This window comes from Chinchilla lanigera, unplaced genomic scaffold, assembly GCF_000276665.1.
Source record: "Chinchilla lanigera isolate Chin_1 unplaced genomic scaffold, ChiLan1.0 scaffold00025, whole genome shotgun sequence".
NCBI classification, from domain to species: Eukaryota; Metazoa; Chordata; class Mammalia; order Rodentia; family Chinchillidae; genus Chinchilla; species Chinchilla lanigera.
The window spans coordinates 20,822,206-20,894,294 of NW_004955426.1; the positions used below are offsets into that span (position 1 = coordinate 20,822,206).

The following is a 72,089-nucleotide window of genomic DNA, read 5'->3' on the forward strand; positions in this document are numbered from 1 at the left end:
CTAATATCCAATAACTCTGAGTGTGACCTTAGTTGAAGAGAGGTTCTTAACAGAGGTAACAAGTTAAAATGAAGTTATTAAGAGGGGCCTTAGTCTACTATAACTGTTGTCTTATAAAAAAAGGGAAATATAGGGACAGATATGCACACAGGAAAGAATACCGTGTGAACATGAAGGCAGAGATCAGCATTAATGGTTCCACAGTAAAAGGAATGTCTACAATCACCACAAATCACCAGTAGGTAAGAAATAGTCATGGGGTAGATTAACCTTCATACCTCTTGGAAAGAGCCAACCCTGCCAGCACTTTAACCTCGAACTCCTAGCCTCTAGAACTGAAGATACTGTGATAAATTTCTCCTGTTGAAGCCCCCCAGTTTCTGCTACTGAGAGGTAATCAATGGGGTCATGTGACTTCTCTGGAATCCCTTGAGGTCTGGGTTTCTTATCTTGTTCTTGGCAATTGTTCTTTCCATTGCATGTGTTACTGCTGCATGAGGTTTCCTCATATTCCTTCTGACTTGCACAGTCCACACACTGCTTATTAACTGGTTCTCCATGTGTACGCCACGAAACCTTTCAACCTGTAGTCTCTGCCCCTTGAACCATGGAACTATTTGGCTACTAGTCTGTACCCCTAAGGAGCACCTAGGAATCTCTGAGAATGCCCAGTTCCAACCCTGAATCTTACCTGTTTTCCTGCTGGGATCCCTTGTCTCCATTCCTAGGAATCAGATATAATTGACCTGGTGTAGAGCCTGGGTATCCATATTAATTTAAAATGGCACCCGGGTGATTCTGTTAATCTCTACTATGATTCTTTATTCCCTTCAAAACCACTTTCACAACTTTAATGACTTCATTAACTTTTGTTGATTGTTGTTATTGACCCTCTTTGTTTCTAAAATTCAAGTGCAGGCAAGTTCTACCATCTATTTTATTATTGGAATAAAACTGATGCTTAATCAGATCGAGTCAAGGATATAAAAGAATTGCTTCTAACAAAGAGACGAAGTTGTCTGAAATTCTGTATTGCTTGTATTGTTTTTGTGTTACTTTGTAAATGTATGTGTATTTCTTAATATGTTTTTGTTCTTTTAACTTTAAAATAAAGAAAAATAGAGGAAGTTGGCACACAAAGACACACTTTATGTCTGGGCCTCCGGCCCTTTAGATCAGGTTGTAGCATGCCCAAATTTGGTGGCAAGGTTGCAAAATCCATCTGTCCCTGTGCTAGTCAGGCTTTCACAATGTTACAGTAGCACTGGATTTATGTCTCAAGGTGAAGAATGAAACTGGCAGTGAAGTGCAGAGTTAGGAGCAGAGTTATTAGGAAAACAAAAGCAGACAAAAGGGAGAGCTCCCGTTACTGGATTGCACCTCAAAGAGGGTGCAAAAAGGACATTTTGTCCAGGGATTTTTATGAGACCCAAGGAGGAAGTATTCCTCTGCATGGCTGTCCAATGGGGTGGCGTGCTCCTGTTCTGTGAGGACATGATCATTTCTGCAAGGCCCAGTAATGAAGATGGTCACCATGCACTATCCACACCTTTCCTTGTCCGGTCCCTAGCTTGGTCATGCACTGAGGCAGCCTTGGATGGCTGAAGACATTTGCTGTTTATCTGGTAATGCCTTCTCCCAGAATTTAGGACTTCTGCCCTTGCCTGCTTTTTCCCCCCTGCCTACCTTCCTTACCTCTGACCCCGTTTTGTGGGCCTGTGTCCTAACTGCCTACGCCTGATTTATGGCCTGTCTTGGTATGACCTACCCTCCACTGCTACCAGGAGGATCATTCTAAAGAAGAAATATGATCAATTCACTCCCCCTGGGAAAACCCTTCAGTAGCTTCCCAGCTTGGCCTAGAACACTCTTAGTTATGTGGCCTTCTACTACGGCAATACCTTGGTTTACAAAGTTAATTTGTTTCATGATTTGGGGAAGATGGCGTGTTTGTGTATGTGTGGAGAAGCTGATCATGGTCACATTTGTCACTCGATCTGAAATTTGCAAACAGAAACAAAATTTTGCCAAACTCTTGTGAAAGGAATTGTTTGTAAACTAAAGAGTTCGTGAACCAAGGTATTACTGTATTTCTTCTGGCTGATATTACAAATTATCACAAACTTAGTGGCTTAAAATAACAATTTTATTCTCCTACAGGTCAGGCAGTCAGAATTCTAAAGTAAGTCTTGTGGGGTCAAAATCTGGGTATCAGTATGGTCACATTACTTCTGGAGATTCATCAGCTCCTTGCTTTTCCCATTACTAGAAGGTACCTGAATTTCTGAGCTCATATTGCTTCCTCCACCTTCAAGATGGATTCTCTTTCTCTCTCATCACACTGCCTTCTGTCACTCTTACCTTCCTTGTATAAGGACCCTTGTGATTACACTGTGTTCACCCTGATAATTAAGGATCATCTCTCCATCTTGAGAATCTTAACATGTTCACACCTGCAAAGTCCTCTGGCTGTGTAAAACAATACATTGTCTATGTTCCTGTAAGACATGGACTTTCCTGAAGGACTATTATCTTGTCTGCTTATCTAATCCTTTCTTCAACTCTTGTCACACTCACTGTCGGCCCCAGTGTGTCTCAATCACTGGTCTTTGCATGTGCTATTTCCATTGTGTGCCTAGGTCATACTAGTCCTCCGACACCAGCCCTAGACCTAGAAATGCTTTCCCCTATTGTCACTACACTGATTTGGAACTACTTCATTTTTCTGATTCCTTTATGGGCTTTTAAGCATCCTGGCATAGAGCACTATAATTACTAGGATGCATGTCTCTCGTTAAGCACAGTATCTAAAATCTAGTAGGTATTCAATCATAAACATGATTGGGCCAAAGAATGAATAAACACCTCAGTGAGTAATGTTGTGTCAGGCAACTTACTTCTTCATCATCATCATCATTCAACAGAAAAGTTTGGCTGTTCAGACAGAGGCAGGCACCACATCCCTGAGAGAGCTGCACATCTGGCAGCCACGTGCAAGGAGTCGGTTGCCTTCCGCATCCACACTTCCCTGCCCAGCTGCACTGTCAACCACTATAACCACAAAAGTGGGGAAACAAAACAGTGGGTGAGGTGGGGAGAAACTTTTCCAGACTTCACTTCTCTGATGAATATCTGCATTTAATTTCATTTGTTCATGCATCTAGTTTGTTTTAGATCCACACTGAAATCTATCTTAACTTTTGAATTTTAATGGCTTGTGGCATTTGTCTGTAGCTTGAAGTGACGCAGCTGTTCAGACAAAGAAAGTGTCACAGGTAAAACCTGGCGAGCCCAGGGCGTACGTTAACACTCCTTGAGATACTGCTAACGGCCATGTGTAGAACAAACAACAGGCAAAGCCCATGAAGTGTGAAAATAGTTTAAATGTTGAATTCTGCTGAAACCCTTGAGTTAATCTAGAGGATTCTTCAACTGTAAATTTTTTCCTCTTCTGGGTGAAGATATTCATGCAGAAAGTCAACAGAACTTGTTAGATACTGAAAAGGATTTTTTAAATGCTAAATGTGTTTCTACATTGTTAGCTGCAGTAGGCAAGAAAGGCAGAATAATGAGAAAATATTTTAATGTGAAATTTACCAAATCTCTTATGCTAAGCTGAAATATTACTTTTAGAGCCTATGGAATCATTAGTTTAATTAAAATTAAATGCTCCATCATGAGACTGGTACACATGTTGTAAAACCCATTTTTTATATAACAATAAACTGTCACAAATACAAGTGTGAAGTTGCCAATTCAAATTTGAATGATAAATGACTTTAATTTTTAAACAAAAATTTTCATGAAATGATAGCAGAATGTGAGCCTTTGTCGTGTTCCATGGTGAACTATTAAAATATTCCATGAAACTTAAGAATAAAACAAAAGAACTTCTGTTGTCATAATATTTAGCATTGTTCTAGAAATGCTGGAAAAGTTAGATAAAATAAAGTAGGAAGCTTGTTGAACGGGAGGAATATTGAATAGAAGGAAAACAAATTATCACTATTGAAATGATTGTATATTTGGGAATGCAAAGGAATCAGGTAAAATAATAAGACACAGACTTCAGTAAGGTCTTGACTTATAGTTTTTCCATATATTGTTTCTTTAAACTTTTATTGTGTGTCCCCAAATTGAAAAAACATAGGTAACTGCAATGTAACAGGTACCGATGTCATTCTCTAATCCCACTCCCCAGAAGCAGTCATATTTAGTAACTCAAGTGTAGTCTTCCAGATGCTTGTCAATGCATATACTATTATTTTAAATGTCACATGGAGAGACAGATGTTCAAGAATAGCCTGCACAACTGCAAAGAACAAATTTAGAAAAGTTTAAATGTACAAGTTGCTTTCAATTTTGGTGCATCAGGAATTGAACAATCAATAGCATAGAATGAAAAACCTGTAAGGACAGATCCAACTAATTACAAAAATTTCTAATTAGTAAGGAAATGCTGGATTGTTTAATAAAGCTGGGTGAAACAGTGCACTAGTTATCCTCAACTAAAGACGAAAACTATCTGATTTCTTCTTCCAAAATAAATCCCACAGAAGCCAAAGATATATTTTTAAAATGGAAACAAATATACTAGGAGATATGAATGAATCCTCTTACATCCTTTGGATGTGGAAGGCATTTCAAAACGAGACATGGAACCTAGAGCCATAAGAGAAAAAGATTGATACATTACATAAAATTTAGAATGTTGATAATTTTTTATTGAATTTTAAAATATCTGCAACAAAAATAAATTTTAAAAATATAGAAACACCATGACAGGAAAAAAATGCTAATATCCTTAACATCGAAAGGGTTAGCTGGTCCTGGTGGTGCACATCTGTAATCTCAATATTCTGAGTGACTGAGGCAGGAGGATTGCAAGTTTGAGCCCAGTTTAGGAAAGTTGGCAACTTAGCAAGAACTTGCCTCAAAATAAAAATTTCAGAAAGGGTTGGGGATGTAGCTCAATGTGAAGGCCCTGGGCTCAATTCCCAGTACAAACAAACAAAGGAGCAAACCAACAAACAAATACCTTACAAGATGAAGAGTCCAAGAGGGCAATGAAGTAATCACATTGACAGCAGGCTCACAGAAAAAAATGAAACTCAATTTAAAAATACAATAAGTATCCTCAATCTCATTCAGAACCAAAAATGCAAATAAAATGAATGTGATGAATGTTTTGCCTTTTAAATTGCAAATGAAACTAAAGGGAAGTGAATTGGTTTCAGCTGGGCTCAACAGGGAATGCCTCTGCTCCTTGAGCTTTCTTTCTGTCTTTCTCCAGACTAGTTTGATTTGTGTCTTTCATAGCAAGGGCACAAGAAAGAAAGAAAAAAATTCAAGCTTGGCCCTCCCATCAGTCCATCTTCTTTTATTGGTCAAGCAATTCATTTGACCAAACCTAGAACCACAAAGTAAAGAAATATACTCCGTCTTGTGAGGAAACTCCAGATCACATGATAGAGGGGTGGAGAGCAGAAGGAGTGAAGAGTTGAGCTGTTAATACAGCTCCTACAAGTAGACTAGGGGGGAGCCCAGGCCACATTTAACACAAATGTTGCCCCTCTGCCTTCTCACCCATGTTGCAGCAGGCTGCAGCCATACTTAATGCAATGACCCTTGTGTCTTCCTTTACTGGGAAGGAAGCCTTGGGGAAGAAAAAAGTGATTGGGCCATGGAAGGATTTTGATATTCGTGGATGTTGTCATCTAATAGCAGAACATGTAACCATTTCTTACAAAAGATGTTAAACTATGAAGTCACTCTTCTTCTAATCACAATATGGAAAATTTCCCTTCAACATCAATGATCCAACAGAAAGATGCTCATCCCTAAACCAAGAATGATCACTAAGAAAATGTCGTAGATTGATTGGCCTGGAAATGATTCACCCTCTCTGGAACTGGGAATGAGATGGGCTGTATAAAGGAGAAAGAAACTAAAGGATATTGGAAAAGCAGATACAAATGTCTACAACTATAAAGTTTTTTTGAATTAAAGAGACAGAAAGTATATTAGCATGAGAATATACTGTTTCTAAAAGTCAAGAAAACAGATGTTTCAAAACATTTTCAGTGGTTATAGTGGTAGATAAACAAAAGTAGGAGACTTCCATTTATTTTTGCCTTTTTTGTTTCAGGAGTAGGCAGAAGGAGGGACTGTGTATGTGTGTACTGTTTTATAACATAATTAAAATAATAAAATGTTTTTCAATATAATTCTTAATTCAAATTAACATTTCTGTTTTCTGTGAAAACTAGAGTAAAATAATTTATGCCTTTTATTTACTCAAATAAGCTTTAATCAAATAATCTCATATTTAATCAAATAATCTATTTATTTGATTAAATAAAGAGGTCTTATTGTTTAGAATCATAATTTAATTTTTTCCTTGGGGTGTGAACAGCAGACTGGTATGTTTTAAGATTTTCTACCCTCCCATCTTTTAATTAGCTGCTAAATTTCATCATAGTTCGCTGGCCACCTTTTACATGCAAATTGTAGTTATAATGACTGTTCAGTAAAACTGTAAAACATGTCCCTACATTTCACGTCCCTGCTTCACTGTATGTATTGAACACTTTTCTTGGAAAATCTACAGTGCCGGCAAAAGGTGTCCACACACATTTAGGTTTTCTTTGTTTCTGCTTAGCAGCACCCTCCCCCAATGCCTTCAGTGACTGTCGCCAAGCCTCCATCTTCTGATTCCAGTCCTTCATTCAGTCTAACCTACCTTGTTCACAGAAAATGCTTTTGCTCAAACTTTTCAACAATTGGGAATATAACCCAGGCTTCCCCTCTTTCCCATCCAAATGTACAAACTCCAAAATACCCTTAAAGCCCCACTAACTTTCTCCCAGTTAACGAATAACTGTCCTGTCATCTGTAGAAAACAAAACCAACTGTTAATGCCTTTAACTCTCTCCCTGCCTCCTACTTCAGTCTTGCTTCATCAACCATCCGATCTGTCTAGTAGCTGGGCTTCGTTCATCTGTTTCTCTCTTCTTCAACCTCAAGATTTTCTGATACATCTAGACCTATGCCTTCAATTTCAGAATCATGTCTGCTAGCCAGAATGTCTGTGAAGAAATATATTAATTTTTTGTTCAAGGGTAGATCCCCAGCCTGTAGAGTACTTCTCACTAGTAGCACCTAATGTTTCCTCAATCAATATCTGATTTCTTGCTTGAATGAATGAATATGCAATTGCTTGTTGGAATTCTCACTTAGGTTTATCATAATATCTCAAAACTAAGCTCTTCATCTACTCCACTAGAAACTTGTCAGAATTGTCATCTCAGAGGTATAGTAGAGAAGTTGCCAAAATTCAGTGGAATTAAGGAACCCTAAAAAGAAGAGAAGTGATATCACAGGGACAACTTGGATGAACAAGTAGAAAATGCATACCCTCCTTTTCCTATACAACTTAATGCTTCTTCAGATCCAAGCCCTTGGCACAGGCTTGGGTAGTGCCCCAATAAGGCTTGACCTGCATTCTGCCTACCAGTTTGTATAGAGAAGGACTCCACGTCTGAATGCCAGAGACTGTAAAAATATTTTATGCATATGATAAGTAGATTTACTATGAAAATATGTCTACACTGTATAAAAAAATCTTTTTATGCATTCCTCACTTGATGGGCATTTGGGTTATTTCCAAGATTTAAGTATGGCAAATTGCACTGCTATAAACATGGGTGCACATAGATCGCTGTGGTATGATGTTTTCAGTTCTTCTGGAAAAATGTCCCCATAGTGTAAGAACCTGAAAGAGTAAATAAAATCCAAAAGGTATAGTAGATATGATGAAAGAGAAAGAAACTGCTCAAAAGGAAAGGACAACTGGGATGGTGGAAAGGAGAAAAGAAAGAAGAAAGGAAGGAAGGAAAAAAATATCTATATATGTACACATACGATAGCTAAGATAATTGTACTACTAATTTCTACTGGTTTATTGAAAGGAACAATTAATGCTTAAATTTTTTGACCACTTTTATATGCCTGTATGTGGTAACCTGAACAACTACTGTGAAGACAACAACATGCAATACAACAACCATTGTTGAATTCCTATCATCTTGTTTTGTGAAATTCTGTATCACTTCTAATATTTTCTTTATTATTTTCTATTCTCTTTAAAATAAAAAATTTTTTAAAATATGTATACACACAACAAGGAAATACATATAAAATAATGAAACAGAAGATTAATTTTGCTGAAAAATTTTTAAAACCTTTGTAAAGACTTTGACTTTTGAATTGACCCTTAAAATATGAGACAATTTATTGAATTGTGACTCTTCTTAACTCCATTTCAAACTCAAATGGATTTGCAGTAATTCAGTTCAGACACCAATCACCTAGAGTTAAAGCATTTTTCACAAGTTAAGTTGAAGAACCCCACAAGATTACTCTTCCTTCAGATATTTTGTGCTTAGTTTGTGCATCACCAGGCCACTCATATTTCTTATTCAGTATTCTCTTGAGAAATCAAGACTCTAGTGTGTGTGTGTATTGAGTCAGAGAATGTAAGAAATCAGTTCATATCATGAGGCCTGGCAAGTACAAAATTTGTAGAACAAGTCACCAATCTTGAAACTCAGGTGTTAATGTTACAGTCAGGAGTTGAATTCTGCAGAGCAGGCAGAACAAGCTAGAAACTCAGGAAAGACTTTATGCTGCAGTCTTGAATTTAAACCCTTTAGGTTAAAGCATGCAGGGTCCTACATCCCCTCTCATAATTTATACTATTAAACTTATAGTTCTGCTATAAAAGACACAAAGCAGGAAGACCAACTTGATAAAGAGATATGTAGGCCAGTGTCTGAGAGGAAATGTAGATCATTCTTTTCTCATGGAATTTAGAGCATATCATATTCCAAGCACACCAATGTATCTAGCAATCAGAAAGCTATACTTAGACCCAGAATTCAGAGTTTTTATTGGGAGACAATTAATTAAGTGCTTTTCCATGTGACTGAACTCAGTCTCCAGTACCCCTGTAGTCCCCAAAGACCTGGCTGGTATAAAGTTCCGACTTTCTCCCCTTACAGCTGGACTTTCTGGTGACCAGCTATATTCCGAAGCTATCTAGAAGCACACCCTGAGCCATCGTGTTAGTGTGACAAAGACACTCAGCACCCAGGAAATCCATGAGTTTTAGAATCTCTGCACCAGAAACCTGAGACAAAGGCTGGGTAGATTCTTTATCACACAACACATATAACTGAAACATGGGAAACAAGATGTAATGATTTATTAAATCTCATTGATTATTCTAATTAATAATCTCCAGATGAAGCCATTCTCTCTTCTTTGAGCACACCAATATGATCTGATTTCCATAGTCAGCTCTTTGGGGCTACTTTAATGCACATTCAAAATAACAAAGAAATAATACAGCATTCAGAAACATTAAAATACTGTGATAATTCATATACAATGAATTAGAAGAAAGATGTAGTCAATTCAGGATGCTATAACAAATATAGATTATGGCTTAATTAACAACACAAACTTAATTCTCACAGTTCTGGAGGCTGGAAGTCCAAGATTAAGGCACTGGAGGATCTGATGAGGCTCAAATCCAGTTGACATCTTCTCATGACAGACTTCTTTAACAAATCCTGTTGGCCTGTTTTGTAACTCTGATTCCATTTATGGGTGCTCTACTTCATGACTTAATCACCTCTCCAAATATTTCCATTTTCTAATTCAACCACCATGGGGACTAGAAGCTCAGCATGTAAATTTTGGGGAAGACACAAAATTCACACCATAGTAAGAAGTATATTTTTTAAAAAGCTCTAAGGAGACAAATATCTCTCCCAAGCAGACAAGATATGCCAGATCCTGACTAACTTCATTAATACGGAAAAGAAATGAAACTAAAGTGAAGAGTGTGACTCCCACATCGTGTAGGTCATTTTTCAGCTATGAAATATTAAAAAAGAAAGACTAGAGAGGGTATCTTTTTTAGTCCATCCAAGGACTTTGTAAAGTGAGAGGTATATCCCACTGGCAGATGAATGCGTTAAATCCTAGTTTAACTGTACTACTGTTTTAATCTTCATGACACTTGTTTAGATTCTAATGACAAAACAACCTATTAAAATTAGCCTTCCAATGAGATATCTGTCTCTAGGGCAAAAGTTCTTGCATTTACCAACATAAATAAATAACTGAGTTCCAGAAGTCATGAGAAGGCTCCACTCAATATCCCACAGAAATGTGCATAGATGAGAAACTCCCAGCCCTGTATGACAAACACAGACAAGGTTGTCTCTATGTTGCCTCCATGTTGTTGTAGCACAAATTTCAAGGCTGCACTGAGGCCAAGAGGCTCAGGTGACAGGGCGTTCTGAATGGAAAAATCATTGCCTCACATGGGCATCAACCATGTTCACAAATAAAATGATAGAAAGCAAGGGCCATGAGTTCAAGAGGCAAAGGCAGCTACTTGGCCACCAAAATTTGTACCACACTCATGTTAGTAGATTTGAACTGGCAAGAAGCTTTCCTGCAGGGACTACATTTCCCAGAGAAGTTCATCAGATAGGCAGACGTTCAGCCCCTACTCCTGCCTTTTGAATCAGTTAGCCCTTAACAACATTCCCAGGCAGGCTGTGTGCTCCCTAAATGCTGAGCAGCCCAGCCTCAGACTTCCGCCTGCTCTGCCACCCTCATTTCCACCCTTTCTCCAAGGCAAAGGACCTATGGGAGTGTGCAATCAACTTACAGCTCATTTGTTACTTGGGAAGTAGTTATTAGGGAGAGAAAATCAGTCACAAAATGACATCGCAGTACTATGGAGGAGCCTAGAAATACCTTCAAAAATTTTGAAAGATCTGATTCAAAATTTATTTCTCTGATATACCCTAAAACTTCAGAAAGTTCCCAAAGTTTGTGACAAACACTTCTTCCCCACGCTTTTTCTTCCCATTCTAATAGTCTGACCCAATAAGTGAGCCCATTCCATGGAAGCCCAGTCTTTCGTCCAGTAGGCCAGTCCCTCACTTCCTCTCTTCACCAGTGTCATTTTGTCCCCTGTTTATGCAAGTATGGGAATTTGCTGAGTATAAACCCATTCATTAAAATACAAATATACCTAGGTGTGGTGGCACACACCTGTAATCCCAGTACTCAAGAGGCTGAGGCAGGAGGATCACTACAAGTTTCAGGCCAGCCCAGGCTACATAGTGAGTTGAAGGCCACCCTGAATTACACAGTGAGACCCTGTCTCAAAATAAATAAATAAAAATAAAATCTAAATATGGAAAGAAAAAGCCATACATTTCAGAATAAAGTAAATTTTCTTTTATTTGTATTCACCAAGAAAAAGATTAAAATAAGTAAGCTCTGCAAATTTTACATAGTTAGATGTGCCTCCAATCCTTCTATTTTCACTTTCTTCTACAGAGTCTCAGTACAATAAACAAAGTAGAACCACGGGGAACCATTTACATTTACATCTACAAAAGGATCACCCAAAACAAGTAAAATATTTTTATCTAAGAACCATTTTCCAATCTCAGTTAATGGTTTCCTTTCTTCTTCCTTTCTTCTTTCTCTTTTCCTCTTTCCTTCCACCTTCACTACCTTCTTTCTTTTCCTTAGAACTTAAAATCATATTCTGAGACTTTTATGAAAATGAACATATTCCAGGTAACTAAGTTAGATTACTGAAGATCTACTGTTTTTGAATTCCAGATCTTTCAGAGACTTAAGTTTGGTACCAGGCATCTAACTCAGGGCCTCACACTTGCCATGCAGTCACTGTGGCACTGAGCAACATCCCCAGACAGACACCTGAGTTTGCACCTTATCAAAATCCATAATCTTGGACTTCCTTTAAACTCATTCTCCTCTCTGAAAGTTCCAGGTTTACAAAAAAATTATTAGAAGAAAGTCATAATCTCCAGGTTTTTGTCATCATCAAAACGAAATAGGCATCAGTGTCAATGGAAGCACTAACACCTGCATAATAATTCAAAAAGTCTTCTTCAGAAACCTGAAGGGAGAAAGAAAGACATGGTGTAAAAATATGGGAGCCGTAGTACACTTCCATGCTCCCTGAGATATCATCTATGCAGTGTGATTCATAGCTCGCAATGAACAAGGAATGAGCCAATCAGGGAGGTTCAGATTGTCTTTCTCCTCTGACGTGGCTTTCTGGGATAGGATACGTGCAAAGGTAGTCCTAGTCTTACCTGCTCCGTGGTCAGTTACTGTTCCCCCCACCACTTCTGCAGTAAGAAAACATCTCTAGAGCTCTATTGTACTATTCAATAAGATAGTCATTGGCCAGTTGTGGCTATATAAGCTTACACTAATTAAAATTAGGTGAACAAAAACTTCAATTTCTCCATTGCACTAACCATATTTCATCTGCTCATTAGCCATATGTGACTAGTGACTGCCATACTGGAGAGCTCAAATAAAAACATTTTCATCATTACAAGTTTTATGGGACAGCACGGATCCAAAGTGTGCACTAAAATGTTATCAATATAGTCACCCTTCTGTACCCATAGGTTCTTCATCCGTGGGTCCACCTATCTCCAATTGAAGTTATTCAGAAAGTCTTCATCAGTGAAGTTTTTTCATCATTTCCTAAACAGAGCATTTATATTGCATGAAGTATATGTGTATTTAGAGATGATTTCAAGGGTATGAGAGGACACATAAATTATATGCAAAAATCATGCCATTTTATATAACAGACTTGAAATCCAAGAATTTTGTTACTTGTGACAAGTCCTGAAAGGAAATTTCTGTTGATAAAAAAGAGGGGATCACTATACTTTAGGGTAGAGAAATTTATAGCTTAATGAACAGATAAAAAGCACCTTAGGGAAAAGGGGTTAAGACCAAACACTTAGAGAAGAGAGTAGTTCACAGGGTCCGCAGGTGGATAGAAATGCAAAGCATACAACATTCCATGGTAGAAGGCTGATAGACTAGCCATAGGAGAGGGGCTAGAAGGTCACCTCTCCCATTTTAGCCATTCAGCAAGGTTATGTGTATTTCATGACTAGACATTTGCTTTCTGCACTGGGGAATGAGGTTATGAGCAAGATGCAAAGAGCAGGAATCAACAGTAGGCACCATATCTCTTCCACATTAACCTCTCCCATTCCTTAATACTGGTGGCAGAGTTATACTATCCCTCATGGTCCTAGAAGTGCTGCTCAATGCTGGGCATGCTTCGAATATGGTTGGCTTGCTAGAGGCGTGTGGTCCATCCCTGCAGGTATAAGAATATTAACAGTACACTTTCAAACTCTCATTCTCAGCTGTCAATACAATGGTTTTATGAGTAATAATGTTGAATCTTGGTAAAAGTATGAAAAAATAAAGTGTGAACAAGGCCTTATCATTTTCAAAGAAGAAATTTCATCACCTTAATGGAAACATTACACTGACAACATTTTAAATGACCCAAAAGCACCATCAGGGAAGTGAACTGTGAACAAAGCATGTTGTTAGCTAAGAGAGAGAAAAGTATTTTGGAAACACTTGTAAAATAGAAATACAAGAGCCTCATTTTTTTTTATTGTAAGTTTCTATTTCAAACTAATTGAAGAAATTCTTTTAAATCAGGGTCATGTTAATGAGACGTGCAGTTTGAGAATGTGATAAAATGACAAGGTTGATAGTATAAATTAAACTCAAAGTTGGTAATTCAAAAACTTCTCAAACTGTGATTCCTAGAAACGATATTCCAAATACTTCCATTAAGACAAGTTCTTGTTTTCAGTACATCTGTAGCTTACCATATAAGTATGTATAACTTTTAAAATAAAATATTTTAACATTTATATCATAAATATGGAAATTATTCTGTACCAAGCAGAATGTTTTAAAGTCAATTTATATTTCATTTATATTTTGACAATATTATCAAGATATGATGCATACAGGGGAGAATCTTGCTACATAGAAAATATCTTTAGCTGCAGTTGCATAATAAAGTATTGGTGATCTGAGACTGTGTTTTAATAATACGTGGAGCTCTTTATGACTAACATACTGATTAAACTTATAAGCAAATAGGTACCCCCAGAGACCTGTGAAACTTATATAAGCAAAGCCCTTTTGATCATCTTACCATTATGGATTTACTTAACAACTTCTCTCCATTTTTTCTTTTAGTTTAAATGAAATAAAACTAAATTTTCACTCAAATGCTTTCTAAATGACTACAATTAGTGGAGCCCGAATTCTTGGTGATTTACTATATACACTTTGCAGCTTCAATAATAATCTTGGGTAAATGGATTTTGAATGATATTGCTAAGTACGATTTCAGACATGATGAAGTATGAAACTTGTGCAAGGGTACTTTATTTCCCAGTTCCCTTGGAAATGAAAGCACTGGTCTGCGTTTAGTAACACAGTGCCTGACATTTGATAATAGCCTGCATTTGTGTAGCACTTTATCCCATCAAGGTAGAAGCAGAGTCTCCTGATAGCCCCAGAAGGAGGCAGCCTCTCTCCATCTGTCATTTTCTCTCCATTTCAGGTCTCCACTCTGTTCTAAGGCTCTCACAGAGTGATGATTGTCATCAGTTCTGCTTGTGGCCTGAGCGTTTCCAGGAGACAAGCCACTGAAACCTTTGAAGCCATGTTCCCAAATCAATACCAATCTCTGAGTGCCAAGGGTTAAAATCAGTCAATTCCATTATGAAGAACCAGGAGAAGAATGTGTACCAAAGAAAGGGGCCATTACATTTTGAGGCTTCCTATTCCTTTCTGGACTGTGAGGCCAGTATCAAAACCTCAGCTGCTGGTGGGTGGCTTATATGCTCAGTGGGCTTGACTCCTGTGGATCGCCTTCCACTGCATCTGCTGAGGGGAAAACTGGCTTTGGCAAAGCAGGTGTGAGAATGAGACAAGAAGGTCATGCTATTCTCAGAGAGGAAGAGCTGTTTCACCACAGCCTCTCACCGCACCAACCAAGACAGCAAGAAGAACTCTTCTCACACGGCAGTGTTCTCAGAAGCCCCATCAATCACCTGTTTATATTTCTTTCAACAGATTTCACCCGTCATCTCTTTTAGAAGAAATAATTTTAAGAATTAGCTTAGTGTGCTTTCCCATTAGAATAAAGAAACTATCAAAAGTACATAGTTTTCACATCAGCACATTGAAGGAGTCAAACCAGGGTAAGATACAGTGGCTACCAAAAGAATCAATTATCTGCAAGTTATTAATATTATATGTCTGAAAGACCATTGACATCTTTGTTTTTACTTTGAGTCACAGCACTTCTAACGTTTAAAATTTTGTCATTGTATTCAATAAGCTTAATTTAAGAGACCCTTTGATACTCTTGTTTTTCCTTTAAGCCAGAAACATTTCTAAGATTTAAAAGATCAGTGAATAATTCCCATGAGAGCAAATTTGTGGACCAGTTAAGAAAATTGGACGTTGTAAGAAGGTTTTGCATTCTGCAGCCAAAAGAGATATACACAAGCCCAGAATGTATACTATGCAGAAGATATTAATAGAATTTCATGAGGCAGAAGTAGAATGGCACCCATACACCATCCAAGGATATACCTGAGAGTTAATCTCCTGTTTGATTAAATATCAGCATCACAGACTGTACCTGTAGGTAGCTTCATGAAGGTGGAATCATTACCAGTTTGCACTCTCCTGGTTCCAGAGGAAAGCTATACTGGCCAAGAGAATAGGAACCATAAGACAATTTACTGTCTCTAAGAACAAGAAGGGATTATATTTGCATTGTCTTGATAGGCACCTGTGTTCATCAGATTGACTTGCTCCCAACATAGTGTCATCTAAAGCATCCCAGGAGTCCTGGCTTCATTGGCTTGCTGGGACTCCACCAGATTCACAGTGCCCGGATTTCTCTTTCTTCTCTGTGCCCCCTTTCATCTTTTGACAACTGTGAGTCATTAGTTTGATATGGAAGCTATTGATTATTTTGTATTTATTCTAGTTCACTCCTCTATCCATTTCCACAGCCTAGGAGAGTATGTGACCAATAAATACTTATCAATGGGATATATTTCCAAACTATAATGCATGCCAAGTCAACCTGCGGCCTTTATGGATCAGCTCTGCCTTCAAAGCTTCTGCCTGATCTGCAATGAAAAACATTTTTACACTGTGAGTGGAATTCAAGTGCAGTGTTCAGTAACTTGCTAGTGCCCAAGTCTCCTACTGTCTTTGCATAGATGTACTATAGGTTAGTTAGACACCCAGACCCAGCATTGTTATGGGTGTCTTGTCAAAGAATGCTTACCTACATCAGTCCTGTTTCCTGAAAATGTGCTAAGGACAATCTTTGTTTAACGTCCTCTGTGAATCCAAGCCCAACAGGTGAGATGCACTTAGGAAACATTTTGGAAACTTTTTGTTGTGTTTTATCTTCTAACACAAGAGATTACTTTTTAAATTAAAAAAAGGAATGGGGTTTGAAATATGGAAGTTAAATAGCAGAAAATATAGCCAGAAAATTATTAATATTTTTAAAAATTATTCTTCTCTGTTCTTTTCACTACTACTAGAGGAAGAGTTAAGTAATGAGCTGACTATTCAGGAAATCTTACATAACACTGAGAATAAGAATGGTGTGGTCGTGGACCACTTTAGGTTCTTAGGGATCTTGTTTACAGAGAGTGAAAAGGCCTTGGTGGAATCTCATTCATAGAAACGGAACCCAAAATGCGAAATGGAGTAACTGAATGAGACTGGATGCCGAGAGGCACGGGTTATCTCAAGCTGGATAGCTGCGTCCTGTGACCAGATTAAGCAGGAAGCAAACTAGCAATGACAGAGACAGCGCTGCCTGCAACAACCAAGGCCCTGCTCAGAGTCACATGCTCTCTCTGCACCACCAGCTAAACAAGATGTGAGTCATACCCCGAATCAAAGATATGATTCTATCTAAAGCAGTAGACTTCAAAACCATCATGCCCAGGAAATGAGGGATCTTCCTTAGCCACATTTTATGAGGTACAGGCTGCAAAAGTATGGATTTTTTTCTACATATTTCTTCATAATTTTGGGGGGTTTTCTACACATTTCCTCATAAAATTTAGTATCTTTTGGTCTGCCAGCTTCTGCATAAGTCCAGATAATAAATCCAATGGAAAAAAAGATGTGTAATTTAATTTAGCAAAACACATTTATATTTCTGTGCTATGAGAGCACTCCAAGTTTAAGACAAAGTCCCCTTTTGAGCCTGCCCCTTGGATGAATGAGGGTTCAGTTTCCAGAAAAGAAGCAAAGTAAGGTGCCCTACTAATTGACTGCTGCAATTCTCATCCAGTAGTACCCGTGTCCACAATTTTTAATTCAATGATCTCAACTTCCAAGACTGTGAAACAAAAAGTAAATGAATCAATTAGCACAAAAATGGTAAGTGTGTTTAGACTGTATATCCAGAGCTACTTTGACATATAAAATCTTAAAGGAAACCACGAAACCAATTTATTTCCCCAAACCAGGGAATGAGTGCAGTGAAAACTGAGGCGACAAAAAGGGACTTCTGGACAACACAAAAGCAAGTGATCATTTTCTGTAGTCACTACAGCCAGAGGCTGCTCGACACCCACCACTTTGTGCTGATGGAAGCGTCATCTTGATTAGCCAACCACAGAGATGGGTGAGGCAAACATTTTACCAGGTAGTCTTGCTGGCATCATGGTCAAGATGTTGTTGGTAAAATCTGAGACCACTACCCAGCTTCAAAACCTTAACCAGAGGGTTATTTGAACAATCATGGGTCTCCCACTCAAAGGGAACCGTGCTCTTACATCAGTCTTTAAAATGACTGAAAAAATAAAGTCATGTTCAATCTACGTGCCAGACTGAGGCATCCGAAACCCTGGGTAGTGAAACTCAAGATTCAAAATTAAGGCTAACACATGGCCTCCTTCTGCTTCCCAAATAGACACTGAAACACTGAAAGCTTTATAATCATAAGAGTAGAAATATTCTCTCACCTAAAAATGGGCTATCTAAAAGGAGATTTGAAAAGGTGGCCTCACATAGATTGGGGGATTATAATTAGAATATTCAAACTTTCATTAATGGCCAAGGAAGAAATACAGTTGATTGACAGCTTTTAAAAGCACGCATCAGCTGTTGCACTAAAAACTTCACAGATATCATTTTACTTACTTCCTATTTTAGAGCTAAGGAAACAGCTTCAGAGGAGGCAGGCTCATGGTTAATTGCTCTAGTATTTTTATTTCTGCTGCTTTCTTAGCCCTAGAAAATGCAATGGGTTGACAAGGAAGGAACATTTCTATGAACATGAAATCAAACAAGGTACTGGTTTTGAGCTGAGATTTAATCATTTGGAGTCCGTGTCTGTCTCCAACGACTGGTCTCCCGAAGTGATGCCTTTAGAGCTTCCAGGCAGTTGTCATCATGATAATAAAGTATACATCAGTGTCAATGGATGCACTCACACCCGCATAGTAGTTCATGAACTCCTCCGGGGTCACCTGCAGGAGAAAAGTTTGAAACAAAGACGAAACATTTCTTCTCCCTCTTGCAACAGAAGCCCATCTTTCGTCTCTGTAAACAGAAGGGAAATGTCCATCAAAGAGGCTTTGTGTGGGATGGCGACTGAGGGGAGAACTAAAAGTAAAGAAAAAGTAAGTGAAATTGAGGATGGCAGTGAGAGTGGCTCAGGAAAGGAGAAAAAAGTCTTGAAAATGTCCAAACCAGCCTAAATGGAAAATGAGACACAAGTTGTCATCTTTCCTTTAAAACAGGGGTTCATCCCTTCAGTGAGTAAGGCTGAAAGTCTTAGTGTTCTCTCGGTGTAGTTAACACTGTCTTCCTGTGGCACAACAGGAATATACAGTGCCATGCGTCAGTGTAAGTCGTGTTCCACTTTTCAAAAAACAGGGTACAGCCCTACGGGTAAAGAAATAGATTTCTGATCAAACGCGCCTGGTTTATACTCATTTCTAAGAGACAGATTACTCATTCCATGCTCAGAGTGAACGAAACGTTACCTCCTGTTCTTCCCCCCACCCCACCCCAAGTTCCATCTCCACTCTACACCTATGAGAGTTAATCTGAGATATCAAGGAGTGTGTTCTCCTATGCTAGGATTTTATATTACTTTCAGGTTAGAAAGAATGTTTTGTTTTTGTGTTTTGGTTTGATTTGGTTTGGTTTTTGGTATCAGGAATTGAACTCATGACCTCATGCTTACCAGCTCACGCTGCTGAGCTAAATCCTTGACTGGAAAGAATTTCCTAAAGTTATAAAACTTGTTTTAACTTTACTAGTTAAAGTTAAACTAGTTAACTAGTTTTCTAGTTTTTCTGTTAAACATGTATGATTATGTGTCTGACACTAAACTGGTGATTAATAGTCTAAAAATGTTATGAAACTTATGTGCTAATAAATGTGAGTGATAAGTCCATTACAAGTCAAGACTTTGGCTGATACAATTAATTGAGCCAGGGGAAGAATTGTCCTCCTGGTTGACTAACCTCTATGGCTAATTTTGCTCAAAGAATGGAGCTGCTTATGTAGAAGGATGCAGCCCCAATGATGGTGGCTGCTTGGGAAATTCTTCTTCTCTAGTGAGCCCTCAAGTTTCAGCTCTAACATCACGGGAAGGGAAATCCACAATTGCCTGAGAACATCTTTCTAGCCCATGGCAACACACTTTTCTCCTGCCAAGTCTTTGGAAACATACCCATCTTCTTCAAGAATCATAGGAGCTCACTGACGCCTTTCTTTTTGTTAAAAGATCCATGGTTGCTTTTCTTGGACTGGCTCCACCCCCAACACTAACTCCACAAATGTGAAAGGGATTAGGAAGAAAAGCATTGGACTGACTGAGGCAATTGTGGGGCTGTGCTTACCAGTGGTATATAAAAGCAAATAAATAACATATCGATAGAAGCCCTTATTCTCTCTATAAAAGAATTTTTCATAGAGCTCCACTATATTAACAACTTCCTACATAAACTATAATTCAAAGCACAAAATTTTCACTCACTTTTCATAAATATTTTTATTTTTATTATATTTACTAAATGCAATACTCCTTATAAAATTTTTATCATAATTCCTAGTTAATGAGATTTCTAGGAAGGTGGATCAGTAAGCATTAACAAATTAACCCCTCCAAGATTCAGAATCCAGACATCAGAAAATAATAACTTGGGGAAGAAAAATCAGAGGGAATTAGACCCCCAGGACCCAGGAAAGGTCTGGAAGGATAATTGGAGCCCACAGAGAAAGTCAAGAGACAAACTTCAGTGCAGAACAAGGAAGGGGCAATCTGCATTTTCTCTCCAGCTCCTGGCACTTATCCTGAGAGAGGAGGATCAAATCTACAGAGACACTGTGAGGATAGGGGACTCCAGAGGCCTCCAGGGAGAAACACACAGTGGAATGGAGCAGTGAGTGGAGCAGCACTCACCCTACAATAGCTGGTGAGTGTCTCCAGTCTAAGATACTGCTGTGTCCCCAGAGACAGTGCTTGGTCAGACATCACTTTATGGAGAAGCCAACTGAACCTAGGACTTGGAGTAGCCATGGGTTGGGTTCATCTCAGGGCTGCCAGTTTTGAAATCCCACAGTGACTAGGTGAGGGACAACTGTGGAAGGCATCTAGGGTCAAGGAGTCATGGTCAAGCCAGCAAGAGACACCCAGAGTGTTGTAGGCTGGATGACTCAGGCCCCAAATCCATGACCAGAAGACAGGGTCAGCCTGAACTTCTGTGGATGTGAAAGTACCAGAACAGGATCCTACTTCAGGCTTGCTAGGATTATTCAGCACAATTTCCTGATCCTACTGTAGGCTTGCTGGGATAATCCAGCACAGATCTAAGCTCTGACTTCTTCCTTTGTCTACCAGAAAGAGCAGACTCACACCCTGGATTAGAAACTACCACAAAGCTCTAGACCTTAGAAGACAACCACAGGCTTGAAATTACAAAGAAATCTATGTATTTTATCTTTATTGGGTTTTTTCTTGTTTTTTTCATGAGTGTGAACATTGATTTTAGTTTTTTTATTTTGCTGTCCTCTTCTTGAGATTTTTGAAGCTTGGATAATCTTCCTTTGTTCTTTACCTTTGCTTCTAATCTATTACTCTTCTTTTATTTCTGCATCTTTTCCTTTTATCCCTTTTAAATTTTCTCCCCTTGGGGTAAAATCACTCTACTGCATTGATATTTACTGTATGTAACTTTTTTATTTGTCCTTAGTCTTGATATGTAACCATAAATCTTATACCTATAGTTAGAAGTGACAAATTAATAGTTATCACAGTTCATCAGGTTCTAGTCTGTGCTTGATGCTAATATTATTACTGATTGTACTACATTAGCCAAGGTGATGTGATCAGTTGATCGTCCTTGTATGCCAACACCTTAAATATCTAGGGGTCATAAGCAATACTGTAGTCCAGTTAAAAAAAAACTGGGTGCTCGGTCAAATAGGCAGCAACACTTCATCCCTAAAAAATTGAAGAGGCAGGACTGTGGAACAGATTCAAAAGCCAAAACTGAGCTACACCTAGACAACATCTCTGAAAAGCCGCCATTTCCTAAAAAGGTTTCAATACTAATAATAAAGCTACCTACCATAAACAATTTACAAGCCTCATTGCAAAAATAATGCTTGGTTGATAAGTACCCAATAACTGTTCAGATTCATTTTTATGTTAAATGAGGCTCATGTGCATATTACTTTTAGTAATTTAAAAACAGGCATTTCTGAATATTTTAGAGTTAAATTCTCAAATATGAATGTATATAAGAGATAACTACCACACTTATTAAATACAGAAATCTTTGGGTTCCACCCCATAAATGTCATATTCTGTGATTCCTCAGAGCATCCAGTAATCTGAATTATTCATATATACCTGATAATGATGATCAAAAACTGCAGGGTTGGGTCTGTGATATTCAAGTGACATCAAATTCTGTAATTGTGAAAAACCTCAATAACCTTTTGAGAGATTAACATGGCTGATTAAGATAAATGTCAAAAGGGACAGGAGTGAGGATTTTAAACCATCTGAATCACAACAATTAGCTACTTTGATTTGAGCTAGAAGTTGAGTAGCTGAAGTTCCCCTGGGAGTGAGGAGGAACCACCTGCAGGAGGAAGAAAGCTTGTCCTGGGATCCACACAGAGTTCGGCTAGATAGGGGAAATGGCAGTTGGCTATTTTTCCACTGATGTTGCAGAGATCAAAAGCCAGCAGTACTAAAAGAAAACATACAGTTCTGTGATTTCTGTCTAAGCATTCAGCTGCCCTATCAAATCTAGGTCCCCTTTGCACAATTCCTCAGGCTGAATTATAAGGTACTTCTCCATCCCTGATCAGAAAATGTCAACAGGAAGGAAAGAAAGGTTTCTTTACAATAGGACTAGTCATAAACTTTTGTGAAAAAAAGTTGGGGAGAATTTCTTTCAAAATAAGACAGGGATTATTCCATCTTCCTCAGATCACCACCTGTTCTTCCTGCCCACTGTCCCATGTTTCCTTTCCAGTGTGACTGAGGTGTTAAGAGATAACCCACCCGGGGTTCTTCCACTGTTGATTGAGGCTAACGAGAAAACCCCTTTCTTCCATCACCATTCCTCGTAGACCACTCACCTAAGGGCAGAACTGGCTTTGGGTTTAAGGAAAGTCCACTTATGAGTGTTAATTAAAAAAACACATGACATTTTCATCTCATCCTAGATTCAATGATGGACATATAATTCCTTATCTTATCAGGCTATGCCTTTGTAATCAACTATTAATGAGGATAGAGTGATTGCTTTTATTTTCAAATTCACCGTAATTTAGAAATGCAACTTAATCTTAAAGGATACTAAAAAACCAATAAAGGTGAATTCTGTTGGCTGGCACACCCTTTACCAAAAGCGGTCTTTAAAAGACATTTGTACATAGCAACGTGTGATGACAACTGATGCTGAAAAGGATAAATGTATGCTGCGAACCTGTTATAAAAGGCAAACTGTGGTCTCGTTTTGAAGCTAAACATATTTTATCATAGTTTCATTTTGGGGAATGTGACTAGCAAAATATGCTGAATGCGGTAGTCATGACATGGAGTGTCTAATCAAAGTATCACATTTTCCACAGGATGAGTACTTAGCGGTGGACCCCCTACCTACATACTGTATGTGTCTGTGTCTCTGTGTGGGTATGACTCATATATTTTATCATATATTTTAGTTTCCTATTCTCTAGATGGTCTCTATAGAAATATTGTATTTCTATAACAAATATGAGATTGATATGTTGAGAGCTTTAAGAATTTAGACTTGTTTCACATGTGCAATTCAAGTTAAGTAGCAGAAATTTTATTTAAAGTCTTTTTTAACTTACCAGTCCATCTTTGTCATAAGGTGAATCAAAATTATCCAGAAATTTCCTGAAGACTTGCTCTTCTGTCCATTCTCCATTTTGGTACTTTGGATGGTGTTTTGCATTATATACTCCACGCAGGTCTTCAATTGTTATAACACCATCTCCAGTCTTGTCTAACTTTCTGAAAGCTCGCATAATTACCTCTTTTCTGGCTCTAGACATTGGAGGCTAGACAAACAGAAGAACACATACACAGACACCACACACATGCAAATGAGCTTTCCTCATCTCTTATGCCGTAGCATTTCTTTTTCCCCTCAATGATGTGAAATTGTTTGTGTGCCGCTAAAGGAGATGAATTACGATTGCCCCACACAGTCTCAGTTTGTTTGCAGTCACTTGCCACCCCTTCCACAGTGTACTGACAACCTCTAAAAACAAAACCTCATAATAGCCAACCCAAACCACGTGAAAGCCAAACTCACCAAATAACACTGATTCACACGGTCACTTACTCTTAACGTGAGAAGAAATTCATTGAAGTCTATGGTCCCATTTCCATCTTTATCAAACCTGCGGAAAAGCTCCTCTGCCTCTTCCTTTTCCATAACCACTGCATAATCATTTAACCCTTTCAGAAATTCCTTGAAATCAAGAGTTCTGTTGTTGTTGTCATCCATAATTCGAAACACCCTGACGAAAACACACAGAAAGAAAGAAAAACCACAAAGGACAAGGTGTAGATGTGAAGATTTAAATAAAAAATCACTCTCAAAGATTTATTAAAGTTTCAGTAGTCTAGATTCTTCTCTGCACCACCACCACTAAAACTGGAGAGCCTCTTGTCAGCCTCTCATGAAGAACAAACCTTTAAACACACACACATGTGTATGCACACATGCACACATACAATTGCACTGTATGATTCTAATTATGTGACATGTGCTATAGCTTATGTCTTGAATGCCTCCTGATGGCCCATGAGTTCAAAGGCCTGTTCACCAGCCTGTGGTGTTACTGGGAATTAGTGGTACCCTTACTAAATGGAGCCTAGTGAAAGAAGGTTAGGTTATTGGGGGTGTACCTTTAGTACTCTGGATCCACTTTTTTGCCTTTGCATCCCAGCTGCTATGAGGTGAGTAGCTTTGCTCCACCATGTACCCCCTGCCACGATCTACTGCCTGCACCACAGGCTCAAAAACAGTGGGGTAAAGTGACCATGGACTTGAACCTGTGAAACCATTAGCCAAAATAAACCTTTCCTCCTTATAAGCTGTTCGTCTAAGGTGCACTGTTGCAGTAATATAGAGATAGTAACAACGTATATAACATTTTCAGACACCCAACTTTGCTAATAGACCCCAAAGACCCAAAGCTTTTCAATCTCCCAATTAAAGCAGAAAATATAGATAAGGACATAGAAAAACTTATTTTATTGTATCTTTAAATAAAGTCTGTAGAACCTAGCATAGAGTGCTAACATGGCTTCTCATTGTGCTAAGCATATATCCACTGAATGCCTAAATGTGCAGATACTGTTTTAGCTACAGGAAGCTTGCTTTATTATCTCCAGCTGTGCCTAATCATCTCCAGACAAGTGCTCCCCTATTCTTTTCTATGACAGAAAGAATATATCTTCTGATTTGTGTTTAATTGTTTTTGGTTTTTTGGTTTTTTGTTTTTCTTCTGGTACCAGGAATCAAACTCATGACCTTGAGCTTGCCAGGCAAGCACTGTGCCACTGAGCTAAATCCCCAGCCCCTAGGTTGTGTTTAATTGTAATATGTAAGTTCCTACCATCAATCTCATCATATCCTACTATCTTATTCTTTGCCACATATGCCTCCTCCTCCACCATCTACCACTACCCTCCGAGCATCCTTGGGAATTTTCTGTTTTGTTGGCATTTTAACAGTTAGAAAAAATTCCCAGTAAGTGCTCAGGAAGCCAGGGTGTGAATTCCAGTTCTACTGTTAAAACTACCAGTGTAAATTTGGTTATAAGTTTTAAATTTTCCGGGCCTCACTTTTGTGTAAGAAATTATACTGGTTATTAGTTCCCTGTTAATGCTAAAATAATGTATAATTTTCAAATTATCTTACAATTTTATCTGTAATTACATGAAAAATGATGGATTCTTACTCCTTAGCATTTAACACTTTATTTACCAAACAATAGCACTTTGCATAAACTCGAGTACTGGCTCCAGGAGAACAGAATCCCTGACTCTTCTATTTACTTCCTGTTTATCACTTTATCAGTATTTTATTACTTTATCAATATTCACCGATAAAGCAGTTGTTTCATCAATATTCGTTGACTGGCTGGATGAATGAATAAATGAATGAATGAATAAATTAACTTACAAGTAAACTGTACTGTTATGGAAAATGAATCAATTCTTTGTAAAACCCTGTTGGAGGTGAGTTGTCAGTGATCCCACAGGCAGTTCTAGCGCCCCTAGAGCTGAACTACACATGACTGCTCAGGAGCAGAACTCCAAGTTCTGAGATCAGGGCCAGCTAAATCACTATTCTTCCCTCCCTCTTTCATCCCAGCCTCTTATCACCGCTCAGGGAATGCCTTTCTCACTGTCCTGCCCTGTGTCTGTATTTCTGCATCATGCTTCTTCTTTAACTTAAAACTATCCAAGGAGCTGCCCAACCTTATAACAGAAAACAGCTTGGCTGAACCTGGAATTAATAATCAAAAAATGTCAGAAAAAACCTCAGAAAACAACTTTTCCAAACTCTGCATTTCACCAATGAGAAATGAGGCCCTAAAGAGAAATTCCCTGCTCAGGATCACGTAGCTAATGTTAGCCTCACTTGGCTATCTCCCGCTTTCCCACACCTCCCTGACATCCACCTCTTACCTGCCAAGTCCTTTGATGCCTGCAGAGCCTCTGGCCAGGCACTGCAGTCGGAGTCTTTCAACCGGGTCAGTGGTGGTGGTGAGCTTTTTCTTGGCCTGGATCGCCATCTCTCTGTCGTGGCGTGCCGTCCCTGCCATCTGAGGGGAGAAAGCTTAGCAGGTTACTGCAGCTCAGGGCTCACCACTGCCTCTAGCTGGGCAGGCAAACAACATCACTCAGAAGAAAGTTTCCAGCATGTTCTGTCTTCATCTACCAAGAATCGTCCCGTACCTCCCAGAATTTCCAATTTTTAGCTATGCCACTGTGCCCGGCATGGTTATTACTCACTTATCTAGTCCTAAGTACATCTACCTTCTTCAGCCTGGATCCGAGCTTTAAAACACAGCCATCTCACAATGTACTTTGACCTTTCTGAAGCCCTCTGCCCTCCATAAAAAAGTTCATTACTCTGCAGTCTTTTGAATCAATGACGTATGCTGTATCCTTTTATTTAGAATTCTCCATAGTCCCTTCACCCCACACTGACTGTTCTTCTCTGTTATCTAAACACTGATTTTTGTTATTTCTGTCTTCACTGAGACTCAAAATTTAAGGCTTACTGATCTTACCTAGAAACTAGTATGAGCTCTTTGACTAACAATTAGTGTCCATTCATACCTAATAAGGGTCTCAGCTCAGAAACAAATAAGAGTAAATACATACTATATATATTTCCCTTTTTCTTCAGTTTGCTTGTGTGTGTGTGTGTGTGTGTGTGTGTGTGTGTGTGCATGTGTGTGTGTTTTGAACATTCAGAAACAGGAGAGAGGTTAGTATAGTAATGTGCTACCTCCTAGGAGGCCTGGCTAACAAGACGTGAGTTCTCAGACTCTCTCATTAGTGAAAAGAGTACTAGGCTGGGAAGTTAGAGACCCTTGTTCTAGTCTTGCTTCTTCAACTTACCCCTCCTGACAAGTGAGCCAATCTCAAGGCCTGTAATTCTCCTCCTTTGTTAAGCAGAAGAGGTGGGTTAGATCATGGTTGGTGAGCCTATGGCATACATATTATTGTTTTTAAGATAAAAGATGTTAATGTTGAGGCTTTTTTCTAACCTAAAGTCTTAGTACTTAAGGTTTAGTACAATGTTGGCACTTTGTGATAGATAAGTGAGTTTGGGGTTGCAGTTTGTCATTAAGTCTCTTTGCCATCACTGGGTTAGATGATCTTTAAATTTCATTCCAAATCCAAAAATCACTAATCCTCATGGATGCCCTGATACAGTACATGGAGATCTAGATGTTACTTTATGAATGAAAAGAACAAGGAGCAGGAGGGCAGGAAGGATGTACAAAGAACAGCATTCAAGGTGCAGTACAGGATGGTGATAAAGCGATTCTGCCCTTGACTCAAGGCTTCCCTCCCTGGCTAAATTCTGGCACCTACCCTGAGGGCCACATAACTTTGTGTTATGTGAGTTTCACCTTGATTTTTTTAAATCCTCCAGAACATGTTAATTGGCTAGATTTAAGCATTCTAGAATGAATGCATACTTCAAAACATGATGTTGAACACAGCTAATAGATTTAATTTTACCTGTAGTTTAAAAATAAGTAAATGAGCACTCAGGAGGCTGAGGCAAGAGGATTGTTGCAAGTTCAAGACCAGCCTGGGCTACAAAGTGAGCTCAAGGCCACCCTGAACTGCATAGTGAGACCCTGCCGCAAAAAGACAACAACAAAACATAAGTAAATGAAAAACTGTGTCTGAAAGTCATCTTGACAAAAGGGTGAGCCAAGGGCTAAAAATGTATCAGCTACTACGATTATCTGTATTTGGCAGATAATGAAATGGGGGTACAGGGACATCAGTTAACTTGCATATGGCCGAGAGCAATGCAGATCGTTGTCATTCACTCAGCACTCAGACCTTCAAGATCATCCACCAACCCTTCCTCATTTTGCAGAATTAGAAACTGTCTTGTACCCTTTCCTGCTGCTGTACCAAAATACTCAAAAGCAAGTAATTTATTTTTAAAAAGGACATTTCTTTGCCTCACAGTTGTCAAGGCTGAGAAGCCCGAGATCATGGTGCTGCATCTGCTTGGCACGTGGTGAGCACCTTCTCACTGCATGGCTCTGTAGCTGAGGACTCCACCCGTCAGACAAAGCAAGCATGTGTCTCCCGCCCTCTGCTTACGAGGCCACACTGCTCCATCGTGGAGATCCCATGCTATGACTTATACCCCAAGGGCCCCATCTGCAAACACCCAGGACATATGAAATTGTAGGTTAAGTTTCTAACGCATAAACTTTGGGGCGTGCATTAAAAACACAGCAGGCACAAAGGACTAGGTTGACACAGTGACCTGCCTAAAAGTCCTGGCCAGCACCAAAATACCAGACTGCCGATTCCCAAGCAGAGCTCTCTCTACTACAACGCATTGCAAAATAATCAATAAGAAATTCAAAGCACAATTTAATGGTGATCTCTCATGGGAAGTAAGACAAATGCTGGAATCCAAAATCCTAGTCTGTTCCTCCCCCTGAGGCAGACCCCACCCAAGGATGACACAAGCAGTTACCTCTGGAATCTAATATGATAAGCTTGGGGAAAAATTACATTCTCTTCTGCCAAGCTTCGAAGGCATTTGAAATGCTTTTATTAACCATCCTTTCAAATCAGTCACTCAATTCATCAACAAACAAGTAGCACTCATTCTGCACTATTTTCAAAGCATATGGGCAGAAAGTGGGCGTGTGAAGGACTCAGAGAAGCAAGTTCTTGAAGCTTAGACTCTTAATAAGTTTTAAGATCAAAGTCACACGTTTAAGCTAAACAGAAGACAAAGTTTGAAGGAACTGCAGCTTTGGAGGAGGCAGGATTCTTTAAGGACTCTGGAAACGGGCAATGCTGTAAATTTGAGGTTTGTGTGAATGCATCAGGCAGCAAGAATTCTCTCCCGACATGAAGTCATGCTGTCACAGACATCACAGCACTGCTCAAAATGTTTCTGACTCCAAAAGACTCTTTCTGACTCTCAAAAAGATGAAAATGCGCTATCCTCTCCAGTGCACGTGTCTACAGCGCCACCCAGTGTCAGCTCATCGTTTGCGCAGCTCCCTGGCCAGGAGCGCAGTTCAGTCTATTCCCTTAAAAAGAAGTTACCAGGAGCTTAGTAAGCACTGTATTCCGTTCTAGATGCGGCGCGAAACATGGAATAGACAACATGTACAGCGGAGAGGTGGGTGGACGCCCACTACTGAACTACAGACGCCAAGCGGGCAGCTAGCTCAGCCTTAAAGTGTGGCTTTCTGAAGACATCGCGAGAACATGATGTGTAAGCTTTATTCCTAGCGGAAGGTGATAGTTACAGAGGCTGTCCTGGGAGGATAGAAGGAAGGGTGCTGTATATTTTAGGCAGCAGGTGTCCTAAGTGCCCAGGCCAATGGTGGCAAGCTTACGACACATGTGTTGTTTTCTTTTAAGATGTTATAGTATGAGTTATTTTTTCCTAAACTGAAACGTCAGTATTCAGGTTTAATTATGGCCGTGTGAGCACTTTGCCATAAATGAGTGGGTCTTGCTTCGCAATTTGACCACTCATCTCTAAAATGTTCACCATCACTGGCCTAGGTCAAAGTGAAAAAATTATATAATTAGAGAAATGCAATTATTTTAGTATGGTTGGAAAACGGGCTCAGGGGAGATGAAGACTTGTGGATACCTGGAGGAAGTCTTAGCAGAAGAAATGTGGGTAAGGATGAATCTGAGCAGGTGAGCAGCCACCAGACCACAAAAAGCCAGCTTTGGGGGTGGGGAGCTTCACAGGGGTTCTAAAGAGGAAACGAGGTGCCACTGCAGAAGGCGCCTCTGAGTGTAGTGTGGAGAATGGAAGGGAGGTGGAGTAGAAGACCAGGAGGAGACCGTTGTAGCCAACATGCTGCTTGGGCAGTGTGGACAGAGAGAAGGGAGACATTCGAAATGGCAGAAGAATGGATGCACGCTTTGAGAGAGGGTGGACTCAGGCGGCCATCCACTGTGGCAGGTGAGAGGGACAACCCCAGGCAACAACATGCAGAGGCCTGGGGATCTGGGACAGAGGCCGAGTGGAGCCCCAGAGGCACAGGTCAAAGGCAAAGGAACCTGTGGCACTGATTCCCAGCAAGGCTGCCTCCTTCCGCTGCCCTGGTGCACAGCCTGCTGCCACTGCCCACACTCTGCCTGGCCACTTTGACAGTCCTTAAAGGAGTGGATATGGAGAGCCGAAGGTGCATGGAAGTCTGCTCAGACAGATTTAAGTCGACACCTGGTAGATAAGGAAAATGTTCAAGTCCCAACCTGCACACTATAAAGTTGTCTTTGGTGCTCCCTGGTGGCAGCAAACTAAGTTAACCTCTCCCCCCCTTCTCCTTTCCTCCTTCTTCATCCTCCTCTTTCTTTTTCTTTCTTCCTTTCCTGCTTTCTTTGTTTCTCCTTCTCCTTCTCCTCCTCCTTCTCCTCCTCCTTCTCCTCCTCCTCCCCTGCCTTAACCTCCTCCTCTTCCTCCTCCTCCTCCTCCTCCTCCTCCTCTTCCTCCTCTTCCTCCTCCTCCTCTTCCTCCTCCTTCTTCTTCTTCTCCTTATCCTTCTCCTTATCTTTTTTCTCTCTCTCTCCTCTCTCTCTCCCTCTCTCCCTCTCCCTTTCTCTCTCTCTCTCTCTCTCTCTCTCTCTCTCTCTCTCTCTCTCTCATGTTGGGAAACAGTCTAAGGCCAAATGGATCTTATTGTTAAAGAGGTCACCCTAGATCCACACAGTATAAAACATCAAGGACTTCCACACCCTCTTCATGGCAAAATCCAAAGGAAATGCCTCAAGGCCCCTCCTAGAACCTCTTCCTCTTCGGTTTCTCCTAAACTACATTCCTACCTTTCCTCTTTCAGAACAATGACCATTGCTTGAAAGAACCCAGGGGACTGAAGCAGATTTAGTCAGCTGGGATGAACTTAAGAGAAAAGAGTCTGAGTGGAAGTGGAGAGGGAGGGACAGGAGTAGGTAAACAGGGAGGCAACGCAGGGACCATGCAGGGCACAGGAGAGACGCACCGAGGGGGGAAAGTGCCTCTCCGGCAGGCAGCAATGTGCAGGGTGATGGTTAGACCAGCTATTCCAGGTTTTCACCAGCACCCTGCTGCTTGGGGACAGCATACTCTGTGAGGGAATTTTCTCACTGAGGAGGTCACAGGTTATGGTTTATCACTGGTAGGGCCTGCAAAGCTTTATGCAGCCATAGGTGGGGCTTTTGGAAAGTGACCGGATCCTGAGGGGTAGGTTAATGCACGGATGACTTTCTAGCTAAATGTGACATTGGGAGGTAAAACCCGGTCAGAAGAGTTAGGTCACTGGGGAGGGTGACTTGGAGGTTCTATCTCCTTCGCTCTTTCTCAGTTGCTCTCTCCTTACACTCTGTCTGCCAGGAGCTGTTTCTTCTCTTCCCTGCCCTCTGCCAGGCCACCCTGCCTTGAGCCAGCGGACTATGAACTGAAACCTTTACAAACTGTGAGCCAAATAAACCTTCCCTCCTTAAAGGTGTGGGTGCTGGGTATAGTTTCCCAGTGATGAGAAAGTAACTAAGACATCACATGAGCCTATCACTATGACAACAAGTACCTGAAAAGCAGTCTAATTTTTCCAAAGGCCCCCTGCCACCCCTTAATGCCATCAAGCCTATTTCTCATTTCCCCATAAGCAAATCTTGTGATGAGTTTGGCCTTAAGAGTATTTTTAGGCACGTCTGTATTTGTTAAATGCCTCTTCAATTACATTAGCCATTTTCAGTAACAAGGGACCTGGGGTTGCTCTAAGAGCTCTAAGTGATTATAAAACATTCTGCTATGTAAAAAGAAGAAAGAACAAAGGCAATGTGGAGAGCAGGTAGCAACTGATTAAAGTAGGAGGGCTGAAGCTAGTTCTGAGGAGGCGGAAGACGTGTGCCTTCTCTTAAGTTCTCATCCAAGTCATAGCCCTCCCCAGCTCTGCTAGCCAGGCTTGATCCTAAGCATGGCAATCACTCTCTCCCATGGGGGGGAGAGGACTGTAGTGAATTCCTGTAATTTTGTGTTTCTTTGGCACCCATTTTTGAATCCAAGTTTAATTTTTCATGCCAGAAGCAGGACTCAATGACCCCTAACAGTTTTCAGTTCTCTGTCATCCCAAAATGGCTCAAGTAGTTGATCCAAGATAAGAATTTAGAAGCATCTCTACATCCAGCCCCCTAGGATCACCCCAGCTGCTTCCTCTAAATGGCCCAATCAAGCACTTGCCCATGAACATAAAGTGACCAATACTCTAACCCTTCTTACATAGGGCTGCTTATGCCCTCCCTTAAGGTCTTGAGCTATCACTGAGGGAAAAGTCCTCATGACCTACTCACCTCCTAAACTTCTTAATCGTTCTTACTTAGGGATTTTTACACTTCTCAGTTGACAGTTATTTCAATATGAATTTTGGAGGTCACACAAACATTCAAACCATAGCACCACATGTTGAGAATAGCCTAGCAGGTGGCTAGAAAGAGCATGAAACAGGATGTTCTCTTCTGAGAATGAGATTAAAGACTCAGATAGATTGAAGAAAGACTTAGAGAGGTTGGCAACCCCAGTAAAGGGTATGTGTCCATGTTATTGACATGGTGAGAGATAGTTTATCAAACCCACCTGAGCTCAATTCAGCTGAACATATCCTGAGTACTGCTGAACGTGAAAAACGCTGCACTGATTTTTCAGGTGATACTGCACTGCAGTGGTTCCCAACCATGAGTGGTTTTGTGCCCTAGAGACAGTTTTGTGTGTTACAGTGGCAGAGGGGAAGAGAATTACTGGTATTGAGTGGGTAGAGGTCGGGCATACTACCAGTCTTGCAGAAAACAAGGCAGACCCTGACATGAGCCCAGAGCTACCTGATACAAAATGCCAAAGGTTCTGAAGCTTTTGAAATATGAAGATGCCCGCACTCCCTCACTATACACAACAAGTTAGATTCTATAAGTGTGGATGTTTGGGTTATGCATTTTGATATTTTCAGATACGTTTAATGTATACCTTCATTTAGTAACTAAGCTATAGGACATACAAAGTCACCCTCTATCAAAAGGAGTAAAACCTTGTAAGGAAATGCTATGCTGTATATCTTAGTTACTTTTCTGTCATTACTGAGTCAAAATACCTGACAACCAAAGTCAAAGGGGGAAAGGTTTATTTATCTCACAGTTTGTAGAGGGTTCAGTCCATAGTTGGCTGGCTCCAGGGCAGAGTGGTACAAGGTAGAGGTGCATCAAAGAGAACAGTTCAGTGCCCACAAGGTAGCAAAAGCAACAAAAGGGAAGGCAAACCTCTCTCTGTCCCTTATATTGTATCCATTCTACCAGGGTTAGGATGGTGCCAATCCAATCAGTGGACTGATTTAGTAATCACCCACTCTTCATCCCAGCACCCTTAATCCTAGCACCACACCACGAATCAGTCACACACTCTAGCTTCAGCCACCTCTGCAAAAGCTCCACCAATGACTGCATGAGGCTTTGGTAGAACGTCTAGACACAAACCGTAATACCATAGCTCAGGATAAAATGAAGTCATGAAGAGAAGTGATAATAATAACAATTATAAGTATGCCAGGACCCCACCCACAGCTAACGTACTTCACATACATGAACACCTTGCTTCATGTCATGGGGTCTGCCCTAATATAGGAAGTCAAGAAAGATCTGGAGACACCATGTTATTTGTCTGAGTATATAAGGGCCACTAGGGAGTGGCAGAGCCAGAGCTATAATGACTATGCTGAGATGCTGATAAATCGTTTGGGGAATTTAGAGAAGGTAAGGAAGGAAAACTTCAGGGAAAGTACTGCCTTGGCTCACTGGTTGGACTTCCCTGCAGCGGAGGGTAGTGGTGCCAGGCAACTCACAGGTCTTTGACACAATCTCTCTCCACTTCAGTCCCTAGCCTGAGCTTTTAAACCCTAAAACCTACATACAAACTTGTCTGTGAGATGGAAAATTTACATAGTCCTCCTCTTGCAGCATTTTTTTTTTTTTTGCTGTTGTTTCTGTGTTTTTTAAAATGGAGTGTGAACTTTTGTGAGCTTTCTAAAAGCTAAACTCAAAACCCTTGTATTAGCATCCATAAAACTATTTACTATTTTTTACATATTCTTTTGAAAATGAGAGAGAGACAGAGAGAAATCACTTAAAATATGATAACATTTAATCTTTAGTGGCATAAGCTTACTGTAGAAATATGATGTCACTGAAGTCTGGCACCTTGCTAAATTTCCCCTACACCAAAATGAATTTTGTCAAAATGTATGAAGTTCACATTGCAGGCATTTGTCAATAGGCAGGCTTTCCTGGAGCCTATTTCTGCTAAATGACAGTCTTTTATTCTTACTGACTGTTAGGATGTGAATTAAGTCCTTAGCTTAATGTTTATGATACAGCACATTTTAAAACTAATGTTTCGTACATATCATTGACATACAATATTAACTTCATAGCTTCACCTTCTTGATATCTCATTTGATTCGTTCATCGACAGGGCTCCTGCTAGTAAGGTAAAGAAGCAATGGTAGGGGAGGCACTAGAACCCGAGACACAATGTTTAAGAGGACACGCAATCTCGAGATCATGCAGATGTGAACCCTACACAGGCTGGAGCCTCAGTATATGTCCTTAAATATTATGCCTAAGCACCTATCTTGTTCCACCTGTCTTGGTCTGCATCCAACATGTTTATTGAACACCTATGATGTGCAGCATAATAGCAACTGGGAAGATAACCGAGGACCTAACTTTGGAAATTTACATTCTTAGGGATAGTTTCGACTTCACTGAGTGCAAATTACAACTCATTTCCCAGACACTGAATACTGGCTGATTCTAAGATCAATCCACATCCCTTTTTCTGGTGCATTTTACTTTCAGTTCATCATACACAGAAAAATTTCTAGCCAAAGAGAACCAAATGAAAGTACTAAGGACTCTGCAATATTTCTCCTATCATTTTTACCTTCCTTCTGGTGTAAGTCAGCATGTGACGTCTGGAACTATGACAGAGTCTATGAAACTGTGAGGAAAAGCATAGGGAACTGATGCCAAACTCCTTAGAACCTTACAATCACTGAGCTGCTGAACCAGTGTCAACAACTGCCTGCCATTACACTCACGTTATGTGAGAAACACAAGCCTTTTGTATTATTTGTGAATCCATTGTTAGCCTTCTGATACTTGAAAACAAAAGCATTTCTGACTGATACAAGCAAAGTTCTTTCTGCTGTGACTGTATTTGGGGTGGGCCTAATTACTGACCTGTACCTGGGTAAAATAACCTTCATCCCAAAGGGGAGGAGCTAAGATCTCCCTGAGAAGGAGGAGGATATGACAAGTCACTCCACTGAACCTTTTTCTCTCAATAGAACTTTATTAACTGGGGGCTGGGGATTTAGCTCAGCAGCAAAAGCGCCTGCCTGGCAAGCGCAAGGTCGTGAGTTCGGTTCCTGGTACCGGAGAAAAACCAAAACCAAAAAAAAAAAAAAAAAAAAAAAAAAACTTTATTAACTGCTAGCCTCTCTAGCACTTTGCTTAGAAAAGTCACTGAGAATATTGCTTAGGATGACTTTAAGGACTCATATGACAAACTAATGTGATGAAATCTTAGGTTTAATGACTCACTGGTCCTCTGAACCCTGTTTTTTTCTCTCTATTTGAAGCCAAGATCAAAATATTATAAGAAAAATGAATAGTATAAGGTTTTATTTAATATATTAATTAAAAAGATTAAAGCAACAGTTAGCAGCACAACTTTTATTCCATGAACTAAACACATTCCAGGCCCTTTATCTCAGCAGATCAGCATAACTACAGGAAGTCACTGGGAGAAGCCACCTTTTTCAGGACTAGGAGGACCTTCCATGCAGAGATACTGAGACTTTACTGATTCCTTCTCTAACTGTGAATCTCCTCAAATGATCAGCTTCCCAATAACTATCTTCACCACTGAGCTGAATATGGTTTCCCAGATCCCTGCACTGCTTTACTCTCTACCCATATTCGTACTGCAAGGGTTTGACTTTATTAACCTCATCCCCTTCTCCCCTGGCTTCCAGTTTGATCTCACCAATAAGAGGCATCACTAAGAGATTAGAGGGCAGGAAAATGAGGCTGGAGTTTGTATTCCCTCTGTGTTCCTCCCTGCCCAGCTAGCTTCTCAGTGACTACGATCCTCCACCAGGGTGGCCCACTTTCCCCAGAGCAAAGGTCTGGCAGAGACCTGGAGCTGTTCCTTGAGGCTGGTGCAGATTTCTCCCTCCCTCACCACTCTTGACTGTGACAATCCTGGGTATTCTGTCATTCTTCACCCATACCTTGTACCCACGTCCTTGTAAAGTCTCATTAATTAATTCTTTCCTGTTATTATTTGTTAAATATGCCATCCATTTCCTGCCAAGAAACCGGGGTAATGTCTCTACATAGCTGCTACTAGATTTTTTTGCAAGAAACTCCAATTCTTGTGTAGCTTTCTCAGGTGAAGTCACTTCTGGCACGATGTTCTGTGTAGTACAGAAGCTCACAGTCTCTCACACACACCTTGTCACATCCACTGTGTCCAGTGCTCGCACTCTCCTATGGGGCACAGCACAGCTGAACGGTGCCCTGGAGCTCCGCCATTTTCCACGTCACAGAGACTCTGACTCCTGCCTCAGACGTGACCTCTCCACCCAAGCGTACATTTCAGCTTGAGACGCTCAGAGCCCATCCGTGCAACCCATCCAACACGCAGCCATGAAGTTCCAAGAACTTCTTGACCTATACTAACTTTATCTGCTTATTCTTTTACCATTCCCTTCCAAGAGCATTTTGCTTGCCCAACTGTTCTAAGAGAGTTCAAAATTCAACATCAACTGCCGTTTCATTTTTAAATTTCATCATTCCAACTTGTTTATGAAAAGACAACTAGAATCTTCTTTGTGCATTTTCACCCCAGCCATGACCTACCTCATTCTGGATCCATTTCCTTCCTTATTCACTCTGCATACTTCCTATATCATCTTTTGCTTTGCCTTGCCTTGCCTGCCTTGCCTTGCCTTGCTTTTTGGTGGATGGAATCTTGCTATGTTTCCCAGTCTGGCCTTGAACGCATGAGTTCAGGTAATCTTCTGCTTCTGCCTCCCTGCTACACATGGCACCGTTCTCATCGCTCCTAACCAGCACCTTCTTTTTCTGTCCTCACGGTCAATCCCTCGTCCTCATAAAATGATTCAAAATGCCTAGGCTCCATCTATGTAAAGGTAGAAACTGAAAACCCCGCATGCCAGAGTGCAGAAATGTCAATGCACATATCCTTTTATGTACAGATAGACTTTCAGAGGTATTCAACTCTACTTTATATGAGACTGGGCAGTTTCTCCCTCCAATCTTTTCAGAGTAATTCAAGCATCTGCTAGTCTTCTTCACATCTTGTCTTAAAAGTCACAGAAAAAAAACCAGACATCTCAGACAGACTCACATCACCCCTACCTCCTACAAATCTATAAAGGTATGGACCTCAAAGGCAATCCTGACTTATTTCTCCTACCCCCTGGAGGTATTGCTGCTGAACTTCCACACAGAGAAAAACTCTCTACCTGCAACATAAACCCCAGCCCTTCTGGGTGTCTCAGCTGTTCTGTTTTCAGCCCCTACCCCATTGAAGAATCTCCATTGAAGAAGGATCTGCATTGAAGAAAAGTCTCCAGTGGCTTAAATTTCTCAGGCCTTATTCACACTGCAGACCACCTAAGTGGGTTCTGCAACCTGTTTGTGCAATGAATGTGCTCTCGAGAATCTATTGTTAACCTGCTCCACAATTTCAGCCATCATTCTGACTTCCTAGTTTACTCCTCCCAACGGTTTGTTCTAACGATCAAATTCCTTTTAGAAACTCTTTCTTTAAGAGTCTATTCTCTACCTCCATTCCTTCCTCTTGTGTGAGTCCCATTTTGTTTCTTCCTTCTCTTCTTCCAGCTTCTTAAATGCTACAGTTTCTCAGCCATCAATTATTTATTCTCTACCTCTCGCAGTAATCCTGGAAATGTCAGGCTTAGCCAATGACAAAATGATGATTCCCAGATGTTTTCTTACTTTATGCACTCCTGAGTTTCAAATCTAGATTTCAAATTTCCAACAAAATGTGTACACTTGAACAACCAACAGACATTTCCATTTAATACAATAGAACCAAGTCATCTTTCCTCCTTCCTCATTGCTCCAGGAAACAGCAAACTCATCTACTTAGGACATTAACTGAACACTATCCTAGACTCCTCCCCACCCTCTACATCCAATTACAGTTAAGTCCAGTACAGTGTCACTGCCTTGACACACACAACATCTGTATTACCGTCATTGCCATGGCTACGGACCCAGTAATGAAACAGGTCACCGCTCATACCCACTATTGCAGCTATCTACTAGCTGTTTCCCTGCCTCTAACTTTGTCCCTTCCAGTCCTTCAGACAACTACCAGAACAATCTTTATAAAATAGAAACCTGAACTTCATTTTCTATAAAAGACTCTTTTATAGTTTCCAATGTTATACTAGTAAAGGGAAAAATCTCAGGATTAGAGTAATCATTGGATGATCCTATGATTTCAGCCTGTTTTCTAGTAATTCTTAACCTATTTAAAATCCATTCCACATCTCTGCTCACTCACATTCACCCCAAATATCATGATGTTGCAGATCTTTATGCCTTTGTATATGCAATCATGCTTTCAGGAACATCTCCCCCTTGTTATTGGCCTAGAGAAGTCCTACCTGTTTTTGGGCAATCACTGTGGTGAAGCCTCACACAATTACTCCCACCAGAGTGGAACATTTAGCAAGGTCCTTTGTAAGCCCCTATGCAGAACTAACAGCATATCTACTGCACTATGGTGTAATTCTTTGTTTCCAGCTGCACACTCTACTAGACTATAATGTCTTAAAAACACAAGCTGTATTTTTGGATTTCCCACCATATATCATCAGCACTTAAGATGATACTATTAGAGTCCTACTAGAATTGATCACCACCTTAGAGGTAACTTATTTAAATATAAATACAAATCCTTGCAATTGTAATCTTAATATTTAAAACACAATAAAATATAGTTTTGTATTGTAAGGGTTTAAGGAAAAACTAAGTCTCAAAACAAGAAAGAATTTCATGTGCAAGTATGGTTTACTTACACTCCAGACTAAAGGGAATGGGGCAGGTGCCTGAGCAGCTGGTACTGCTTTTATTGACAGCTGTCCTCATGAATCCAATCAATTCTCTGATAAAAGTTTTGAAAAGGTCATGTCAGTGCTCCTTCATTCTGATTCTGATTCTGATTCTGATTTTGTTGTCCGCACAGCACGGTACGGCACATTCTGTACAAACTTAACAGGCTCAGCAAGCTTTGAATGAAAGTTCTATCTTTGTTGCTTTGAGATTTCCAGATGCAGAAGCTCACTGGAGCTCTGGTTTATTATTGGCCATTGTGATACTTAAATCCCTTAAACACTTTGCATTTGTGTACCCAGCACATAGTGAATGAATTTTTCAATTCCTTCCTATTTACTGAGTGCCATTTACTTTTGTACATTTTTATCTAATCTTTTCTTCTCAAAGATTACAAATCCTGTCTTAATGCCAAGCTGTTTCGTCTGCCAGAAGATAGCCCATGAAGTCTCAGTAACTTCTAAGTTTTTTCTTTAGAGAATAATATTTACTATTCCCTTTTCTTAGTTAAGTAAAAATAAAAGTGATTAAGTCGATAGAATAAATAAAAACATTGCTTTACCTTAAACGCTAACCTGTCGTCACCGTTGCTTGGAACGGAAACTATGGACGCCACTCCTGCCTCTGGGAAAACTGGTCCCCTCCCACACGTCTGTGAATTCCCCTTCCCACCTGTCTTTCACAGAAGCACTGGCCAACCCTCTTAGTGCTAACTGGGTGGCCTGGGAACACTAGGTAGACTTCTGGCAGGATTGGCTCAGCTCGCTGTCAATCTCTATTCCAGTCTTGCCCCTTCTCAAGTTTACACTCTTGCTGCCTGGGAAACCCCAGTGACTAAGAAAGCCCAAGCTGCCTGCTCTGGGAGAAAAGCCAGCAGGAAGTTTTTGTAGCAATGTATGGCTTCTTAAATAGCGCCAAAAACTGTCATACAAGTTTCTTTGTTGTTTTTTTTTATAAGGAATGTTCAGTGAGATATCTTTCTTCTTTTAGGCATTCCCTTCCTGCCGTTCTGTAAGGTGGATTATTACCTTATGAAACAAAGCCATGACTCTCAGGAGTAGGCAGGCACAACAGGTGACTCGATGCCCTACTATTAATCTGCACTTACACACTGATAGCTGTTTTTCCATTCTTGATTTCTGCTCCTCTTTCTTCAGCTCTCACTTCTATTTTTACACTTTTTCCTTGGAAATAAGTTTTCCAGATAAAAAGTACTCTAGAGGTCCATGTAGGGGAAATCATCTAAAGAACATTCTCTTTGACATTCTCTTTGACCCCACCCCACACACATCATCCCGACTCCTCTGCTCCATTTGGTTGTGCACTGATGCAAAGAAACAGGATTATAACTATGAAGACTCGAGTTCCTCTTCCTGTTCTTTGTCTTACCTGATATATATTCTCACATGTGGTAGCTGATTTCTGAAATGGGCAATATAACTACTTACCAACTTTTTAGACTTGCCCACAAAGGGTTGGACTTAGTAAATGTTGACATTGGTTGAAAAGATTTCTTAATCTTTCACACTTAAAGAGTGTGATTTGGGGTCTGGGGATTTAGCTCAGCGGCAAAAGCACCTGCCTGGCAAGCGCAAGATCGTGAGTTCGGTTCCCGGTACCAGAGAAAAAAACAAAAACAAAAATGAAAAAAAAAAAAGAGTGTGATTTGAAGGACAAGAAAAGACTATATGTTTGGTACTATTTCCTTTGACTCTCTTTTGGGGTTAGGTGCTATTTCCAGAAAAGCGGGACCACCTTGATTATGGTACATAACGGCTACCAACCAATGAGCAGGTACTAATGTAGGCACAGATTCAGTGGACCTTGAACTTGCGTGACAAGACAGTTATGAACATCTTCTCTAAATGCTACATACCATTTTTTTCTAAAAATGCCTCTCTACACTACAGCAGACCTAGTGGCATTGAGCTGTGCCACTTCACAGTCACTAAATTAAATTATGAAGCTAAATTAACTAGCTATTAAGAAAACTAGCTAGCTATTAAGAAAACTAACTAGCTATTAAAAACTAGCTATTAAGAAAACTAACTAGCTATTAAAAAAACTAACACTATTAAGAAAACTAACTAGCTATTGAAAAACTAACTGCTAATGAATAAATCTGTCTTTAATAAACCACTAAAGCAGTAAAAGTCAACTAAGAACTCTTCTGAGACAGTCTGGTTTGTCTCTATATCTGCCATAGCGCCCTTCAAAGTACTTTGTGCAACCATGAATTCAGTCAGATTTTTTCAAAATTAATAGTTGATCTGTGTAAAATATTTTAGAACTAAGGGAATTTCAGCTATAAAATCTGGTTTTTGGAAACAGTTACTTCTTTTTACTTAAGGATTTTGCATCAGGCCTTAAGTATTACTTTTGCATGGATAAATGGTGACATTTAAATAAACATCTCTCTTGCGATAACCTAAAACTGGAATGTGATAAATGAAGCAAAATAAGGTTGATATGAAGGAAAAATAATCTCAGTGGTGTAGAGGAGCACATAAATAACCATTGTGTGACTGGGTTTTTTGTGGTGTAGTTACATACAAGACAGAAGAATAACTACATAATAAAAAATAAGTGACTTATTAAACTTCATTTTGAGATCTGAAAATACACTACCAAATATAGACCCCAAATATATTCCCCAATTTACAGTGGACTGGCTTTCGATTTTTGAATTCACAATGGTGCAAATGTGGTAATCTCTTCCTAGGCAGCGAGCCACATTTGTAGTCAGCCAAGATCAAAAGGAAAAACAATTAATACCTTATGGTCTGCTGTGCTGCTAAATTGTGATGTTTGATAGGTTATGTGTATTAAATGCACACCCAGCTTGTAAACTTTTCAGCTTACAATGGGTTTATGCTTAAGTTGGGTTTATGTTCAATTAAGTTGGGAGTACCTACATATGTTTTATAAACAAATTCAGAGTGTGTGTCACATTTGATAAATATCACTTAAAGTTCAGTAAATTAAATATTTTGCTTGTGCTTATCATTTTTAAATGTGCAATCCTGTTTATATAGTGTCTAATTCCATTATATACTCTAAGTCCCATTCGTGAAATACACTGACACTAGGTCCAAATCTGTGAACCTGATCCCTAGCGTTAGGATGTTTATCATCAGTACTGTTGTTCCCTAGGGAATAGCTCTGCTTCTTGTACACACATGCTTCCTCTTCTCTCTTCAGAACTGCCCTGATGCTATTTTGGAAATCATTCAAATGTGTTAATCTTCAGATATATTAAAATGCAACAATTATTTACAAGTACAAATGCTAAATTTTAAGACAGAAAGAATTAAAATGCATCTCACCCATAAGCTCTTCAAATATATTTTGTTATGTTTTCTATACAAAACCATATCCACTTAAAGTGTATCATTTGTATGTTTTCATAGACGTGCACATACACAAAACTACCAACAAAATCAAGATACACTGCACAATTTGCTGTCCATGGTCTCATGCAAAGAGTGCTCTACCCTTTGTTGTTGCAGATTAGTTTATATTTTTTTGAATTTCATGTAAATGATACCATTTGGGGGATACTTTTTTGAGTATGGTTGGTATTGCATGCAGTGGGAGCCATGAAAGGATTCTAACTGGAAAATCGTGGACTCCAGTTTCTATTCTGTCAGGACCATGCTTAGAGCCTATAGAGGAGACTTGTAGACATCATTCTGGCTCTAGCTGATATTAAAGGGATTTAGGGATTAGGAGGGGGCAGTGTGTGGAAGCAAAGAACAAAGTCTGTCCCAATAAATTAGCAGGTATTACAGGAGGACGATATACTCTTGGTGGGGAAACAGAGTTTCAAGCAAAGTTCTTGGGTGCCCGGTACAGTGCCACATGCCTGTAATTCCAGTACTGGAGACTCTGAAGCAGGAGGATCGCCATGGGCTCAAGGCCACCCTGAGTTACCTACTGAGTTTGAGGCCAGCCTAGAATACAGAGCAACACTCTGTCTCAGAAAACTAAAATAAAAAAAAGTTCTTGTCTCTGTTCATCACGAGGGAAATAAAATCTGAGCTCTGTCTTCTATAAAGAAGGCTTCACAACTGTCCTCCTTTATACTGTTGCCCCAGTCATCTCAAGAAGTTTTGTAAAAGTGATCAAAATGAAATCTTGTATCACACGTGTGCACACACTTACATGTGACATGATTGTGGGCTCTGTGCCTCTCTGCAGCAAAATTCTCAGAGAATTTTGTAGACATAGACACGGATGGCTACAGATTTTTCAGATGCATTCTCTTCTGGAAGTTGAAGAGGGATTTGCTCTTTTAGAAAATTTCTGAAGGATATACTTATAGTAGGAGCTTCAGCTTGTTTTGAATTGTTCTCGAATATGGTCTGTGGTTCTTCCAGGGTAACCCCCTTCTCAAGCTTTCTTTTCAATGACTCAATCCAACAGGCTCCAGATATTTAAAACTTTTAAGGAGGACTTTTATTCTGTCTGAGAATGCAAAAGCAAATTGATGGAACAATCATTTGAATTCAGGATATTTCATGAAAGCCACCTGTCAGAGAGGCAGTTTGATTTAGTAACTTAGGAATGGAGATCAAAAATAAAAACAATGGAAAATGCAAACACAAAACAGGGGAGAGTGAGCGGTAGACTACATGATGCGATATTCATTCTCCACAATTTTCCCATAGCTTTGTCATAGAAAAACAAAGATAAAAGCTCTGGAATATTTAAGCCATGCATTTCTTTGTTTCTTTTACAAGCCCCTGATATAATCACCAACAGTTCCTACATATGGGGGATTTTTTCCTGTTCTGGTTTAAGAAACTGAATCTGGATTTCTGGCATTGGCTCTAGGATATGATCGATTATACATGAAAGCACTATGATTAGTTCCAGTGGCAAAGAGGCTGCTGATTGTGCAGAGTGTGATGTCACATAAAACAGGCAACTGGACTCTTAATAAAATATTAACCAAGAGCAAGTTCCTGGGCAACTGTAATACAGCAAAATATTTTAGTGGAACTAAAATATAATGAGGATGGCTGGTTACTCCTAACTGTGTAGAAAATGCTTCAAAATTCCAAGTTTAAGGTGCACATAAATCATCTGAGAGTATCTGTGCCTTACCTAGAGAATATACTTGCTTCTTGTAGTCACAAGACATAGGATGCAAAAAATCAAAGGATCTCGTCGCAAGAATGGATGAGTTAGAATACACAAGAAAGTACATGTTTATACAAAGACTAGTATGCAAATATTAACACATGTCTATGTCCACTAGCGCAAAACTAGACACAGCTCAAATTTTCATTGATAGGCAACTGGACAAACAGATTGTGGCAATCCGTACACTAGAATAGTACTAATAATTAAGTATGAATAAAGTATGCATGGATACAATATGAATGAATCTTAAAATAACAGTGCTAAGTAAAATTAGCCAAAACAATAGAGTATGCATTCCCTAGAGAATACAAATAGAGGATGCGACTGGACAAACAGTAACATGTGAGGAAGAAGGGAGAAGGGGTTGAAAGGACAGGAGAAACCTTCTGGGAGATGTTCATGTACTCATATCTGAATAAATAAAGGCATATACATATTCAACATAGCAAATTATATTTTTAAACATATATAGCTTTTCCTGTGCCTAATTTGTTTTAGTAAAGTATTGTCTTTTCTTTTAAATCAAAATGGAGAACTTCAATACACAGCCAAGAGGAAGCAACAAGGACCCGATTTACCTTCCTAATTTACATAATTAAAAATAGAAAACAGAAAAGAGTTGAAAAGTGCTCCTTAGACATTGGACGCCACACAGTATGGGACACAGACCATTGGCTGGAGAGAACTTCTTGGGCTCATAGAAGCAATACCCACATGTAGTTCAATGCTCTTCCTGACAGAAGAGATCAACTGTAGAGAGAAAAAAGCCAACAGAATTTACGAGGCAGAATATCAGACAACAGAGCTGCCCAGACAGACATTTCTAGAGTTGGAGTCTTCAAAGGAATACACTTCAGGGGCTGGGGATTTAGCTCAGCGGCAAAAGTGCCTGCCTGGCAAGCGCAAGGTCGTGAGTTCGGTTCCCGGTACCGGAGAAAAACCAAAAAAAAAAAAAAAAACAAACAAAAAAAAAACACAAAGGAATACACTTCAGTACATACATATAAAGGAACTGGCTGAGGCCAGAAAAGAATGGAGAGCAGGTCCCTCTCCAAAACCTTGTTCTTCCTCGACTCAACCCTGAATTATCTTATGAAATTCAGGACAGATGGCTATATTTACTATGCTTTATGAACCTTAACAGTACGCCACTGGCTTCACTTTGATGGCAACAAAGACACTGTACATTTGAAACCACAGAACCACTATGAGCACCAATTGCAGAGAAAGAGAGAACCCCACAGCTCAGGTGCAAGCCCAGTCCTAGCTACTCAAAGCAGCTGCTGATTGTTCTTCTAGCTACTTCCCCCAAAGAATGCAAATCTGGCCCTGCTGAAAGGGTTGGGATATTTTTCATCAGCAGATTTCTCCAGCCACAGACTGGGATGAGGTTTTCAGCCATCCTTGAGGATAAATGATGCAAAGAAAACCATGTATCGTTATTGTTCAGAGTTTTCCTCAAAAATAACATTCTCTACCTTAACATGCTAGTGTCCTAACTACTAAGGACCTCTAGAAATTCAGGTGTTTCCCAGAAGAACTGAATCTCTGAAAGTGATGATGTTTCAAAGTGAACCTCAGAAAGACAATCACATTCTTCCAAAAGCAATCTGAGGACAACTTCCAAATATGACCCTGTGTCTTAGCTCGGTGAAGGGAGGACACCATTTTCCCTAGAACATATCTTCACATTCTGTCATCAGACTAGGATTGACTTATGAAGTTGTTAGTGCAACTCTCAAACACACATAGAAAGTCCTCCACTGCATTTCAAGTCAGCCACTGGATTGTATTCTGCACTCTTAAGTATCCTATGTCTATAATTTCTTTGTTTTATAAATATAAATTGTGAGCCTTACATTCTTACATGTTTGTGTGCTCTTTCAGAGCATTATCTATTACAATAAACAGAGGGAGAACACTCGTACTTTACCAGGCACTACAGTGTTCTTACCTAGCCCATCTACCATTCTCCTATCCCTCGTAATGTATAGTACTAGGAAAAGGAAGGATAAATTCTCTTCCTCCAAACTTATTCATATGCCCAGAGATTATGCAGACAATTATGCTAATCACACACTGTCTTTTCATGCAGATAAAGTAATGATCAAAAGCAGAAAAAACTAGCACATGCCCTCCCAGAACTATCCTTGTGATGATATCTGGTGATTAGCAATATGAATACATCCATCAAAAATGCATTGTGTTAGTGATAAATGCTACAAAGGAGAAAAATACAGTGAAGGAGACACGAAGGGTCAGAAATCAGGAGTGTCTGAAGTCAGATAAGGTATATGCTGTGGTTTACATCTAATGACCAAAATCTCATTCATAGGTGATTGGATCATCAGTGGATTCACCCCTTGATGAGTTCATTAGGTAAATGTGCTGTTTGTAGGTGCGACCTGCATGGAAGAGGGTCACTGGGGGCAACACCTGGAAGAGTATATTCTTACCCTCGGTTCCCGCTTTCTCTACTTCCTCGCTGCCATGGGCTAAACAGCCTTCCTCCACCATGACACTTCTGCTTTAGAGCCAGCTAACGTTGAACTGAAAGCATAAGCCAAAACAGATTTCTTCTCCTTTAAATTGTGGATGTTGGGTCTTTTGTCTCAAAATGGGAAAGTGACTAATATAAAGTGGCTCCATCAAACTCCAAAAAGTTTTAAATCCCTGTCAGAGAGTTCTGATCACTGAAATGTCAATCCAAGACATGAACAATGTGTATTTGACAGTACAAAGTAGATACTGTTATTGGAGGGCATGTTAAAATATTCCTGTTGCAAGCAAAAAGGAAGACTCAGTGATGTATTCTGAACTATTTATAGGAGGAGTGCTGTGATACCTAGGGTTATCTTGACAATTCTTTGGACTACAAAGGTATGAACTTGGTGGGAGACTATGAGTCAATAATCATTGTAGCTAGGTGGAGCACCCAAATTTCTACCTTCTAAATATTTGACATTTTCATTTGAATAATTTTAAATGCTCTCAATATCATTCCATTTTTTTCTTCTAGTTCTCTGAATTCTGGAGAAATATTCTTAGAGGATGTGTTATTGCATGCAAATACATTAACATTACTATATTTCCACATATTCTAACTGCCTAGTGAAACAGTCTTCATTATGAACATCTCATTTAACATAGATGCAATAGTATTACCTTACCTATAGAGCTGTTCAAATTTCACCCATTGTTCCAATAGTACACTATGTGTTAAGATTATTTTTCTAATGTAGGACCCAACCCAGTATCATGCATGACATTTAATTATCCTATCTATTCTATTTCCTTCAGCAAAAACTGTTTTCTCTTTTTTTCTAGTCTTTGGACACATTTAAATTATACAACTCATTTAATTTGCAGAGTGACTCTCAACTTGTATTTTTCTGCTGCTTCTTCATTCACAGCAATTTATGATATTATGACAGTAATTTTACATAGATGTTGTCACTTCTATTTTAGTGAACCACTGCTGGAGGCACAAGATATGATATTGTCCCATGAATAGTGATGTTAGCACTGATCATTTTTACTAGTATTCTCACCTCTAGAGTCATTAGCTTTCCTTGGTAATTATGACATAATTGGTATGGAGATATTTTGAAACTATGGAAGTATCCTGTTCCTTATCAAACTTGCATTCATATTTTGTCATCATTTATGATTGTTCTCAGAATCAGCTCTTACCATTGTGGTGGTAAGTTAATAATTTTTAACTCCAATACTTTCTTTATATTTCACAGGACATTCTACTATACATTTTTTTCAGCCACTCTTATCTATTCACCTATCTACCTATCCAGACATTCATCATGTTCATTTATATGTTGTCAATATTGACTCCTGGATTATCACTTATTTAATGACACAGCCTCTACAAAGACTATTATTTACTGTCTTACTCTTATAGAACCCAGTTATTCTGGAGCTTTTATGCCCTGTCATGCACATGATAGTCTAAGCTCACCTTGCATTCTTCCTATCCCAGTTTTCAAATGTACAATTTCTCAATGAATTCTTTCAGTGAAGACTAGTATTAGAAACCTGGATATAGTTGCTATGTGTGCTCGTTATTAATGAAGTGCCATTATTTACAATACCACTTCAGAAGACATTGTAAGGAGAGATAAAAATATAGATGTGGATATAAGTAATAAATACCTGCATCTCTCTCCACATACCTTTATTTACATTGGTATTAATGAAAATTATGGATTCATACTGATCACTTCAATTTCAATATGAAAACATAATGGCTATTCTATTGTCGTATTACTTATACAGTGGTACCTTGATTTACAAACTTAATTTGTTTTATGATTTGGGAGAAGATAGCTGTTTTTATGTTTGTATGGGGCAGATGGATGTGGTTGTGTTTGTCACCCAATGCTGAATTTGCAAAATTTGTCCAGAATCTTTTTTTTGTGAACCAAGTTGTTTGCAAATAAAAGTGTTCATGAACTGAGGTATGTATTACTGTATTTCAAATTTCCTTCTCCAAAAATTAAGAGATCTCACTTTCATATCACACCTGGATTTACTCATTTTTTCAATAATAACTGTGCCCAGAAATTAGGTACAGAAGTACAAATCTGCTGACTATCAATAACAAAACAATTTAGTAGATAACACAGTTTGTTGTTAATTCTTTTTGTGTTTAGATTGATTACATATAATCAAGTCACTGTATTCACAACCTAGTTGTGTTCACTTTTTCATTAAATGTAATTCTGTGGAAAAATTGTTTACATGTTTCTGTTTGTCTTCCAATTGTTTTTCTCTTATCAATGACTTAAACATGTATCTGCATATATATAATATGTAAAATATTAACACGCTTTCAAAATCCAATCTATGTAAAAGTACAAACCCATCAGCCTGTCACTCATATCTCAATTCCCCTCATTCTAATACCACCCTCACAGATAATTTATCATATTAGCCTCTGGTCATTCTCTCTACACTATTATTTTCATCAAATCAATATAGACATATATTTTTCATTTGTTTTCTCTCATACATAAATTTTCTATTTTCTTGAAAAAAGGGGGGCATTCTATATATATATTCTTACACTTTGCACTTTTTCACTTATCTGCATTATATATTAGCATTTACTTATCTGAATCATTGTATTTTAGTGGATATAATTCTTGCTTAGTCTAGTTTAATGTTCCATTTTATTTTATTTTATTTTGGTGCCAGGAATCAAACTCAGGACCTTGAACTTACTAGGCAGGTGCTGTACCTCTGAGCTATATCCCTGGCCCTGTATTTTATTTTAATATATTAATATGCAATGGTCTATCTCTTATTAAAAGTTTTCTTTTCATATATTCTAGATAATAGGCCTTATGTGAGAAACATGTTGCAAATATTTTTCCCACTTCTGAACTTGTACTTCTAATCTTATTTTTGCCATATACTGTTTTTGCGATCAAATTATCTTTCTTTCATTGCATCAAAATTTTGGAGTCATATTGAAAAGACCTTTCCTTACAGATAGATTATGGAGAAATTCACTTATGACCCAGAATGATATCATTTACGTATTCAGGTGTTTAGTATATTTGGAATTTTTAATATAAACTGAAGTAATAATCACATGTTACCTTTTTTTCTCAATGATTATTTATGTACTCCTGAAGTATTTCTTCTAGGCACTATGGCAAGTTCTTTAATAACAAGAGAAATAGGAGCCAGTCCCTGAACTTTAGGAACTTCTGGTTTCTGAATAGTAACACTGCACTAGATAATTGTATTTATCAACTTGACTGAATTAAGAGACTCCTAGAGAAGCAGCTGAATCAGGGCCGCATTATACCCATCAATGGATTATTTCACTTGTGGTCATGGTTGAATGTATTGCGAGAAGGTGGGGCCCATTTGAAAGAGGTCTGTCACTGGGAGCACATCTTTGGAGGGTGTATCTCTGCCTGACACTTTTCCTGTGCTCTGCTTCCAGCCCCCATGAAATGAGCAGCTTTTCTCCCCTCAGCCCTTCTGCCATAATGTTCTGCTTCAGCTCTGACCGACACTATGGATCCACACGTGGTCTGCAGCTCTGAATGTGAGAGCCAGATAAACCACTTCCTCCTTTAACTTGTGCGAGTCAGAAATTTTGTCCCAGTGAGAAGAAAGCTGACCAATAAAGAGACAGATATTTTAATAAATAATTACAATATTGTGAAAAAAGTCTTCACAAGAGTATGTGATGACTTCTGTTAGGGTGTAGCTACCAGGTGGAAATAAATGAAGGTGTACATTATAACAGTGACTTTTATGATTAATCATGATAGTCAATTTGACTAAAATAAGAGACATCTAGTAGATTAGTAAAGCACATCTCTAAGTGTGTCTGTGGCAGTGTTTCCTGAGATGTTTGGCATGTAGACCAGCACTCTGAGGGATGAAGACCCAATCTGATTGTAAGTAGCACAATCCAATAGATTTGCAGCCCAGGTGGAACGAAAAGGGAAAGAAGGACAAAGCTGACTTGCATTTGGAAATCTCCATTCTGCTTGAGCATTCTTTGTTAAAACTATTGCCTGAGGACATGAGACTTCAGCTTCTTAAGCCTTTCAACTTGGACATACAAGACTGACTCACCAAAGAGCTTCCAGGTCTTGAGTCTTCACTAAGCAATGTGTCTTTGATCCTTTTTTTTCTGAGGCCCACAGATTCTTGGATTGAAGCAGTACTGGATCCTATGACTCACTAGTGTGCAGACAGCCATTGTAGATTATCTTCCGTCTGATCCTATAGACCTATACATGTGTGTATAGGCCTGTACATATGTGTTTGTGTGTATGTATGTGTATGTACGTCTAATTGATTCTGTTCCTCTGTGGAACCCTAACCTATAAGTGCCCTCAAACCTTGGCACATTCCAGAGCTTATAAATTGTAATCCCAGGGAAAAGTTATTAGAAATGTCATGAGTTAATCCCAATCTACCACTTCCAATGCAACTCATAGTAAAAATAAAGAGACAGAAATATATCTGCAGTTGTGGGGTGTTAAGAGGGTTCAAAGTCCAGGCAGAACAAAGACCATGCCCAGGATCAGACCCAGGTTTTAATTTGTGAAAAGAAGAGTGGCTTGGGGTTGAGTGACTGTGAGAATGGCAGGCACTAAGTGAATTTGGCTAGCTGGACGAGGTAGGAGGAACAGTGGCGCCACTGCAGTATGCAGAAAGGTCTGAAGAAAGAGTACTGGATCCTGGTAACAGCCTGTATTGGAGGAATCTGCATAGCATATTTGAGGAAATATCTTGTGTTTTGGGTGGGTTGCCTCAGCTCTGATTGTGGGCCTTTTGTTCCCTGGGACTTTACTGCTTCCTTCTCAAGCTCCATCCTTGTGCAGCACTCTCACTCTCTGCCTAGCTCACACTTAGTAGCAAGGAGCCTCAGGCAGGGCTACACACAGACCTGTCATTTTGCTTGAAAGGCTACACATTGGCTGGGCTGGACCCATTTGCATTGCTTAAAGCAGTTGAGGGGGTTGAGCATTTCCCTAGCAGCTCTGTGTTTCGCAGTACATGAAAGTAGGTGAAAGGTGAACCAAAATAGAAACAAATTGTCTTCTCTCAGGGGTCCTCCACACTGACTGATACAGACTTATCGAGAGTAATTCTAGAGAGACAGAATTATAAGGAAAAGTTTCTCTAATCAGTTTTGTGGTTTCTGGAATTGACTCCCTAATTTAATGAGACCTAAAATTCCCATAGTCTCTCTTTCTGACAATAGAGTACTGAGAATATGTTGTAGGAACCCTTTAAAGAAATGTGAAACATAGATACATTTAATACTCCTAATTCATCACTTGTGAAAGGCAAGGAATTTAGTGACTCAATACATAATAGTTTTGAACATTTTTGGATGACTAAGAAATAAGATGATGTTCACTAGTTCTGCCTGAAATTTGTGACCCACTGATAAAGGAAAAGAATGAGCTTAAAGATTTAATTTCCCAGCTCCAGAAAGGCATAGACAAAGTAAAATCTCCTAGGTGTGTCCTGAAAAAGAATCTATACTTCTCTATTCCTACAGTCATAGGGCTAAAGTTCCAAAAGACCAAACGTAAGTCCTACACATGCCTGGCTGAATTACAGTGCAATTTAACTCTCAATTTCAAGTCTATCTGCAGTTAAAGTGAGGGGACTGATTAAAAACTAATGAGATTTTGTAAATGGGATGTTCTGGGGGTTGGGGGGTACTTCAAACACCAAGGGCAACTCAGCACCCTCATACCAAGGCTGCACTTGACATCATGTCTTCTTCAGCTTCCCAGACCCACTCAGCCAGATGGCCACTATGCCCAGAAGCTTCCCACAGAGCCAAATGGTGCACAATATGAGGATCAGTAGGAACTAGAAAACATAGAGCAGATACTGTTCATACCACAGCTGCTGGAATAGATAGGGCTTGAGGTGTGTGTCTCCCCAGTCTGTAGAATGTGGTCAATCCAGCGCACCAGTCACTGTGCGGGGGTCAGAGGTTGTGATCAGTGGTGGTGCGGGAGCCACTGCTGCAGACTTGTACCTACTGGCAGAGAAGTAAGGTGACATTATGAATGTGGTCTCAGCATATCAAACACACACAATTTTCTACTTTGCCTGCAGGTACATTCTAAAGAAACTTTGTTGGAATGAGCTTGTCACTGCACACCTTAATCCCTTGAAAAATTCAAGAAAACCCTACACACAAATACCAGCAACTTTTGCCAAAATCACTCTAAGTATGTAACTAGATCTATGAAGACTATCTACCACTAAAATGCTGATGGCATGCTAAAAGTAATCAACACATAAGGATGTATGTGGTAGAAGATATACTTGGTCAGTGTTTTAGTAGTTGGAATCCTAATGAGGCATTTAGTCCTTGGTTGTGTGATCATTGCTCTGAATTGGTAGTAAACATGTAGATACCAGGCCCTTTTTTTGCCTCACATACCTATGCTTTATGAAAGCCTGCTTTCTGGTGGGTCTTGTGAGCATAGTAGAAAACAACTGACACTCAGTCCTGTCCTCATTGGGCTTGCTTTCAACTCTTTAGTGTGGAGGCACAGGCAAGTAATAAGGGCATACATAATGAAGTAGTCACAGATCCTATAATGTGGTGAGACGTACACAGTACATGATGATTGGGTAGAGGGTGTGGAAGAAAAAAGAAAGAAGGGAGGCAAAATATAAATATGTATATGAATAGCTGCAATAACTGTATTGCTGATGTCTGATGGTGTATTGAAATGAACAGTTAATGTTTACAATTTCTTATGTTCTGATCGATTTTGCATGCTTGTGTCTGGTGATCTGAGCAACTGATTTGAAGGTAACAATGTGCAATGGAATCACAATGGTGAACTCCTACCATCTTGTCTAGTGAAACTCTATATTATCTCTAATGTTTTATCAAAGAATTATTTTCTTATTCTCTTTAATGGCTTGGGCAATCTTCCATTCTTACATCTGGTAATCTGAGCAATGTAGTTAGGATAGCGATATGTAATTTAACAACCACTGTTAATTTGTATTATTTTGTCTTGAAACCCTGTATCACTTTAAATATTCTTGCTTTGATTTGTTTATGTTTGTGATATTGGTATGCTGCTACTGTTCTATTTATTGTTTGTTTCTCACTTACCACTCCCTTTAAAATTAAAAAAAAAAAAAAAAATAGGCCCAGTGCAGACCGGAGTTCCTCACTCAGAGGGCCCACCAGGTGGTCTCACTGGGGTTCACATGTGGGCCCTCTCTGCATGTGCCCAACACCAAGTGAGATACAACCTGCTGGCACTGCACTGTAGGTTTGGGCTGTGCTTGTGCCTGGACCTCCTGGAGGTCACAGACACAGGCAGTCTGTGATCACTGTCAGTGTGGCCCACATCCAGCTCCTCTGCGGGTCCTGAACTGACTGGACATGCAGAATCAGATGGGCTGCAACCTGCTGACAGCACGGCTCCCATCCAAACTCCGCTGAGAGAACCAGGTACTTCCCATCTACTTCCTAGGGGCAGAGTGGGCGACCCACGACCCCGCCACCATTACAGTCTGAGTCTCCACCCTCTGTGCACCCGGGGCAGACAGGAGATCCTCACTCAGAAGGCTGATGAACTGCTGTCACTGGAGGTCACGTGTGGGCCCTCTCTGTGCATGCCCAACGCCCACTGAGGTACTGGAGTGGGTGCCCCATGAGCAGCTGGCACTGTGGTTTGGGTTTGGGCTTTGCTTGTGCCCCAACCTCCTGGAGGTTACAGACATGGGCAGTCTGTGATCTCTGTTGGTGCAGCCCACATCTAGCTCCTGTGCACATCCTGAACTGCCTGGAGACACAGAATCAGGTGGTCCACAAACTGTTGACCCTGTGGTTTGTGTTTGGGTTTGCCTGTACCCTGAACTTCCTGGGGACACAGGTCCACTGGTGTGGGATTGCACCACCAGTGCAACCCAATTCTCAGTCATACACATGCCCCGAACTGTGAGGATAAGCTGGATCAGATGGACTGACATCAGCTGACATCACAGTCCATGTCTGAGACTTGGGAGAACTAGATGCACTTCACCATCTGCCTGAAAACCCCAGACTAAGCAGTGCATCTCAGCAGACACTGAGGGGCAAGCCTGACCACCAGGAAAACTAGGGACACTAGCAGCCTTTGCTGAGCTGCCAAGGAAGAGAGAGACTGAGCTTTCTGCATCTGTTATCAAACATGACAAGATGAAGGACTAAAACATAATCTTAGAACTCCACCCCACTCAGAACAAGTCCAGGGGGCATCAACATAGGAGAACTTGGCAAACACACACATGAAATGGCTGAAATGATTGCAATGGAAGTAAAGAATCAACTCCATCAGGCCAAAGAAGAGATCAGATCAGAAATAATCTCTCAGGCAAAAAATGAAATGACAGTAATATTGAAAGAAATGCTCAGCACATCTGAAGAAGAAACATATAAGAAAATAGAAGAACGTAGGCAATGGATGGAAAAGTTCAATGAAAAATATAGAAATGACTTAGAATGCATGAACCAGATTCACAGAGATATCCAGGAAATCAAAGCTTCCACTGAAAGCTGCCAAAACTGCTTGAATGAAGCCAAAGATAGAATTTCAGATTTTGAAGGCAACATGGCAGCTAGTGACTGCAAAAGAAAGGATCTCTTAAATCAACAAGGAACCAGAAAACATCAATTCAACAGCTGCAAGATGAGGCAAAGAGGAATAATGTGTGACTAGTAGGAGTCAATGAAATACCAGGAGGCAACACAAATGACATAAAAAGAATATTTGCAGAAATAATAGCAGAAAATTTCCCAAGTATAGAAACAGAACCTGACAGTAAATTAGGCATATAGAACTCCAACTAACCATAATCAAAATGAAACTATACCCAGACATATACTAGTCAAGATCCCAGATCTTCAGCAAAAGAACAGAATATTAAAACCTGCTAGAGAAAAGAAACAGATTACCTATAAAGCAAAGCCTATCAGAATCACACCAGACTTCTCCAACACAAATCACCCAACTGAGAAGAGCTTGGAGCAAAGTATCACAGGTCCTGAGACAAAATACCTTCCAACCAAGACTGATGTACCCTGTCAAGCTCTACTTTAGATTGAATGGAGAAATAAAATATTTCCATGACAAAGAACAACTGAAGAACTTTGTAAATGCCAAACCATCATTGCAAAGAGTACTAAAAGATATTCTAGACAGAGAGAAAATGACCACAATTTCAAGAAAAACAATAGAAAGGAACTGGCAAGAAGATCAAGCAATTAAACATAGGAAAAGTAGGAAATCAACAGCAAGTAAATAACATGACAATGATAAGTCAACACATATCAGTTATAACCATAAATGTAAATGGCCTCAATTCACTAGTCAAACGAAACAGACTGTCAGAGTGGATTAAGAAACAAAATCCAACAATATGCTCTCTATAAGAAACACATTTTGCTCAAAAGGAAATCCATAGACTGAAAGTCAAAGAATGGAAAACAATCCTCCATGCAACAGGAACCCAGAAAAAAGCAGGTGTAGTTATTATGTATGCAGACAATGTAAACTTCAAACAGACAACAATCAAAAGAGATAAAGAATGTCACTACATACTTGTTAAGGGAAAACTGCAAGAGGATGAGATAACAATCATAAACATCTATGCACCAAATATTGGCACACCAAACTATGTAAGACAAATCTTAACAGACATGAAAACCCATATAATTAATAACACTATTGTAATAGGGGACATCAATACCCCTTTGACACAAAGAAATAGGTCAACTGGACAAAAACTCAGGAAATAAATAACAGATCTGAACCAAATCTGTGAACAAATGAACCTAGTAGATGTATGCAGTGTTCCACCCCACAATATCAGAATACACATTTCTCTCAGCTGCACCTGGGACTTTTTCTAAAATAGACCACAATCAAGCCCATACAGCATACCTACCTAAATGCAAAAGAATTGAAATTATCCCATTCATATTATCTGACCACAGTGCAATGAAATTGGAAATTAATGACAAAAGGAACTCCAAAAACTCCATAAGTGCTTGGAAATTAACCAACAACCTCCTGAGCAACCAATGGGTCACAGAAGAAATAAAAAATACCTACAAACAAACAAAAATGTAAATACAAGTTACCAGAATCTGTGGGATGTGATGAAAGCAGTCCTCAGAGGGAAATTTATAGTGGTGAACTCACATATAAGGAAAACAGAAAGAGAACAAATAAATAGCCTAATGCTGCAATCTCAAACTTTTAGAAAAAGAACAAGTCAAGCCCAAAGCTCAAAGAAGAGAGGTGATCATAAAGATCAGGGCAGAAATTAATGCAGTTGAAATGAAGAAAACACTACAAAAAATAAATGAATCAAAGAGTTGGTTCTTTGAAAGAAAAAATAAAATTGATAAACCCCTAGCCAACCTTATCAAAAAAAAAAGAAAGAACTCAAATTCGTGCAATAAGGAATGACAGGATGAAATTACTACAGATTCCAGAGAAATTCAGAAGATCATTAATACCTACTTTGAAAATCTTTACTCCCATAATATACAAAACTTAGAAGAAATGGACAGATTCTTAGATATGTATGAATTACCAAGGTTGAGTCAAGAAGATATAAAAATCCTGAATGACTCAATATCAACTAACGAGATTGAAAATGTGATTAAAAACTTACTGACAAAGAAAAGTCCATGCCCTGATGGATTCACAGCAGAATTTTACAAGAAATTCAGAGAAGAGTTAATACCAACACTCCTCAAACTCTTCAATGAAATTGAAAAGGAAGCAATTCTCCCTAACACATTCCTTGAGACAAGTATTATACTGATACTGAAACCAGAGAAAGACCCAACCAAGAAAGAGAACTACAGACCAATCTTCTTGATGAATATAGAGGCAAAGATACTCAACAAAATACTAGCAAATAGCATGCAGCAAATCATCAAGGAAATCATACACTATGACCAAGTTGGATTCATTCCAGGAATGCAGGGATGGTTAAATATTTGAAAACCAATTAATGTTATACGCCATACAATGGAGCCAAAGACAAAAACCACATGATCATCTCAATAGATGCAGAAAAAGCTTTTGACAAGGTCCAACATGCATTCATGATAAAAACTCTACAGAAAATAGAAATAGATGGTCTTTACCTCAATCTGATCAAAGTGATCTATAACAAACCAACAGCTAAAATCATACTAAATGGACAAAAACTGAAAGATTTTACTTTAAAATCGGGAATGAGACAAGAATGTCCACTGTCATCCACTCCCAAAGAAGAGTTCAACATAGTTCTGGAACCATTAGCCAGAGCAATTTGACAAGAGAGAGAAATAAAAGGAATAAGGATAGGAAAGGAAGAAGTAAAATTATCACTATTTGCAGATCACACTGTACTTTACATGGAAGACCCCAAAAACTCCACAAGAAGACTTCTTGAATTAATCGACAAATTCAGCAGTGCACCTGGATACAAAATCAACACTGAAAAATCAATAGCATTCCTATACACAAACAACAAATAGACTGAGAGATAAATTAAGGAAACCACACCTTTCACAACAGAATCCAAGAAATTCAAATATATAGGAATAAATCTAACAAAAGAAGTAAAAGATCTATTCAATGAAAACTAAAATACTCTGAAAAAAGAGATCAAAGAGGATCTCAATAAGTGGAAAAATATCCCTTGCTCATGGGTAGGAAGAATCAACATTGTGAAAATGGCCATACTCCCCAAGTTGTTGTACAAATTCAGTGCAATTCCCATTAAACTACCATTAGCATACCTCACAGATCTACAGAAAACATTCCTTAAATTCATCTGGAGCCAGAAGAGACCCAGAATAGAAAAGCAATCCTGGGCAACAAGAGCAAGTCAGGTGGAATCACAATCCCTGACCTGAAATTATACTACAAAGCCACTGTAATAAAACCAACATGGCACTGGCTAAAAAGCAGACCAGAGGATCAATGGAACAGACTGGAGGACACAGCCACAACCACAAACACACTCAGCCACCTAATGTTTGATAAAGGGGCCAAACAGACACACTGGAAGAACAATAGCCTCTTTAATAAATGGTGCTGGAATAATTGGCTTGCCATCTGCCGAAGACTGTAAACAGACCCAGGTCTATCACCATGCACCAAACTCAAGTCAAAATGGATCTCAGATCTCCATATTAAAACAGAAACACTAAAGCTATTGGAAGAGAATGTAGGAAAAAACCTTGAAGACATAGGGGTAGGCAGAGACTTCATGAACAAAAACCAAACTGCACGTGAAACACTTCAAAGAATCAACAACTGGGATCTCATCCTACTGAACAGTTTCTGCACATCTAAAGAAATCACCAGCAGAGTCAAAAGAAAACCCACAAATTGAGAAAAATTTTCGCTGACTGTCCCTCGGACAAAGGTCTTCTATCTAAAACATATAAAGAATTAAAAAAACATTAGCCCCCCCAATTTCAAAGACCCAATCCAAAAATGGGCAGCTGAGATGAATACGCACTTCTCAGATAAGGAAATACAAACGGCAAATAAATATATGAGAGAATGTTCAACATCATTTGTCATTTGAGAAATGCAAATTAAAACAACACTGAGATTTCATCTCACCCCAGTAAGAATGACTAGCATTAAGAAATCAACCAATAACAAATGCTAGTGAGGCAGTGGAGAAATAGGAACTCTTCTCCACTGCTGGTGAGAATGCAGACTGGTGAAACCACTGTGGAAATCACTTTGGAGATTGCTCAGCAAACTAGGTTTAGAGGTCCCATTCAACCCAGCTATTCCCCTTCTGGTTATTTTCCCAAAAGATCTGAAAACATCATATCACAGTGACAAATGTGCACCCATGTTCATAGCACCACAGTTTGTAGTTGCTAAATTGTGGAAGCTACCCAAATGTCCATCCACTGAGAACTGGATAAAAAGAGTATGGTACTTTTATATAATGCAACATTACTCAGCTATAAAGAAAGATAAACTCAAGGCTTTTATAGGTAAATGGTCACAACAAGAGACCATACTCATAAGTGAAATAAATCAGACCTGCATTTGTAAGCATCGTATTGTCTCACTAATGTAAGACCTGAAGAAGTGAATAAAAACTAGGAGGTATGATAGACGTTGTGAATTGAAAAGAAAATGCTCAAAAGTAAAGGGCAACTAGGGTGTGGGAAAAGAGAAGGGAAAGAAGGAGAAATTTTGTAAGTATGTATATACAGGATAGCTAACATTATTGTACTACTGTCTTCTACTGCTCTACAGAAAGGAACAGTTAATGATTACTTGTTTGATCAATCCTGTATATCTCTATTTGTTTTCCTGAGAAACCACTTTGAAGTTATCAATAAGTAATACAACAACCATGATTAATTTCCTACTACTTTGTCTGTAACTCTGTTTTGTTTGTATTATTCTTATGCTCTTTTGTAAATGGATGTCTGTCTGTTAATATGTTTTCCTTCTTTCATTTTTTAAAATAAAAAATAAAGTAAAATAAATTCCTAGTGCTCACTCTCCAAAACACTTTTCACAGCCCATGATATATCTCAGTTGTCATATGGACCATGAGGGGCCTGAGAGGTCATTGTTATAATATACCCAGTAACACTTTCTATTTAAATGTTTTCTGAAAATTGTGCATGAATTTGTAGAGGCTGTTATCAGCCATCACAACAGTTCCCCTTGTGCAAGAGATTCTTATAGTATAATGTGGCTTTAACATTTCCCAACCCTTAATCATATCAACCATATTTTATGAAATTGCAAAAGTGAGATGAATATTTATATCTTTCTTTATTGAAGTCTTGACAAAGTGTCAGGATCATGCATATTTCCCATCATAGTTTCTGGGATATATAGAAATTTGGGTGTTTTCCAAGGATGGAGCAGAACATTAGTTTCTAGGAGAACATGGGTGAATGTTCTTGTCAAGTAGGATTGTTATGGCAGATTTTGGATTGTATTCCACAAGAGACTGACTCTATTAAGAACAAGACAGAGTTTATTAATTTGAGGCTAGCCGCTCTCTTCCATTTGGCAATCTGGGAAGTGGGAAGTGGGCATGGACCTACCTTTGTTCCCAGCTTATATACATTTTTGGTTTCCATGGTAACAGATTGGAATGTTGTAGCTCTGGCCACATGTTGTTTTCCTTGTGCCAAGTAACAGGGTCAGGCTGCGGTCATGAGCCCAACCACAATGATATATACTTTCTGTACTCTGTTTTATATGTCCCCTTTAGATAACCATACATTTCCTTTATGGTTACAATGTTTATGTAGGGTCAGGGAAAGGATGAAACAACCCAGGCAAGGTCATAGGTAGTTATCTAGGCCCTGGTGTTCTTTGTCATTGGAGAAGCATTCCAGGGTTAAGTTAGGACTGCAAAGTTAACTCTTTACAATCCCTCCGGGATGTTTCTCAAAACACACTTTGAGGCTTGCGTTAAGACTAGAATTATTCTATCTTAAAATGATATGCTAAGAGTCACCGTCCCCTACAGGATGTTGTTAGCCTTCTGGAGATTGAAGTGGAAAAGTTGAAATGATATAGCCAACATATGAATTACAAGCAAGTGGAGTAAGAGTTTCTCCACTATACCTAATATAGAACTAACACTGTTTGGCTGCAAAATCTCATGTCTTTTTGCTACACTGACATTAATCACTTACCCGCTTTCTCTGTGATTTAAAACTAAAACTGAAAATTGGAAATTATAGCGAAAATATTTTTAAAACAGGACCAATACCAGGTTGGGTTTGGCATCTGTATCTGCCCCCAATTGTTTATTTATTAAAGTGAATTTCATGTAACATATATATATTAATTTGGAAATTAAGATTTTATTTGCATTAAGTACATTCATAGTTTAACATACCAAACTACCACTTAATCTATATTATCAATTTGACTGACTTAAGAAATGTCTAGGGAAAATCACACATTAGGGTGTGTCTGGTGGGTCATAGATTATGATCTTGGATAATACTTTTGGTCCTTAGCCCCTTCCTCTCTGGTGCTGTTCTGCTCTTCTTCTTGTCTGCCATGAACTACACAGCTTTGCAATACCATCCCCTTAGACCATGATATTCTTGCTATGGAGCCAGCCAACAACGGACTGAACCATCTGAAAACCTGAACCAAGTTAAATCTCTCTTCCTTTAAATCGTATGTATCAGTTATATTGTACAGGAAACCTGACTAATTGAGAAATTGGTACTGGAGAACAGTGGTCATTGCTGTGAGTATACCTAAACTTGAAGTGCAGAAGCCTTTGGAATAGTTGGAGAGAGGAATTTGCAAATATTTGGAGATTCTGAAAGAAGTACTAGAATGCTGTAAGCAAAGCCCAATAGATAATTAGGTCAAAGCTCAGAAGACTAGAATACTGATAAAAATGTAGACAGTGAAATCAAGCTCATGAGGTGTCATACGGAGACTCTATTGGGAATTAGACTACAGATTATATTCTGGCCTAGAATTTGTCTACATATTGTGCATGTCCTGAGACTGCAGAGCTTTCAGTTTAAGGAGTACACCCTCATGATCTCATGGAGGACATTTCAAGGAAACCAGGTGATCAGCCGGTGGTATGCACACTCCTCATGCATACTCCTGGTTGCTTCTAGTGCAACTGTAGAGCAAAGAGCAGAGCGTAAGTATTGCAAAATACTAAATTTGGGCCTGAAAGGAATTACATGTAAAGTTGAAGATCAAAGGATATGTGAATTCTGAAAAGATTATCATCATCAAAAAGGCACAATTTTGAAGATAAGATTTCTTAAGGGCAATTGAGAAATCAGAAACATTATGCCTGAACCACTGCATCCTGAAGTGTGTAAAAATGTAAACCCTATGAGAAGCAAGCCTCTGCCTGTTGCTTGAAAAGGATATTGAAAGAAGTGTGCCCTAGGATTCATTTCATCATTCTCAGCTATCCAAGTATTCACAAGCCACTGTAGCCATGGCGCAACATGATTTGTTGCTGATTGCACTGATGGCATACTTTGGAGTCAGCCATGTGATGCTGATTTTACTGGGATGCAAAATATAAGAGCTGTGAGCTCAGGGAGGTTTTCATCCAGATTTCCAAGAAAGGTGTGGAAGCCAGGCAAAAATGTGTAAGAGGGTAGAGTCTTTTAAGTGAGTCCCCGGAAAGATGATCCATGAAACTTTAGAATGTAGGAGAAAGTTAAACCCAAGTAGCACTTAGAAGTAAGGGATGAGGAAAACCTGACAAGGAAAGTTCAAGGCCATGAGTGGAGCCAGCCAATAGAGAGACCATGTACACTGCAACTTAAAATAACACAGGGGTAGGTGTAGAACTCACGTATTATCGTGAGTCCTGGATGCCAAACATGGACTTACAGGATTTAATGTTTGTCTTGAAGGCTTTTCATTTTGCTGTGGTGCTATTCTTTTCTATCCCTCTGTTTATTCCTTTAGAAGGGAAATATTTACTGTGTACCATATTATATTAGAAATATGTAACTCACTTTTTTACTTTTCAGTACTCAGCTATACCTAAATGTTTCCCTTGAGTCTCAGAGGACCCTATGGAACCGAACTTTTGACTGAGCCTGGACTTGTCACTTTTCAGAGGGAATAAATTTGTTTTCAGTGGTACGTGGGATAGTGACACGATGTTAGGCAGAATCATGACCTTGTACTCATTCCAAAATTAAGTATTGTTTAAAGAGATGTTTTCAGATGGCAAGTTGACAAGCAGGAGAATGTGGCCATTAACTTGGACATTCAACTTGGCTATCTTGAGAATAACAGCGCATTAGCACTGCATGCTTCTATATGTGTCTCTGCAGTTCATGGAGCTGTGCCTTGAGTACTATATCTGGTCCTGACCCCTTTTTCTTCCACTATTCCCCTTCTGTGCTTCCCAGCAACCAAGAACTAAGCAACTTTATTCTGTCATATCATATAAAAAGAAGCTGTTGACTGGACCATCAGATACTATGAGCAAAAATAAAATTCTCTAAAGTGAAGTTGTTGGGTATTCTGTACTAGTAAAAGAAAACCTAATATATCACTACCTTTAGCTAATTTTAATATTTTATTCAATATACAGTTATTCTCAATTTCCCCTACCCATCCCTTGGCAACTGCTAATCTGTTTCTTTTGACTATTTGATTTTTTGGTGACAGTCATTCTCTGAAGTAGCATGGAATCTCAGTGTTATTCTAATTTGCTAGGGCTTTAACATCTGAAAGCAGGAAAACCCCTAAGTGGTCTGGAGTGACCAGGTCCCTCTAGAGTTTATTAATGCAAAATCTTTGCAAGGAGTTTACACTTTTATACCTTTAAGCTTGCCAGAAATGGGGTATGACTAATTTTTGAATTATTATCAAGGTACCTTTCCTACTGCACCCATACAGACTAGTTTGGTTCATTTTAATGGCAATAATTTCTCGGCATCATACATTCTTGAGCTACAACACTACACATACCTCAAATTTTTCAAATCTTTATGCTAATTTTTTCTTCCAAAATTTTCACTGAAAAAAAGATAAATTCAAGGCTTTTATAGGTAAATGGATGCAACTAGAGACCATGCCCATAACTGAAATAAATCGGACCTGCATGTGTAAACATCATATTGTCTCCCTAGTGTAAGAACTTGAAAGAGTAAATAAAACCCAAAAGGCACAATAGATATTGTGAAAGGGAAAGAAACTGCTCAAAGGAAAGGAACAACTGGGGTGAGGTAAAGGAGAAAAAGAAAGAAGGAAGGGGAAATATATATATGTGCATATATATATGTATATATATGCACATATGTATATAGGTTTATGGAAAGGAACAGTTAATGCTTAAAATTTTTTGAACAGTTTTGCATGCTTGTATCTGTTAATCTGAACAACTAATTTGAAGACAACAATATGCAATATAACAATCATTGGTGAATTCCTACCATCTTGTTTAGTGAAGCTTTGTATTGTTTCTAATGTTTTTTATTATATTTTATTCTCTTTAATGGTTTGATCAGTCTTGCATTCTTATGTCTGGTAATCTGAGCAACTTCATTGGCAATAGCAATAGGTGACATAACAACCACTGTTAATTCCTATCATTTTGTTCTGAAACCCTGTATCATTTTTATTGTTTTTGGTTTGTTTTGTTTATGTTGATGTTATTTTGTTATCTCTTTATTCTCTTTAAAATTAAAAAAATCAAAATTTTCACTAAGATCCTATCTGAAAGGGGCCAAGGAATGTTTAAGCCACAGCTTAAATTTTGTTCTTCCTTAAAATGTTCTCCACCCTAAAAATCAAACTGCCACCTTCAAATTTAGCCTAACAAAATGTCATAGGACATGAACAAAAACCTTGACCAACTTCTTTCCTAGAAAGTAACAGGAGTGGCCTCTAGTCCAATGCAAATAGAGTACCTGCTCCCATGCAAAATCCCTTGAGAATCGTCTTTACTGTCACTCCTATCAGCATTCTGATCTTCTGAGCTCCGCCCAGAATCACCCATCAGGCTGTGTTTATATAGCATTCTGTAGTTTCACTAGGCTGCATCTACAGACCATTCAAAACTCTTCCCCAAAACCAGTTCCAAAGGCTTCTGAAGGATATCATCAAGAATAGTTACAGCATGTACCCTCCTTCTATAATATCAATTTTCTGCAGTGGTCACTGACTCATCGCTGGGACAAAATACCTGATGTTCACGACATAAAGGATAAATGGCTTGCTTTACTTCCAGCTTTAGAGCTATCAAACTATAGTCTGCTGGCACCAGGGCAGAAATTTCATTGCAGACGTATATGGCGGAGAAAAGCTACCCACAATGCCTCTGTAGTACCCTCAGAGACACCTTCATTACAAAGGCTTTGGCAACCCCTTCTCATGCATCTCAGAGTTCTCTTAACCACCTAAGCATGAGTGTATTACTTCCTTATTATTACTGTAATCAATGATTACAACTTAATGACAACATAATATAAAAGTATTATCTTATAGTTATGAAGGTCACAAATCCAAAATGGATCTCACGGTAAAATCCAGATATGGATAGAACTGTGTTTATTCCTTCCAAAAGTTCGAGGGGAGGTTCCTTTTTTTTTTCTTTTCCAGCTTCTAGAGGAAGCCTGCATTCCTTGGTTCATGGTCCCCTTCCACACTGGCAAACACAACACTTCGATTTTTCTTTCATCTCTTCCTCTTCTGTGACTTTCCTGTGTTCTGTTTTGTTTTGTTTTTCTTCTGGTGCCAGGAATCGAACTCACTACCTTGCACTTGCCAGGTAAGCACTGTGCCTCTGAGCTAAATCCCCAGACCCTCTCCTGTGTTCTTGATCTTCTTCCCTCACTTTCTCTGGTGAGCCAACCTGGATAAACCATGATAAATTCACCATCTCAAAATCTTTGTATTAGTCCCTTTTGCTATGTAAGCAAGCAGGTTTATAAGTTTCAAGTGTTAGGAGATGGATCTTATCAGGAGGACATTGCATAACTGCCACAATCTGGACCCCATGGATTCATGTACATCTCACGTGCAAAATGCATTCACCCCCTCTCAACATCCTCCAAAGTCTCAAATCACTACACCAATAACTCAAAATGCAAAAGTCATCCAAATAACCTACATCAAGTATGGATGGGGGTCTAGGTATGACCTGTAGAGGGGCAAAATTTCTCTCCATCTGTGAACCCATGAAATTAGGAAAGGAATTATCTGCCTCCCCAAGCCAATAGTTAGGCAGGAATAGGATACTAGCTTTTTTAATTAACTAAGTTTATTGTTATACATTTTGGTATACCAATTAAGTAAGTTTGTTGGTATGCATTTTGGGTGCACATAATGATCACATTCATCTTAGGGATTTTGTACCTGTACATGATATAACTTGATTCTTTTTTCCCATTAACTTACCCTACCTTCAACCCCTCTTTCCTTCCTTATTTACAAAAGTTTGGTTTCCATTTTTTCCTTCTTTTCTTACTTTTTCTTTTCTCTTCCTTGCTCTTTACCTCCCTCCTCCCCCTGGTTCCCCTTCTAATTTGCTGTATAGATATTGGGAAATAGGAAGAAAATGTCCAAATAGGATACCAGTTTTTACAGCTTGTATCTAGATATCTCCCTAAAGCCTCGTGCAGTCATAGGTGAAGCTTTTTGGAGGAGGCTGGATCTAGGCTATGTGAATATGGATTAAGGGTGTGATGCTGGGACTAAGGGTTGGGTACTGGATTACTCTGCTAATTGATTTATCATAGTTCTGGGTGTGGGTAACAGAAAGGTCTACCCTGGGTGTGGGCGGCATCACCCAAAAGGCTTGTACCCTGGATGTGAGCTTGCTGCTCACTGCCTTTTACTTGCTATACCATGGAAGGTCACTCCCTTGTGATTTCCTGCTGTCATGCTGCTGTGCCTTGGAGCCACCTGACTATGGACTAAAACGTCTAAAAACTGCGAGTTGAAATAAACCTTTCCTCCTTTTACTTTGGGTGTCAGGTGTTGTGTCTCAGCAACACAGAAAGTAACTAAGACACAAGTATCATTCAAAAAGGACAAGATGGAAGAAAAAAATGAGTTGCTAGTTCCAAGAAATTTTAACAAATGAACAAAGAAAATGATGATTTAATTCAAAAACCAAGATTAATCTTCTGTGGGGGAAGCTCTTCACTCTGAGTTTAGTGATCCCCCTCAAAGTTACCCCCATTTTTCACAAAGAAGAGCATTTATGTGCTGCTGAGTAGTTTATCAGCCTATTTCCTACCAGTAAAAGTTTGGAAATCCAACAGCCTCTTTCCGTCATCCTCTCTCTGCCCCTTTGACTCCAAACTGAATGAGTTTCTCTTTGCTGGTTTGTAAAGTGCTTTGTGCATCTCCTCTGTATGTCGTGATAATTCATTTCACTAGACAAAAGGCTGCTCCACTGAGCTTTACTAGATCTTTCCATCTTTATTGTTGGATTCTTCTTCTCTTAGTGAAAGGATTGATGAGTCATACTCCCTAGCTGCAGGGCAGTTCTCCAAGTGGTCTTGGACTGATTTGTTTTTACCAGCTGCTGCCCCTTCTCACATGTACTTCTTGAGAGTTAACTGTAGAGTTTGTGGGAATGTAGCACCCCAAAATAGGGAAGGACTGGCCCAAACAACCTGAGCTATGCTTCATTCCTAGGGAAGGTCATTTCAGAGCCTGGGCAGGCTGCTTTTCAGGATCCTGTATCTATGGGACAAGTGGGAAATACGTGGCTGAGACCTCATCTACCCTAGGCAGCTTTCAGAGCCTTGTGCATCTGGCTCGTACTCACTCAGGCTTTTGTTGTCTCTTACTGCCTACCTGTAAGTAATGAACCTACTTCGTAGAACTTGCTCAATATCAATGTGTTCTCACTTAGCAGACTCAGATAAGTTAGTAACTAAGGCACAGTGAATGTGCTTCCCACAGATATATGTAATGAGCCTTCTGAATCATCGAATACTCTGACTTTTGAATCCTTCAGAGACAACAGTAAAAGGCTATCCAGCTACCCCAGTGGCTTTTTCTATGAGAAAAAAAATCCACTACTTTCCCAACATGAAATCCTCTAAGTTTAAAATCTTTCCTATGCTTAACAGGCTGAAAATTTCTCAAATCATGTTGCCCTAGTTTCTTTTTGCCTGTTATTTTCTCAATTTATTTCTTTCCTCCCACATTTTTATATGCAGCAAGAAACTCTTAACCTTCACTTTCCACCAAAAGTCTATTTGTGATTATATACTTAGTCCCTAAGACAGTATAGATCTTCTCTATCACATGCTTCACTTTAAGCCTTTCCTGCTTTTGTGCCTCTGTTGTAATTTATTAAAGCTGTACATAAATAAATAACTTGGGAAAATGTACCCCATTTAATGCTGTTAATAAATGTTTCAAATATTTCAATACACTGAATTAAGGATCAGGTCAGAAATAATTGAATTGTGTGACTTCTTTATTTGCAGACCTCTACTCAAGCTCCACAGAGGAAGTGAAGAAAGAAGTTAACTCAATGCCTCAGAGATATCTATAACAAGAAAAATTGGAAACTCCTAAACCTGGGATAAAACAGACAGGACCTATGAACTCTTTGGATAGGTTTTGGTGTACATATATTTTCTAAAGGGGTGGAAAGTTTAGCTTTCAGTACTTTCTAAAAGTTTGTATGAACTACAAAATGAATCTTTTAATCTCTAGTTTTAAGTTTAAACTTAGTTATCCTTTTGAAATTAAAAAATAATTCCATAAAAATTAATATATTACAATTATGACCAAATCTCCAGTCAGTACATATGCAAAAGACATATATAAATGATTTTATACAGATATAAATTATGTTCAATGAAGAACATTAACACTAATCTAAAAGGTGATTAAAATTGCTTTAACAAAATACTCAGAAGATATTTGTATCCCAGTGTCCATAGCAACCTTACTTACAGAAGCTAAGAGGTGGAAACAGTTCAAATGTCCATTAACAGATGACTAGGTAAACATACATGGAATGGATCTGTTTCCTTGTCTGTTTCTATCCACCCTTTATTGTGCTCTGTGTTTGTACTTGGCCTTAGTCAAAGGAATAAACTTGCGTATCTGATTTAGTTCAGTCAACATTGTATTTTCCTACAAATGTGTCAAATGTGTCCTTCTCTATAGCCAAGTAGTACTCTGCTATGTATAGATGCCACATTCTCTTTATCCAGTCATCTATTGGTGTGTACACAGGCTGCTGCTAAATCTCTTGCAAACAAGAACAGTCTAAGAGAATGTGGGTGAGAGGAAAGGGAGAAGGAAAAGGGAAATAGGTAGAAAAAATATGACATGCACAGGAACCTAATCACCTCAATGAATGCAGACATTACATGTCACAAACATGATGTAAATTAATAATACCAACAAGAATGAAGATAGAGGAAAGGGATTTACAGGAGGAGGAAGAGAGGTGGGAGGCAAGGGGGAGGGCATTTTTAAAAAGGAACCAACCCTTATTATATACAGGTACCCACCCGCCGAGATGGTTGTAAACCACATTTACTGAAACATGTACTAATATAAAAATATATGGAATGGATGGAATATCACATATATATAATAATCACCCTTAAAAAAGAAAGAAATTCCCACACATGCTACAACACGTTTTAACCTTGAAAACACTATGCGAGATAAAATAAGCCACAAAAGACAAATATTTTATTATTCCATTTATATGTTACCTGGAATTGCCTAATTAATAGAGAAATAAAGAAAAGTAATGGCTACCAGGAGCTCAAGTGCGGGATGATGGGGAGTCACTGTTCGTGGACAGTTTGGGTTTGTGATAATGAGATGTTATGATAGCAGTGACTATAAAACAATAGTAAGCGGTAAACTAAAAGTGGTTAAAAGGGCTGGGGATATAGCTCAGCGGAATAGTGCCTGCTTTACAAGCATGAGGTCCTGAGCTTGATTCCCAAAACCAAAAAAAAGTGGTTAAAACTGTAGACCAGGTTGTGTATATTTTACCACAATACAAAAATTTAGATGATATAAATTATGGGACTATGGAGTGTGTAGATTCTACAGAAAAAAACTTTATTATAGTTTAGACAATAACAAAAGGCTTGTCATCTTCAGAGTTATGATACCTCTCAGGATTATGTTTGCCAAATAAGATTGTTTTTGAATTACTCTAAATCAAACCCTGATCAGTACTTCTATATTGAGAAATCCAGAGCAAAATGTCCTCAATCCACCTGTCTTAGTCACTTCCATGGCTGAGACACAATTCTCAACACCCACAACTTTAAGGAGGAGATGTTTATTTCGGCTTGTGGTTTCAGTCTATAGTTGATTGGCTCTAAAGCAGGAACAAGATGGCAGAGGAACACAGCAGAAGAAAAGGTGCTCCACCCAGGGCAGCCAGGAAGCAGAAAGCAAAGGGAGGACCCTCAGAGGGAAACACACTCTTCCAGGTCACCTCCCTGGTGACCTGCCCATGGCTGGGCCCCACCTCCTAACAGCAAGTTGTCCACTGCCAAGTCTAGCTGCCCCATGATCCGATTAACTTCCAAACACATGAGAATTCTGGGGAACATGTCAGATATAAACTACAACACCACCCAACTCTTAGTAAGCAGTCATGAGCCCTTAAGCACATCTATTAAATTACCTGAGCTCTTCTTTCTTTATCTGTCAACAGAGAATGATTGACAAGACATTAGTTTTATTTTACTTAATATCCTGTAGACTTCACTCAAAGGTTTCTGACACCATCACTGTATCCAAACTCATGAGCAGAACCATATTTTTTGAAAAATATATGATCATCTCGATAGTAGATTCCTAGCTGAATGAATAAAGGATTCCCATGAAAACCTTCTTAAATTTAAGCTCTCATAAAAGGAAAAAATAATCTATGATAAACAAAAGGAAAAGTAACCCTTACATTTAGGAAGTGTTGAAAATGGCTAAATAGTTCTATTCAACATATTCAAGGCATATTATAAGGGAGTATTTATCAAAATAATCAGTAATGTGCAGAGGATTGAATGAGATGGAGTAGAAATGCAGGGGAGGGAGAAAAATATGGGACTATGGAGTGTGCAGTCCTAGTTGACAGAACCTAAAAATCTTTCTAACATTTAATATAAACACACACACATACACACACACACATACACACACACAACTTTTCCATCCTTTTAGTCCATTTTGATTTTTAAAATACATTTTGTTAAGAATTCTTATGCAAAAGCATTTTTGATGTTAACTTAAAATAGAGGAAACCAAGAATTAGTAAGAAAGTTACCTGACAAAGAATTTCCTCCCTTGTGAAACATGGTGACATTACGTCCATGATCTTGAAGAATCTGAGATACCCAGTCCATCAATAAGTAGTGGCTTCCACCTAGGAACTATTCACTACTTTGGTTTTGAAA

The 72,089-nt window shown here is 39.1% G+C and overlaps 1 protein-coding gene across 2 annotated transcripts; it reads right to left on the minus strand.

The window, feature by feature from the left end:
• Positions 1 to 11,302: 11,302 nt before the first annotated feature.
• Positions 11,303 to 40,151, minus strand: Capsl (calcyphosine-like). Of its 2 annotated transcripts, none has more exons than XM_013515010.1 (5): positions 40,050 to 40,151; positions 26,231 to 26,367; positions 23,871 to 24,048; positions 23,374 to 23,583; positions 11,303 to 12,019 (listed from the first exon to the last, which is right to left on the minus strand). In XM_013515010.1, the coding sequence occupies exons 2-5, from the start codon at positions 26,365 to 26,367 to the stop codon at positions 11,918 to 11,920; spliced, it is 627 nt and encodes a 208-aa protein (XP_013370464.1). In that variant the 5' UTR covers positions 40,050 to 40,151; the 3' UTR covers positions 11,303 to 11,917. The 2 variants fall into 2 exon arrangements, with proteins under 2 accessions (XP_013370464.1, XP_005386260.1); XM_005386203.2 differs by lacking the exon at positions 11,303 to 12,019 and adding an exon at positions 18,209 to 18,494.
• Between the last annotated feature and the right edge of the window lie 31,938 nt (positions 40,152 to 72,089).

What these genes read in the sequence shown, in the direction of transcription:
- Capsl (XM_013515010.1), bottom strand. Translation starts at nt 26,367, where the DNA reads ATGGCAGGGACGGCACGCCACGACAGAGAGATGGCGATCCAGGCCAAG. An exon ending in GGCATCAAAGGACTTGGCAG is followed by an intron (nt 24,049 to 26,230) that starts GTAAGAGGTGGA and finishes TGTTTTCGTCAG; the next exon opens with GGTGTTTCGAATTATGGATG. An exon ending in AATTTCTTCTCACGTTAAGA is followed by an intron (nt 23,584 to 23,870) that starts GTAAGTGACCGT and finishes CTGTTTGTCTAG; the next exon opens with CCTCCAATGTCTAGAGCCAG.